Source organism: Hyla sarda, chromosome 1 (genome assembly GCF_029499605.1).
Source record: "Hyla sarda isolate aHylSar1 chromosome 1, aHylSar1.hap1, whole genome shotgun sequence".
NCBI classification, from domain to species: domain Eukaryota; kingdom Metazoa; phylum Chordata; class Amphibia; order Anura; family Hylidae; genus Hyla; species Hyla sarda.
The window spans coordinates 8,799,028-8,871,116 of NC_079189.1; the positions used below are offsets into that span (position 1 = coordinate 8,799,028).

At 43.4% G+C, this 72,089-nt stretch overlaps 1 protein-coding gene across 1 annotated transcript; it reads left to right on the plus strand.

Moving 5' to 3' along the window:
* Nucleotides 1-6,748: 6,748 nt before the first annotated feature.
* Nucleotides 6,749-29,986, plus strand: LOC130298909 (tachylectin-2-like). Its single transcript, XM_056551380.1, has 4 exons — nt 6,749-6,780; nt 21,449-22,292; nt 25,513-25,693; nt 29,750-29,986. Exons 1-4 carry the CDS (start codon nt 6,768-6,770, stop codon nt 29,951-29,953), a joined length of 1,242 nt encoding a protein of 413 aa, XP_056407355.1. The 5' UTR covers nt 6,749-6,767; the 3' UTR covers nt 29,954-29,986.
* Nucleotides 29,987-72,089: the final 42,103 nt, after the last annotated feature.

Consider the following 72,089-nt stretch of genomic DNA (forward strand, 5'->3'; position numbering starts at 1 on the left):
TTCTCCGGTCCTCTACTGTCTTCTCCGGTCCTCTGCTTTCTTCCGCAAGGCCTTACTGGGCCTGCGTAGCGACGTCATTATGCAGCTGCGTACGCCATTCCTATTGGATGACGTGCCCAGCGCTGGACCCGGAGGGCACCCCGGAGCATCGTGGGGAACATTAAGCACCACACGGGGAACATTAAGCTGCTATCCGGCTGCAGCTTAAGCATTTGGCGCTGCCGGATAGCACTTAATGCGATGGCCCTGACATAAATAAGCATCATATGTCGATGCTGACATCCACATGCGATGGCCTCTGAGAGGCCATCGTATGTCGATTTCATCATATGTCGGGGCCATCGTAGGTCGGGGGGGTCACTGTATAAACCCACCACCTCCTGCTGAATGCTGGCTACTACTTTTCTCACCAGCCCACCCTTACCTTTGCTGCTGCTGCTGCTTTCAGCCAGGCCAACACATACACAACCCATGATCCCAAAAAAAGGGATATTTAATTCAGATTTTTATTCAAAAGCTAATCCTTCTTCACTATGGGGACACCAATCCTGTTTCAATTCCCAAAAGGGGATCACTTTTGGAATGCTTGGATAAAGCCAATGGGTCGTCTTCACTCAAAGCCTGTTGGAACAGTAAAGTAAAGTATTATAGATGGCATGTGGGAAAGGAAAGGGCGTTAATGATGCACTGTGTTTGCAAGGTGTAATGGGAGCAGGAACGAATACTGCAACAGGATCAAAACGGGGAAGGGGTTATACATTGCAAATTCTTGTTCAAAAGCAGCCCTGTTTTGGCAGTGAACTATTCATAAAATTATTACTAAAGAAAGGGGGAAGGCATTGCATTTAAGGGGCAGCACTGTGTACATAGTGAGAATACTTTATGGGAGATGATAGATATAAGGGAAGCTGTCAGGGTCTGCACTAGCGGCTGGTGAAGACACTGGAGGTGGATCCTCTGTACTAGAGAGGCGATGACGCGGGCCGTACTGGGGAATCGGTTGTAAGCAGTTACTCATGTTCACCAGAGCCGGCCGCAAAGCAGGATGGACTTGCTGCTGCAGTAACTACCAGGTCGTGTTCCCCAGTAGCGACTCGAGCTCTCTGGCAGCTGAGACTGGCGCGGTACACAAGGACTAGACAGAGGCGAGGTCAGACGTAGCAGAAGGTCAGGGCAGGCAGCGAGGTTCGTAGTCAGGGGCAACAGCAGAAGGTCAAGGTACACAGGCTTGGGACACACTATAAGGCTTTCTCAGGGCACAAGGCAACAAGATCCGGCAAGGACAGGAAGGGGAAGTGGGTTTTTATAGGTTAGGGAGTGATAGGAAGTGATTGGGCCAGGCACCAATTAGTGGTGCACTGGCACTTTAAATTTAAGCAAGTCGGCGCGCGTGCGCCCTAGGGAGCGGGGCCGCGCGCGCCGGGAGGAAGCAGACGGGGGCGAGAGGTGAGTGAGACGGGGCGCGATCCGAGGGCGGACACGAGCCTTGCCCCGGATCGCGTCCCCTCCGGGGACCAGAGAGCAGCGCTCGCGGTCAGCAATGCCGACTGGAGCGCTGCAGACAGAGGCACGCCATGAGCGCTCCGGGGAGGCAGCGGGACCCGGAGCGCTCGGCGTGACAGTACCCCCCCCCCCCCCCTTGGGTCTCCCCCTCTTCTTGGAACCGAGGAATCTGTAGATGAGTTCTTTGTCTAGAATATTGTCCTCTGGCTCCCAAGACCTCTCTTCGGGGCCACAATTTTCCCAATCAACAAGATTATTTTTTTTTTTTATCTCTGACAATCTTTGAAGCGAGAATTTCTTCAACCAAGAAGACGTCAGAGGAGCCTGAGACAGGAGCAGGAACGGTGACCTTGGGGGAAAAGCGGTTTAGAATGAGAGGCTTGAGAAGGGAAACATGAAAGGAGTTAGGAATATGAAGAGAAGGAGGAAGATGGAGCTTGTAAGAGACAGGGTTGATTTAACTTTTGACCCTAAATGGCCCGAGGTAACGTGGACCCAGCTTGTAGCTAGGGACACGGAACCGAATATATTTGGCAGAGAGCCACACTTTGTCACCAGGGGCAAAGACAGGAGGAATTCTTCTCTTCTTGTACGCATGTTTCTTCATACGAGAAGAGGCCAGCGAGAGCGACTTTTGAGTCTCCTTCCAAATAGAGGAAAAATCCCGGGTCAAATCATCTACGGCAGGGACTCCAGATGAAGTGGGGATGGGGAGGGGGGGAAGCGGCTGACGGCCGTACACCACAAAGAATGGAGACTTGGCGGATGACTCAGAGTCTTTGAAATTGTACGAGAATTCTGCCCAGGGTAACAGGTCAACCCAATCAACTTGGCGTGAGGAGACAAAATGTCGCAGGTAGTCACCAAGGATTTGGTTTACTCTCTCCACTTGTCCATTAGATTGCAGGTGGTAGGCGGAGGAAAAATTCAATTTAATCTTTAATTGGGTGCAGAGTGCTCTCCAGAATTTCGAGATGAATTGAACGCCTCTATCGGAGACGATATGCGTAGGCAGTCCGTGGAAACTAAAAATGTGCAAAAAAAAAAAATGCTTTGCCAATTGTGGTGCAGAAGGGAGGCCAGAGAGTGGAACGAAATGGGCCATTTTGGAGAATCGATCAACGACCACCCAAATGACAGTGTTGCCATGGGATACAGGAAGGTCAGTGACGAAGTCCATCGCTATGTGTGACCGGGGCTGTTCGGGTACTGGCAGAGGAAGAAGAAGACCCGCGGGCCTCTGGCGCGGAGTTTTATCACGTGTGCAGACAGTACAGGAGCGTATGAAGTCCGTTACATCTTTTTCAAGGGAAGGCCACCAATAGTGTCTGGCAATCAACTGAGTGGATTTCTTGATTCCAGCATGACCCGCCAAGTGGGAGGAGTGACCCCATTTGAGAGTCCGGAGGCGAAGACGTGGGGGGACAAAGGTTTTTCCTGGAGGAACTGGTGCCAGAGAAGCCGGAGCAGCAGAGATCAGACACTCAGGGGGAATGATGTGTTCGGGAGAGGTTTCTGCCTCCGTGGCATCAGTGGAACGAGATAGGGCATCCGCCCTGACATTCTTGTCTGCAGGACGAAAATGTATCTGGAAATTGAAGCGGGCGAAGAACAATGACCACCTGGCCTGGCGAGGATTTAAGCGCTGAGCGGACTGAAGGTATGACGGATTTTTGTGGTCAGTGTAGATCGGGTGATCGGTGATCGGGTGGAGAGACCCTTCCAGGAGATGCCTCCACTCCTCGGGTGCCATTTTAATGGCCAACAATTCTCGGTCACCAATAGCGTAATTTTTTTCCGGAGGAGAAAATGTTTTAGAGAAAAAAACGCGAGTGACGTTTTTTCCTTTAGCATTTTTCTGAAGAAGAACCGCCCCGGCTCCTACTGAAGAGGCATCCACCTCAAGGAAGAATGGCTTCAGAGGATCAGGCCTAGTCAAGACTGGTGCGGAGGCGAAGGCGGCCTTAAGGCGAGTAAAAGCTTCTTCCGCTTGGGGAGGCCAGGATCTCGGGTTCGCATCTTTCTTGGTCAGAGCCACAATGGGAGCCACGATAGTGGAGAAGTGGGGGATAAACTGACGGTAGTAATTAGCGAATCCGAGGAAGCGCTGGATAGAGCGAAGTCCAGAGGGGCGTGGCCAATCCAACACTGCGGAGAGCTTATCGGGGTCCATTTGAAGACCCTGTCCTGAGACCAGATATCCTAGGAAAGGAAGACAGGTACGTTCAAAGAGGCATTTTTCAATTTTGGCGTAGAGATGGTTAACACGCAGGCGCTGTTGCACTTGGCGAACATGGAGGCGGTGTTCCTCTAGGTTGGAGGAGAAGATTAGAATGTCATCGAGATAGACCACCACGCAAGTATAGAACAAGTCCCGGAAGATCTCATTGACAAAGTCTTGGAAGACTGCAGGGGCGTTGCAAAGACCGAATGGCATGACCAGGTATTCGAAGTGACCATCTCTAGTGTTAAAAGCAGTTTTCCACTCATCTCCTTCACAAATTCTGATGAGATTGTACGCGCCCCTGAGGTCAAGCTTAGTAAAAATCTTTGCTCCGCGCAAAGAGTTCCGAGATGAGTGGCAGAGGGTAGCGGTTCTTTATAGTGATCTTATTGAGGCCTCGGTAGTATATACAAGGGCGTAGAGACCCATCCTTCTTGGCAACAAAGAAGAATCCTGCTCCAGCAGGAGAAGAACACTTCTTGATGAAACCTTTTTTGAGATTCTCCTGAATATACTCCGTCATGGCCTCAGTTTCCGGAGCGGAGAGAGGGTAAATCTTGCCACGGGGCGGCGTGGTCCCAGGGAGCAAGTCAATAGGGCAGTCGTAGGGCCTATGTGGTGGTAAGACCTCTGCCTGTTTTTTGCAAAAGACATCAGAAAAGTCTTGATAGGCCTTTGAAAGGCCGAGCAAAGGAGAAGCAATAAAGACTTGACTGGTGGGTAGCAACTTAAGGCAGCGTGTGTGGCAGGAAGAGCCCCAGGATTTTATGTCCCCCGTGGTCCAGTCGAGGGTAGGAGAATGCCGCTGGAGCTAGGGTAAGCCAAGAAGGATGTCAGAGGTGCAGTTAGACAGGACAAAGAACTCAATCATTTCTTGATGGAGAACCCCCACGGTCATGCATACTGGGGCCGTGCGGTAACGCACGGTAGAATTCAGTTGTTCTCCGTTAGCTGAGGAAATGAAGAAGGGCTTGACTAGACGGATAACAGGAATGTTAAACCGGTTGATGAAGGAGGCTTTAATGAAGTTTCCTGCTGAACCGGAGTCCAAGAATGCCTCCGCAGAGAAGGAGGCTTTATCAGCTGGAGAAATCTGCACTGGAATAGTCAAGCGTGGAGAGGAAGAATTTACACCCAGTGAAGCCTCTCCCACGTTCACTAGGTGTGAGTGTTTCCCTGACACTGAGGACGAAGAGGACAATCCTTTAGGAAATGTTCAGAGCTCGCACAGTATAGGCATAAGTTCTCGTTCCTCTGGCGAGTCCTCACTTGTTGGGTCAGGCGAGACCGGTCCACTTGCATGGCCTCCTCAGCGGGAGGCACAGTAACAGACTGCAAAGGATGTAACAGACTGGTGCGAACGAGATCTTTCTCCTGGCGGAGCTCCTGACGTCTCTCAATGTAGCGCATATCAAGGCCTTCCCAGAAAGTAAACTGACGAGGAACGCCACCTTAGACCGTTCTGTGGGGAATTGGTCCGACAACATCTCTAAGTGCAGGGAGCATTGGGGCAGGAATCCCCGGCATTTTTTACAGTCCCCGTCAAACTTATCTGGGAGAGACAGGCGGATTCTAGCAGAAGATGCAGCACCTTGGAGAGGAGGAGATGCTGGAGCTGGCGGTTGAGGCTGTGGAGGCAGAAGCTGTTGAATCATGGCGGTCAACTGCGACAGCTGTTGTCCTTGTTGAGTAATCTGCTGGGACTTCTGGGCAACCACGGAGGTGAGATCAGCGAGGCTTGGCAGCGGTACCTCATGGGGATCCATGGCCGGATCTATTGTCAGGGTCCGGACTAGCGGCTGGTGAAGACACTGGAGGTGGATCCTCTGTACCAGAGAGGCGATGACGCGGGCCGTACTGGGCAATCGGTTCTAAGCAGTTACTGGTGTTCACCAGAGCCCGCCGCAAAGCAGGATGGACTTGCTGTGGCAGTAACTACCAGGTCGTGTTCCCCAGTAGCGACTCAACCTCTCTGGCAGCTGAGACTGGCGCGGTACACAAGGACTAGACAGAGGCGAGGTCAGACGTAGCAGAAGGTCAGGGCAGGCAGCGAGGTTCGTAGTCAGGGGCAACAGCAGAAGGTCAAGGTACACAGGCTTGGGACACACTATAACGCTTTCTCAGGGCACAAGGCAACAAGATCCGGCAAGGAGGGGAAGGGGAAGTGGGTTTTTATAGGTTAGGGAGTGATAGGAAGTGATTGGGCCAGGCACCATTTAGTGGTGCACTGGCACTTCAAATTTAAGCAAGTCGGCGCGCGCGCGCCCTAGGGAGCGGGGCTGCACGCGCCGGGAGGAAGCAGACGGGGGCGAGAGGTGAGTGAGATGGGGCGCGATCCGAGGGCGGACACGAGCCGTGCCCCGGATCGCATCCCCTCCGGGGACCAGAGGGCAGCGTTCGCGGTCAGCAATGCCGACTGGAGCGCTGCAGCCAGAGGAACGCCGTGAGCACTCCGGGGAGGCAGCGGGACCCGGAGCGCTCGGCGTGACAGAAGCCTTGACTTACCTTTTAGAAACAGTGTAGCTCACTGTTAGGAGGTATAACTTTTAGTATTATAAGAAATTGTGGCATAACTGTTGAATGTAAAAGAACACTAATTCAACTGACCATCCATGTGCAAGTGCCCCTATCCTACATTACAAAAGTCCTTCACCTTTCTTTCTACTCACCTATGGAAATGAATGACAGGCATCTCTTTGTGTGAAAAGCAAATATTTTTCAGAGAAGTTGTCAGTACCATGGATAATAATGATAACCCAATGACATGCACAAATATTCTGAAATGATGTATACAAAGTATGATCTGGAGAAGACTAATTTAAATACTGAGAACAGGCGTGAGAAAGTAAACCTGAACATATCAGGACAAACACAGATGAGGACACATGATGGAGGAGGAGGTAACAGAGACAGTGATAATGATCGATGAAGATTCCCATGATGTCCATAACTGGAACATATAAGAGTCCAGAGCAGAATCCTCCTCAGTGACCTGCAATCCTCTCACAAAGTGCAGCCAGATCCACTGTAAGATCCAACCATGGCAGATACAAGTAAGTGATCTCCACCGACCTCACAGATCCCTCTTCCTCCATTTCCATAGTTTTCCATACCTCTTTTTATCTTCATCACCCCCTATTTTATTTTCTGCACCTCCTCCTATCTTTGCCTTCTTTATTTTTTTTTATTTTTTTTTATCCCAATCATCTTTCTCTTCACATAATTACTTACTTCTCCTTTTGTTTTCTTTCCAAAAATTATTAAAAATTTTTTTATTTCCTGGATTAGAAAAACAAACCTGATTTCCTCCAAAAACAGAACCACACCTGTTCTCAGATTGTGTATGCTATTGCAGTTTAGTTCCATTGACGTAAATGGAGCCAATTTGTACTGTAATACCATACACAACCTAAGTACAGGTACGGTTCTCTTGTTGGCAGAAATGATTTCTCTTTTTCTATTCCTGGATAACCCCATTATTATGTTCCTTCTTCTTTAATAACACTATTTTTCTTTTATGCTTATCTCTATACAGTATATATTTTTTCTTCTTGCCTTTCTTGTCACTATGTCTCTTTAACCCTTTATTTTCAGCATCTTGCTCATCTTCTTTGTTATAGTTGTTGCTATTGAAGACTGTTTTGAGTATATAAGTGGCTTATCAAGGGTCAGAATATATTTGGGTTCTTTCCTGGGATAATCAAGAGGCTTAGGGAATGTAAGGCATCCTTGGGGAATTGCAAGTAATATGTCTCCATAAATATATGGCTCCAATTTTATCAATCTTTGAAGGGGACTTCTTGCTTGCAGGGGATTGGAGAGGGAAGTCGCACTTTTTTCAGGTGTGTGTGTATGTGTGTGTGTGTGTGTGTGGGGGGGGGGGGGCTGACGAAGGGAGTCCTGATATTATTACTGTGTGAGGGAGGGGGCTGGAGAGGGGATTCCTGCTGTGTGGGGGGATTGTTGAGGTTAGTAGTTTTGCTTTTTTTTGTAAGGTCTGGAGAGGGGAGTTCTGCTATGTGGGAGGGCTAAGGGGGGAGTCTTACTGGGTGGAGGGGGCTAGAGAGGGGAGTCCTGCTAAGTGGAGGAGGCTGGAGAGGGGAGTCCTGCTAGGTGGAGGGTGGTGCTGGAGAGGGGAGTCCTGCTAATTGGAGAGGGCTGGAGAGGGGAATCCTGCTAGGCGGAAGAGACTGGAGAAGAGGAGTCCTACTATTTAAGGAAGGGAGGAGGTGGAGGGGAGTCTTGCTATGTGTGGAGGGGGAAGGGGGCTGGAGGAAGGAGTCCTGCTGTTATTACTGGGTGAGGGAGGGGCTGGAAAGAGGACTTGGGATCCTGCTATGTAGGTAGATCGATGGGGGAATTCCTGCTTTGTGGAGGGGAAGGGGGGCTGAAGAGGGATGTTGAAATTTCCTTTACTGTGTGAGGAACATGGCTAGAGATGGGAGTGTGTGTGGGAGGAGGGCTGTAGCAGAGAATCCTGCTATGCTAAGGGTTTGAGAGGGGGGTCCTGCTCTGTGGGAGGATTAAAGGGGGAAGACCTGCTATGTGGGGTGGGGGCTGAAAAGGTGAGTACTGCTATGTGGGGGGGGGCACTGGAGAGGGGAATCCTGCTGTTAGGGGCATAGCTATAGAGGTTGCAAAGGTAGCAGTCGCACCGGGGCCCTGGTGCCTAAAGGGACACCAAAGCACATCTGCCCCATAAGAGACCAGTATCATAATTGGCATATAGGGCCCTGTAGCAGATGGTCCCAGAAGCTAGAAAATCTATGCCTCTGCCTGCTTTTATTACTTTGCAAGGAAAGGGGCTAGAGAGGGGAGTCCTGCTGTGAGGGTGCCTATATAGAGATTTCCTGCTTTTTGGGGGTCTGGAGAAAAGATTCTGCTATTTAAGGGGGTGGGTGGAGGGAGGAGTCCTGCTGTTATTATTGAGTGAGGGAATGGGCTGGAGAGTGAATTCCTGCTATGTTGGGGGTTTGTGGGGGAAGTCTTGCTTTATGGGGGGGGGGGGGGCTGGAGAGAAAAGGGCTGCCATGTGGGGGTGGGAGGGAGCCCTGCTGTCATTAATGTGTATGGGATGAGGATTAAAGGGAGGTCCAGCCTTGCGGGGGGGGGGACGGGACTGGAGCAAGGAGTTCGGAGGTCAAATCCTGCTACAGGGGGGGGGGAGGGGGGTTGCACTGGAGAGATGAGTCCTTCTCTGTAGGGGGATTAAGGGTAGGGGGGTCTGGAGAGGATAGTCTTGACATGTAGGTGGGGTTTAAGAGGGGAGTCCTGCTGTATTATTATGTGAGGGAGGGGGTCGAAAGAGGAGTCTTGCTATGTGGGGGCCAGAGAGGGGAGTCCTGCTTTAATTACTTTGTAAGGGAGGGGGCTGGAGAGGGAAGCCCTGCTATGTGCGGGCCGTGAAAGCGATATCCTACTATGTGGGGGGGGGGGGGGGTTACTCCTGCTATGTGGGTAGATTGGTGTGGGAAGTCATGCTATGGGGGGGCTGGAGAAGGGAAGTCCTACTTTTATTACTATGTGAGGTAGAGGGCTGGAGAGGGGTGTGCTGCTATGTGTGTGTGTGTGTGGGGGGGGGGGTCTGTAGAGGGGAATCATGATATGTTGGGGTCTGAAGTGGGGCGTCCTGCTATGTGGGAGGGCTGGAAGTAAGAGTTCTGCTGTGTTTACTATGTGAGGAAGGCGGCTAGAGAAAGGAGTCCTGTTGTTATAACTGTGTGGGGAAGTGGGCTGGAGAGGGGGTGCTTGTATGTTGGGGTCTGGAGAGGGGGAGTCTTGCTATGTAAGGGGAACTTGAGTGGGGAATTCTGCTATTATAACTGTGTGAGGTAGGGGCTAGAGAGGGGAGTCCTGCTACATGGAGGGAATGAAGGGGGAAGTCCTGTTATGTGGAGGGGCATGCGAGGGGAGACCTGCTATTATTACTGTGGGAGGCAGGGGGCTGTAGGGGGAGGTCCTGCTATTTAAGGGGTTGGTGCAGAAGGGGAGACTCATTTTGTTACTGATTACTGATTGAGGCAGGGGAGTCCTGCTATTTAAGGGGGGCAGGAGGGTGAGAGTTTTGCTATATGGAGGTGGCATGAGAGCTGTTTTGACTTCTATGTGAGGTAGAGGAGACTACTATGTATAAATTATTCAGGTGTATAGGGTCTGAATTTATTTAGGTGCCTGGGTGTAAATTAAGCGATCTGGGGAATTAATTTACAGTATTTATGGTCTTGGACCTCAACTTATTTAAGAAACTAGGATATGAATGTAAGGGCCTCAGATTTATTTAGGAGTCTGGTGTGTTAATTTAAGTGTTTGCATTTTTTCAGGGGTCTGAAGTCTTAATTTATATAGTGGTCTGAAGTATTTAGGGGTCTGGAGCATTCATTTTTATTTTAGGGTTTGTGGTATAAATGTATTTAGGGGTTTAAGGTATAAATTTATTTAATGGTCTGCATTGATTTAGGGGTTTGGGGCATAAATGTATTTAAGGATCTGATGTATGAATTTATTTCAGGTTCTGGGGTATGAATTTATTGAGGGTTTGGGGTCTGAATTTATGTAGTAGTCTGAGATATAAATTTAAGTGTCTGACTTTATTCAGGGGTCTAGGGGACTTATTCAGTGGGTTGGAGGTTTACTTTATTTAGTAGTGTGAAGTATGAGGTTATTTTGGTGTTTGCAGTGTGATTTTATTTAGGAGTCCAGGTTAGGACTTTATTTAGAGGTACAAGGTCTGAACTTATTCAGGAGTCTGATTTATTAGTGTTACTATAGAGGGTGATGATGGTTTAGAAGCAGCAATTTCTGCAATTGTCAGGAGAAGTCATCATGGTGGTCTAGGCTGGATGGAAAGAAAATGGGAAAGACTCTAATCAGAGTAGAATTCAACAAAAAAGCCCAAGGCAAGGATCACTAAAATCACTAAAAACCCCATTTAACCCCTTAGGGACTCAGCCCATTTTCACCTTAAAGGGGTACTCCGCCCCAGACATCTTATTCCTTATCCAAAGGATAGGGCATAAGATGTTTGATCACGAGGTTCACGCCGCTGGGAACCCCAGCGATCTCCCTACTGCATCCGGCATTCGTTTAGAGCATCGGGTGCAGTGCCGGAGGCTTGTGACGTCACGGCCACTCCCCGATCGTGACATAAATGCAAGTCTATGGGAGGGGGCGTCGCAGCCATCACGCCCCCTTCCATAGACTTGCATTGAGGGGCATTGCCATGATGTCACGATGTCACGAGCCTCCACCCCGCATCGCCAGTCATCTGGCACGGCCAGTCATTGGCCACAGCCGAGATCACGGTGATCCCGCTGCTTTGGATAGGGGATAAGGTGTCTAGGGGCGGAGTACCCTTTAAAGGGGTACTCCGGCGCTAAGACATCTTATTCCCTATCCAAAGGATAGGGGATAAGATGCCTGATCACGGGTGTCCCGCCGCTGGGGACCCCCGTGATCTCGCACGCAGCACCCCATTTATAATCAGTCCCCGGAGCATGTTCGCTCCGGGTCTGATTACCAGCGACCACGGGGCTGGTGGCGTGTGACGTCATGCCTCCGCCCCCGTTTGACGTCACGCTCCGTCCCTCAATGCAAGCCTATGGGAGGGAGCGTGACATCACACAGGGCGGAGCCTTAACGTCACAACGCTCCGGTCCGTGATCGACAGTAATCAGACCAGGAGCGAACACGCTCCTGGGACTGATTATAAACGGGGTGCGGCGTGCAAGATCACGGGGGTCCCCAGCAGCGGGACCCCCGCGATCAGGCATCTTATCCCCTATCCTTTGGATAGGGGATAAGATGTCTAAGCACCGGAGTACCCCTTTAAGGACTCAGCCCTTTTTTGCAATTCTGAGCACTGTCACTTTGTGCATTAATAACTCTGGGATGCTTTTACCTTTCATTCTGATTCCGAGATTGTTTTTTCGTGACATATTCTACTTTAACATGGTTGGTGGTAAAATTTTGTGGTAACTTGCATCCTTTCTTGGTGAAAAATCCCCAAATTTGATGAAAAATTAGAAAATTTCGCATTTTTCTAACTTTCAAGCTCTCTGCTTGTAAGGAAAATGGATATTCCAAATAAAAAAAAATTTTGATTCACATATACAATATGTCTACTTTATGTTTGCATCATAAAATTGACATGTTTTTACTTTTGGAAGACACCAGAGGGCTTCAAAGTTCAGCAGCAATTTTCCAATTTTTCACAAAATTTTCAAACTCATTATTTTTCAGGGACCAGTTCAGGTTTGAAGTGGATTTGAAGGGTCTTCATATTAGAAATATCCCACAAATGTCCCCATTATAAAAACTAACCTAAAGTATTTATAATGACATTCAGTCAGCATTTTAACCCTTTAGGTGTTTCACAGGAATAGCAGCAAAGTGAGGGAGAAAATTCACCATCTTCATTTTTTTTACACTCGCATGTTCAAAAATTTTTGAATTTTTACAAGGGGTAAAAGGAGAAAATGTATACTTATATTTGTAGCCCAATTTGTCTCGAGTAAGCACATACCTCATATGTCTATGTAAATTGTTCGGCGGGCGCAGTAGAGGGCTCAGAAGGGAAGGAGCAACAAGGGGATTTTGGAGAGTACGTTTTTCTGAAATGGTTTTTGGGGGGCATGCTGCCTTTAGGAAGCCCCTATGGTGCCAGAACAGCAAAAAAAGCACATGCCATACCATTTTGGAAACTAGACCCCTTGAGGAACATAACAAGGAATTAAGTGAGCCTTAATACCCCACAGGTGTTTCACGACTTTTGCATATGTAAAAAAAAGATTATTTTTTTTCACTAAAATGTGTGTTTCCCCCCAAATTTCACATTTTTGCAAGGGTTAATAGCAGAAAAGACCCCCCCAAAATGTGTAACCCCATCTCTTCTGAGTATGGAAATACCCCATGTGTGGACGTCAAGTGCTCTGCTGGGCATTTGACAGATCTTTGGAACAGTGGGCTGTGCAAATGAAAAATAACATTTTTCATTTTCACGGACCACTGTTCCAAAAATCTGTCAGACACCTGTGGGGCGTAAATGCTCACTGTACCCCTTATTACATTACATGAGGGGTGTAGTTTCCAAAATGGGATCACATGTGGGTATTTATTTTTTTGCGTTTATGTCAGAACTGCTGTAAAATCAGCCACCCCTGTGCAAATCACCAATTTAGGCCTCAAATGTACATAGTGCGCTCTCACTCCTGAGCCTTGTTGTGCGCCCGCAGAGCATTTTACGCCCACATATGGGGTATTTCTGTACTCAGGAGAAATTGCGTTACAAATTTTGGGGGTCTTTTTTTCCTTTAACCTCTTGTGAAAATAAAAAGTAAAGGGCAACACCAGCATGTTAGTGTAAATTTTTTTAATTTTTTTTACACTAACAAGCTGGTGTAGCCCCAACTTTTCCTTTTCATAAGGGGTAAAAGGAGAAAAAGCCCCCCAAAATTTGTAGTGCAATTTCTCCCGAGTACGGAGATACCCCATATGTAGCCCTGAACTGTTTCCTTGAAATACGACAGGGCTCCTAAGTGAAAGAGCTCCATGCGCATTTGAGGACTAAATTAGGGATCGCATAAGGGTGGACATAGGGGTATTCTACGCCAGTGATTCCCAAACAGGGTGCCTCCAGCTGTTGCTAAATTCCCAGCATGCCTGGACACTCAGTGGCTGTCCGGAAATGCTGGGAGTTGTTGTTTTGCAACAGCTGGAGGCTCAGTTTTGGTAACACTGCCATACAATACGGTTTTAATTTTTATTGGGGGGGGGGGGGGGGACAGTGTAAGGGGGTGTATATGTTGTGTTTTACTCTTTATTATGTGTTAGTTTAGTGTTTTTAGGGTACATTCGCACTGACGTGTTACGGTGAGTTTCCCTCTAGGAGTTTGAGCTGTGGCGAAAAATTTTCCGCAGCCCAAACTTGAAGCAGGAAACTTACTGTAAGCCTGCCTGTGTGAATGTACCCTGTACGTTCACATGGGGGGGCAAACCTCCAGCTGTTTCAAAGCTACAACTCCCAGCATGTACTGACATACCATGCATGCTGGGAGTTGTACTTTTGCAACAGCTGGAGGCACACTGGTTGGAAAACCTTCAGTTAGGTTCGGTTACCTAACTCAGTATTTTCCAATCAGTCTGCCTCCAGCTCTTGCAAAACTACAACTCCCTGCATGTACTGATCACCGAAGGGCATGCTGGGAGATGTAGTTATGCAACATCTGGAGGGCTACAGTTTTAGAGAACACTGCAAAGTTATCTCCAAACTGTGGCCCTCCAGATGCTGCAAAACTACAAATCCCAGCATGCCCAGACAGCAAAAAGCTGTGTGGGCATGCTAGGAGTTGTAGTTTTGCTAGATCCGGAGGGATTACAGTTTAGAGACCACTGTAAAGTGGTTTCAAACTGTACCCTCCAGATGTTGCTAGGCAACTCACCGCCAATCTCCGCCGCCCGCTGCCTCCGGATGATAAGTGGATCTTCGTCGCCGGTCCCCTTCGTTTCCTCGTTCTACCCCGCCTATTGTGGGTGGGCAGGATGGGGAAAACGAAAGTTAACCCCCCCCCAGCCTCCGATCTGCTACTGATCGTCGCTTCTGGCAACCAACAGCAGGGATAGGAGGGGCGGCATCCCTGCCACCTCACTCCTATACCTTCAGGGGGATTGTAGGTGTCTTAGACAACCGCGATCCCCCTTATATTCCAGGTCACTGGGTTACCATAGACCCGTAATGACCCGGAATCACGCAAATCGCAAGTGTGAATTCACTTGCGATTTGCCCCGATCCCCGACATGGGGGGGGGGGGGGGGGGTCTTATGACATTTGATTTCACGAATGCACGAATGATTTCAACAGGCATCCTGGTCCAATCCCCGCGCGGGGGGGGGGGGGGGGGGGGGGGGGCTAGAATTCTCTATGACGTACGCGTACATCATGGGTCCTTAAGTACCAGGGTGTCATGACGTACGCGTACGTCAGGGGTCCTTAAGGGGTTAAACAGGGCTCACATTTCAAAAAACTAAACACAGAGAGAATACTGAATATTCAAAACAAACTAGCTATTCTCCTTACTTAAAGTAAGATTACCTATGGCACTGGAAGAGCCGACGAAATTTCGTATCTTACAGCTCAGTTACACCAACTAGGCTCCTCTAAATTTGATCTTAACCTACGGAAGCTTAAACTATCTCAATATTGGCGATGGGATAGACCAGGGGCTTATCTTGCTAAGCAATTAAATAATCAACATCTAAAATCAAGAATCACACATATGTACAATTCTTCTAGGGAAAGAGGTATAGAGGTATAGCAAATGTATTTGCTGAATATTATGAGGCATTGTACAACCTAAAAGAAAACCGTGCTACCCCTCAACCTGATTCCCTTTCAATTTCATCTTTCTTAGAGAAAGTAGGCCTCCCGCAACCAGACCCGTCCCAATTGGACAAACTGGCGGCTCCCATTGCAGAATCTGAGGTATTGAAGGCAATTCGATCCTTAAAAATGCAGAAGTCCCGAGGTCCTGATGGCCTTTCAAATGACTATTATAAGCTACATGGCCCACAGCTAGTCCCCTACCTAACCAGAATGTATAACGAGGCGATAATATCTGCATCTTTTCCCTCTGAACTACTCAAGCCCAGATTGTCACAATCCCTAAGGCAGGGAAATCCATGGATGAGGCAAGCAACTTTAGGCCAATTGCCTTACTGAACACAGATCTAAAACTTTATGCATCCATTTTAGCTACTAGGCTAAATGATATCCTTCCCTCATAGCAAAGGATCAGGTAGGCTTTGTAAAAGGCAGACAAACGTTAGATGGTACTCGTAGATTTATGGACATTATATCAATATTAGAATGGCGGCAAATGCCTTCTCTGCTCCTAGCCTTAGACGCAGAGAAGGCATTTGACCGCGTTCATTGGGGCTATATAGAGTAGGTGCTTCTTAAGTTTGGCCTTGCAGGCCCAATTCTAGTAGCAGTTAAAGCTTTATATAGTGCACCATCAGCAAAGGCATACCTCTGGGATATTATCAAAAAATTTTTTAATTTCTAACGGAACTAGGCAGGGGTGCCCCTCTTCTCCACCAATTTTTACTTTGGTTATGGAACCTCTTGCCCAAATGATTAGATCTTTGAAACTGATTAAAGGGGTCCAGGTTGGCTATAAAGAGTATAAAATAGGTCTTTTGCAGATGATGTTATTTTGTCGATCAAATCCCCTGAACAATCTCTGAGAGGAATAATGAACATACTTCAAGAATTTAGTTGAGTCAGCTACTATAAAATGAATGTGGGGAAATCTTTAGTATAAGGTCTACTCATCTCATCAGAAACCAAGGCCAAACTACAAAAAGAATACCCTTTTAAATGGACAGATGGACAAATGCCCTATCTAGGGATGACTTTAACTGCCCCTCTATCTAACATGGTGACCTGCAATTATATAGTGAAATAGAATAGATGAGATGACGCTCACGATCTTGCAGCAATGTGTAGAATTTATTGCAGTCAGGTCAGGTTACAGGTTGGCCGACGGGACGGTTTCTCGCTATCAAACAGCTCTTTCTCAAGACCAATGACTTCCGTTACAATCCCCACCCTTAAATACTTCTTTTTCATATTAACCCTTTAGTGAAAAACATAATCTTTAAAAACATTTACAATTTGTCTTTAATGAGGATATTATACCAGCACTATTATTGCCATGTCAAATATCAGGGAAGACAATTCAATATTGTAGAAGTGTTTCTTTTGGCTGAATATTTCTTCTTTTTTATTATCTTATGTTTTTATATTGAGGGAAAGACACTAAGGTCTTTCCTCTCATTCAGACCAAGCGGTCCCAGTTCTTCCATTTTCAGTATTATTTCTGTTTCTTTTTGTAGCAATTTTCTATTTCTGTCTCCCCCGGTTGCTAATGGTTTTTATCACTGCTAAGCCTAAAAAATTGAGTTCCTTTGTGTCATTATTATGGACAGTTTGCATATGTTCTATATCTCGTGGACAGCCTATTCCTGTGGTAAGTGACCTTATGAGTTCCCTTATGCGTGTAAATAGAGGCAGAATTGTCTTCCCGATATAATAGTAACCGCACTTACACAGCAATGCATGTACCACGAACCGTATTCTACACGTAATAAAATCTTTTATACATGCAATATGTGAAACTAATCTAATGTTTTTTACATTAAGCATATGTGTACAAAAATTGCAATGTCCACATTTGTGGTTGCCTTCAGGTAATTGAGATTGTATCCAATCTTCTTGTTTTTTTTGTATGTAACCTGTTTTTGACCAGTATATCCCTCAAATGTTTACTTCTTTTAAAGGATATCAATGGTTTCTTAATATTGATCTTACTCAGTACTTCATCCTGTTGGATTAGGTGCCAGTTATTGTAAATTGCCGATTTTATAATACTCTCCATGGGGCTATACTCAAAGGAAAAAGCGAAGGTTTTTTCTTTTTGTGTATTATATCGTTGTTCAGATTGGTGTTTTTTTTTTTATTTTTTTTTTTTGCATCAGTAATGGTTCTAACCCTATCTAGGAATTCGTTTATAATATTGAGCGGGTACCCCTTTTCTCTTAACTGTACTGTTAATTCACTGGCTTGCTTTTCAAAACTTTCTACCGTTGAATTTAAAGGTTTTAGACGAATGAACTGTCCATAAGGAAGTGATTTCTTAACATGGAGGGGATGAAAACTTTCAGATCTCAATAGGGAATTTGTAGCTGTTGATTTTCTGTGCCCTTCAATCAGTAGGTCCCCTTCTTGGATTTTCAGCTTCACATCTAAAAATAAAGTAAAGTAAAGGACATGTTCACATGATTGGAATTTTTATATGCAACAAACTGTTGGAACTGTAGTTCAGTACCGGACCACACTATCAGAATATCGTCCACACATCTTAAAAAAAGAGCTAGATACTGGACGAAGGGATTCTTTTCAGCAAAAAATTTAATCATCTACCAGTACCCCCAAAAAAATATTGGCAAAAGTTGGGGCGACCGGTGTCCCCATCGCCGTGCCATCTGACTGTATATACCAGTCGTTATTAAATTGAAAGGTATTATGGCTGAGTACCAAAGTTAGCATGTCACAAATATAATCTGCTAATTTACTGGTGTAATTTGGTAAGGTGTCCAGAAGTCGACGGACAGCCTGCACACCCGCATCCTGTGGGATGCCGGTGTACAGACTCTCAACATCGGCGCTGGCTAGAAAAAAATGTGGTTGCCACCCAAAATCTTGTAGTATTTGTAAAAGATGTGATGTGTCATGTAAATACGAGGGGATTGTTTTTAATAATGGTCTCAAGATGTAATCCAAATATTGTGTGAGGGGTTCCATCAATGAACCCCTGCCCGCCACTATAGGGCGTCCTGTCGGGGTTTGTAAATTTTTATGTATTTTGGGAATCCAGTACCAGTATAGTTTGTGTGGAGATGTAATGAATAATTTCTCAGCAAATTTGGTAGAAAAAATCCCTTCCTCCACTCCACGTCTCAAAAATAAATGGACCAAGTTCTGATAGTGTGGTGTCGGGTCCTTAGATATTTTATTATACGTTTTGTTGTCCCCCAACTGTTTATTCGCTTCCTCCAAATAATATGCTTTTGATAACAGGATGCTATTCCCTCCCTTGTCCGCAGGACGAACAATAATATTGCTCTGTGAGGACAGCCATTTCAAAGCTTTTTCCTCTCCTTTTGTGAGATTTGATTTAGCCTTTGGGTAAATTAGTGCTTTAACATCTCTTTGCACTCTCTCCACGAATTGCTGAATGTTTGAACCTGCAGGCAAGGGAGGGTTAAAACTAGATGGTACACCCCCTCTAATACGATTGTACATTTTCCTCATATTGTTCATCGTAATCTGGGTAATCCAGAAGTAATCTTAAATTCTCCCTATCAATAGCGTCGAACGAAGGGTTAACGCAGAAACCCAAGGGTCCCAGTTCAACCGCTCGTTCCCTGCTATACTGTTCTACTACATTATGTGAACTACTGTTGCAGGTGAAATAGCGATGCAGATTGATTTCACGCACAGATCTATGCAGATCAATTACAAATTGGCCATAATCAAAATCCGATTTTAAACAAAAATTCAGACCCTTGCTCAAAATAGTAATACAATCCTGTGACAGGGATAAATCAGATAAATTAACAATATTATTTGTGGTTGTAAACTGAGTAGCAGGTTCACCTACCTCCTCCAGGTGACCTGCTTCCTCTTTATGCCACCTCGGTTTCTGTGCATATTTGCCCTAAAGGGGGTTTCTTGTTATCCCGTTCAGCCACAAGACTGGAGGGACCTGCTGTAGACGCCGTGTTCACGTTGGTACTGGAATCAGAACCCGAGTCAGTAGTCCAATATTCCTGATTCTTTGGGTTTTGTCTACGTCTTCTCAATCTTCGTTGTTGTTTTTGCTGGTTCCAGTCAAAAATGTGTTTAGAATCATAATCCTGTTTATCTCTCAAAAACTTGTTCTTCTTTCTTTCCTTAATTTCAAGCTGGATCGGTATTAATTTATTTTCCAATTTCTGTTCAAACGCGGTCATCTGATCTTGCGTGTATCTGGTGTTTAATTCATCCTGATGAAGCTGATTCCATTCAGCTGTGAATAGCGGGTCCTCTTGGAACTGGATAACTTCTTTGAAGACCCGTAAACCTCTTGGTACACGTTCACACTGTGAATATGACTGTAGCGAGTTGACTGTCCAAAATTACTTTATTTCTTTTTCTGCCAAGGCTGTGATCTTAAATTCCAGTGATTTGGCACTAAGGACTTGCAACTCATCTTTTAAGTTGCACTGTGCAATGTATGTGCTACAAAATACATTACAGTACATACAAAATATTTTATTACGTGTAGAACATGGTTCGTGGTATATGCATTGCTGTGTTATAGAACATTTGCAAACTGTCCATAATAGTGACACAAAGGAACTAAATTTTTTAGGCTTAGCAGTGATAAAACCATTAGCAACCGGGGGAGACAGAAATAGAAAATTGCTACAAAAAGAACCAGAAATAATACTAAAAATGGAAGAACTAGGACCGCTTGGTCTGAATGAGAGTAAAGACCTTAGTGTCTTTCCCTCAATATAAAAACATAAGATAATAAAAAAGAAGAAATATTCCGACAAAAGAAAAACACTTCTACAATATTGAATTGTCTTCCCTGATATTTGACATGGCAATAATAGTGCTGGTATAATATCCTCACTAAAGACAAATTGTAAATGTTTTTAAAGATTATGTTTTTCACTAAAGGGTTAATATGAAAAATAAGTATTTAAGGGTGGGGATTGTAACGGAAGTCATTGGTCTTGAGAAAGAGCTGTTTGATAGCGAGAAACCGGCCCGTCGGCCAACCTGTAACCTGACCTGACTGCAATAAATTCTACACATTGCTGGAAGATCGTGAGTGCCATCTCATCTATTCTATTTCACTATATATTAGACTTTCTTGAATAAGATTGAGCACCACGAGTGACAGCGGATCTGGGCGTGAGTCCACGACTGCATGGGACATATGCTTTTCCACTCAGTAGAGCAGTGCCGACTTACCTTTCAACCGTGACCTGTAATTAGGATACACTGACTGCCTCTCTTAAACGGGACGAGGGAAAATATATTAACCTGCCTATCTCTTGGCTTGGCAGAATATTTGTGATAAAGATGGTACTCCTCCCTAAAATCCTATACTTTTTCCAGAACCTACCTATCCAACTGCCACACTCTAGAATTTATAACTTACAAAATCTGCTCTCACATTATATCTAGAAAGGAAAAAAAGCTAGAGTATCTTTTAAACTTCTGTGTCTACCAGTAGAGAGAGGAGGCTTGGGACTCCCCGACTTGTTAAATTACTACCAGGCCACATGGATAGATGATAACTCAAAGCAGTGGGTGGACATTGAGATGGATGAAAACTCTGTAGTTTCATTTAAGAACATACTCTGGAGTTGCCGCCTTTCAACTTCATACAGTAAGTGTCCACTTCCTACACTTAAAGCAGCAATGCAAGTCTGGTAATTTCCAAAAATATCACAATCATTACTACCATTATCTATAAGAGATTTACCCTTTGAAGCTCTACAGGAACAAATTCTGGACTTAAGCTTCTTGGGGTGGCAAGACAGGGGTATTCTCAAACTTTCACATATTTCAGATTCCTCAGGTCTGTTACCTTTCACCACTATATATAGACGCACGAGAGAGGTGGGGGCGGCACTACTAACTCCAACACGGGGTTAACATGGGGTTATAGATCCTATGAAGGCACAGGTGTAATGCTTTGGTATAGTCCACTAATAGCGATACTCAATCCAAAGAAATAGCGACAGCAAATAATCTCATACAGGAAGAAATAGATGGCACTTTGCAACGTGGATGAAGTAACGAATTTAATTCACTTACGTGAGACAGGATAACGACATCGGTGTAAAGGGAGGGAGCTGACAAATTGGAACAACGTCCATTTTGCGGCTGCCTGCAGACAGCCAAGAAACGTTGTTCCAATTTGTCTGCTCCCTCCCCTTACACCAATGTCGTTGTCCTGTCTCACGTAATTGAATAAAATTTGCTACTTCACTCACGTTGCGAAGTGCCATCTATCTCTTCCTGTATGGGAGTATATACAATATATTATCAGCTTTATTCTGTACTTACTTAGTAATCTTATTTGACTTCTCATTTGGTTCTAGACACACTCCTTCTGACAGTGACTGAGGATTTTTCTGTCCAAATGGGCATACCACCTCTACATCGTCTAGATCGTTATAAGGAGAGAGCGTCCATTTTGGGAAAAGTTAACAACATCAGCCATCTAGCTTGTAGTCCAGATGGGGAACTCTTCTGTATCCGTCAGGGGGACCTATACAGAGGTCCAATGCCTTCCAAGAAAGATGTTGATTGGTTCACATTGGCTCAAAGAGTTGGAAGAATTGACTGGGATAGAGCTAGACGTATTTTATTCCACCCCGATGGAGAGTTTTATGTGGTCACCAATAATGGAGAAATGTATAAAGGTCCTGCGCCAGATAATGAGCATTTACCATGGTTCTATGCTGTGGCAAAACGAATAGGAGATAAGTATTGGAATGAGTATAATATCTTGTTCTTTGATCTAGAAGGATTATTATATGGTGTGCACACAGACAAATTTTACAATGGTGCACCACCTACAGAGGAAAATGCTTCATGGATCCGCACCTGTATTGGAGGAAGAGACTGGGAAAGGCTCACTTACTTTATGGGCTATACTCTTGATAAAAAGCTGTGGAGTGTAGATAAATATAACGGAAACGTCTACAGAGGAGACACACCGACACCACAACAACTACACTATTTAATTAATGCTGATTACTTAGGATGGAGTTTCAACCAATACAGATTTTTGGCTTTTACAAAAGACAAAACAATTAAGAATATTATCAGCTTTGAATTCCTGACTGACCAGGGAGACAAAACATCTGAAACCCCTGAAGTATTGGAGGAGAAGATCTACGACAACAGAAAAAGCACTTCTATTCTTAGACACAGCTTCAAGTAAGTACTCTACAATAAAATGGTGTTACTCTTAGAAGCTGCTGTGGTGTCCCGGTACTGAACATGGTCCTGTACCTTGTGTCGTTAGTTCCCATTCCTCCATGCTGTGGGATAACCCCTAGTCACCTCCTTAACCCCTTAAGGACCCGGGCTTTTTCCGTTTTTTCATTTTCAATTTTTCCTCCTTAACTTTAAAAAATCATAACTCTTAAAAATTTTCACCTAAAATTATATATAATGGCTTAATTTTTGCGTCACTAATTCTACTTTGTAATGACATTAGTCATTTTACCCAAAAATCTACGGTGAAACGGGAAAAAAAATCAATGTGCGACAAAATTGATGAAAAAACACTATTTTGTAAGTTTTGGGGGCTTCTATTTTTACGCAGTACATTTTTTGTCAAAAATGATACCTTATATTTATTCTGTACGTCCATATGGTTAAAATGATACCCTACTTGTATAGGTTTGATTTTGTATCACTTCCGAAAAAAATCATGAATACATGCAGGAAAATTTATACGTTTAAAATGGTCATCTTTTGACCCCTATAACTTTTTTATTTTTCTGTGTTCAGGGCGCTTTGAGGACTCATTTATTGCGCCGTCATCTGAAGTTTTTAGCGGTACCATTTTTGATCTGATCAGACTTTTTGATCACTTTTTATTCACCTTTTTGTGGTATAAAAAGTGATCAAAAATGCGCTATTTTGGACTTTGGAATTTTTTTGCGCGTACGCCATTGAATGAGCGGTTTAAAAAGCGGTATATTTTTATAAATCAGACATTTCCGCACGCGGCGATACCACATATGTTTATTTTTATTATTATTTACATAATGTTTTTTTTATTTTTGGAAATGACGGGTGATTCAAACTTTTATTAGGGGAAGGGATAATTGAAAGGGTTAATGATTTTTTTACACTTTTCTTATGCAACATTATAGCTCCCATAAGGGGCTATAACATTGCATTTACTGATCTTTTACACTGATTGATCCATCTCCATAGGAATGGATCAATCAGTGTTTTCGGCGATTGAATGCTCAAGCCTGGATCTCAGGCTTGAAGCATTCATTCGGCGATCGGACAGCACAGGAGAAGGTAAGAAGACCTCCTCCTGTGCTACAGCTGTTCGGGATGCCGCGATTATACCGCGGTGATCCCGAACAGCTCCCTGAGCTAGCCGGGCACTTTTACTTTCGTTTTTAGCCGCGCGGCTCAGCTTTGAGCGTGCGGCTAAAGGGTTAATAGCGCGCGGCACCGCGATCAGTGCCGCGTGCTATTAGAGGCGGGTCCCGGCTTCACTATGATGCCAGGCCCGCCGCGATATGATGCGGGGTCACCGTGTGACCCCGCGTTATATCGCAGGACCGGGACTCATGACGTATGCATACGTCATGGGTCCTTAAGAGGTTAAAGTCTAATTTAATGTATACATTTTGTATATTATATAATATAATAGTTACTTCCAGGACCTTAGGTCATGTGACCTTTAGTAAATATGTTATGCTAAGGTTAGAGACCTGCAAGTCACGTGATTAGGTCATATGATGTACCACAATCCTTTGTGTTAAGGACTGACAGGTTTGGGGAACCAATAAGCTTGAAGCCTGCCCCTTGACATATAAGGGTGCTGTATCCAATCATCGCTCTCTTTACCTCGGGATATGACAGTGAGTGGAGCTCTGTGCAAATCTACAAGACAAATTAGGCCTGAAGCCTACAATTCAGCATCTTGCTAACCGTGAGTCTACTCAATCCTAATTCCGTTAATCCTACGTGACTACTGAACCTAAACCAAACCCCTAAATTCAGTGGAACAGCGTAAAGCAAAGCCTTCAAGCTTATCCCCTACAAGGTCCCAACCAAACCTGTGAGGAGCCTAAATCCCAGCCCTCTGTATAGACTGTTTGCTGATTTCAACCTGCATAAAATCTGCAGTAAAGTTATTTCAAGTTTACTACAAATCTGGTTGTGGACAATCCTTTATTCCTCCCTATCGTTCCTGGGACGGGTGGCGGTAGGATATATATATATATATATATATATATATATATGAAGAGGAGCCCGCACCCTGGTGTCACAACAGTTAAGGGTTAATGCTACACCCTATTCACCCTGCACCCCCAAGCTTACCACACTGCTACTTGCGGTGGGTACTGGAAACCTTTTGAGCCATGGCTGGGACTAAAAAACAGCCCTGGCTCACAAACCACTCAGCCCACAAAAAACATCCCCTTCCCCATATTTTAGTCCAATAGAGGCATTGTCAGTAACTTACATCTCCTTGCTTGCACGGTGGTATTGGCTTCTTTTATGGGATAGTTGCTTGGTTACTGTGACATTCAGCCTTGATGATAACGGGGTTGGTCGGCATATCAGGGAGAGTAGGTTGGGTTCATGTTAGGGCTGCCCTGTCCCCCCTTCAGAAGCGCACGCTGTGCAAAATTACCGGTGATTGCCTCTGGCACCCATGCATCTCTGCAGTCCCGGTCCACCGGCGTTTCTGCATAGGAGCTTTGATTCGTGTACCCTGCGGTGAGTGCGGATGTTTCTATTTTTCCTTTTTACTGCATATTTATCAAGTCTGTTCTTTGCCTTACATCCTAGACCAACATCATAGACTCAGCATTGGATGGTCTGTATTTGCTGCGCTGCTATTCCGTTTCTGATAAGAATTAAAGGGATACTCCACTCCCCAGCGTCCGGAACATTGAGTTCCGAACGCTGGGTGCGGACTTCCGTGTTCACACCCACCCCCTCGGGATTTCACACCCTGCCCCATCAATGAGAGTCTATGGGAAGGGGCCACGACGGCCTTCAGGCCCCCTCCCATAGACTTGCATTGAGGGGGCGGGATGTGAAATCACAAGGGGAGCGGGTGTTAACACAGAAGCCCACACCCAGCGTTCAGAACTCAATGTTCCAGATGCTGGGGAGAAAAGTAACCCTTTAACCCCCAATAGCCATTGACTAGTTGTGCCGTCTCTGCCTCTGTCCACACTTATAGATATTGTATTGTAACCATTACAAAAGGCCAAAACTGAGAGCTCCTTTAGTGAGCCACGGAATTGGAGACCACTGATCTATGACAACTAGAATGTTTCAAGGATCGTGACCAGGAATGAATGTGGACGCCATAAATTATTTTACCAGTAGTATAGTGTGACATCTGCCACCCCCATTCAGACCTTACAACGCTGACTTTGTCTTTCAGAATTAGCAAAACTTTAAAGGAGTCCAGCAGTTTTACCCATGAACATGGATTTACATTTGAAGCCGGAGTTGAGACGACTTTTAAGAGTGGAATTCCACGTATTGCTGAAGCAGGTGTGACTGTAAAAATGAACATGAGCACCACCCATAACTGGAACTTCACAAAGACCAATGAGACTGAGGTAAGTCATCAAGGCTATACTATCAAAATATATAGGGGAAGATATGCACAAGAGCCTTTGGGTAATATATATTATGGGATTAACATGAACTTATATGTTATCTTATTTTTGAAGTAAAACATCGAAAGGGTCCGCAGATAAAGACCATATGGCCCATCTAGTCTTCCTAATATTCTGAATACTATGAATAGTCCCGGGCCCTATCTTAGATGAAGGATAGCCTTATGCCTAGTCCTATCTTCTATGAAGGATAGCCTTATGCCTACCCCATGCATGCTTTAACCCCTTAAGGACCTGGGGGTTTTCCGTTTTTGCATTTTCGTTTTTTCCTCCTTACCTTTCAAAAATCATAACTTTCAATTTTGCACCTAAACCTCCATATGATGGCTTATTTTTTGCGCCACCAATTCTTCTTTGTGATGACGTCAGTCATTTTATCCAAAAATCTACGGTGAAACGGAAAAAGAAAATCATTGTGAGACAAAATTGAAAAAAACCAAACGCCATTTTGTAACTTTTGGGGGCTTCCGTTTCTACACAGTATATTTTTCAGTAAAAATGACACCTTCTCTTTTTTCTGTAGGTCCATACGATTAAAATTATCCCCTACTTATATAGGTTTGATTTTGTCGTACTTCTGGAAAAAATCATAACTACAGGAAAATTTATATGTTTAAAATTGTCATCTTCTGACCCTGATAACTTTTTAAATTTTTCTGCATATGGGGCGATATGAGGGCTCATTTTTTGCGCCGTGATCTGAATTTTTTTTTGCTTTGATAGGACTTATTGATTGCTTTTTATTCATTTTTTTCATGATATAAAAAGTGACCAAAAATACACTATTTTGGACTTTTTTTTTTTTGCACGTACGCCATTGACCGTGCGGTTTAATTAACGATATATTTTTATAATTCGGACATTTCCACATGTGGCGATACCACATATGTTTATTTTTATTTCCACCAGTTTTTTTTTTATGGGAAAAGGGGGGTGATTCAAACTTTTATTAGGGAAGGGGTTAAATGATCTTTATTCACTTTTTTTTCACTTTTTTTGCAATGTTATAAGTCCCATAGGGGCCATAATATTGCACACACTGATCTTTTACATTGATCAGTGCTTTCTCATAGGAAACCATTGATCAATGATTCCGCATCCTGCTGTGTCACAGCTGTTCGGGATGCCGCGATTTTGCCCCCTGAGCTAACCGGCAATGATTTACTTTCCCTTTAGACGCAGAATTCAAGGGTTAATAGCGCGTTGCCGCACACTATTAGCCACGGGTCCCGGCCGTTGTTAGAGTTTAAATCAACTGATGCCAGAAAGTTAAACAGATTTGTAAATTACTTCTATAAAAAAAAATCGCGCCCGGTTTTCCCCTCCCCCAGCTGGATCCGGCAACCGTAGGCTGAAAATGAGGTGTGAATGCAGCCTAACTTAGGGACGGGTGCTGAACTCCTTTTACATTAATGAGCTGACCGGAATCAAACGGTGACTCTGGTCGGCTCATTTCGGCCCCGTATCCGGTTTTGTGACCAGACCTAAAACCGAAGTATACTACTCTACGGTCGGCTCATTAAAGTAAATGGAGTTCAGCGCCGGTCCGTCTGGGGTACGAGAGGGCCCAGTTTTCTCCTCCCCCAGCAAGATCTGGCAACCGTAGGCTGAAAACAAGGTGTGAATGCGGCCTTAGTGTGATTTTCGTGCCATTTTTTAGAAAGTTTTGTGCCAAATATGTGTGGCTTAAAAATCACACTACATTTCCTAAGGAGTTTACAGCAAAAAAGCTAAAGTTTTGCAAAAGTGGACGTAGTATGGGGTATAGTCAGGATCACAGGACATTTTCATAGACTCATAAAATTCTGGCGCAAAGTTTATACTATATTCATAATGGTGTGAAAACGGGAAAAAAAATTAGATTTTTTTAATTGATAGCTTTTTAATGTTGTAAAATTGATATTGCAAAATACTACTAAAATTATTTTCAAACTATGAATACCGTATTTATCGGGGTATACCACGCACCGGCCTATAACACGCACCCTCATTTTACCACGGATATTTGGGTAAAAAAAGTTTTTTACCCAAATATCCATGAAAAAATGAGGGTGCGTGTGTGCGCGTGTATACCCCGATATACCCCCAGGAAAGGCAGGGGGAGAGAGGCCGTCGCTGCCCGCTTCTCTCCCCCTGCCTTTCCTGGGGTCTAGAGCGCCGCTGTCGGCCCTTCTCACCCCCTGGTTATCGGCTCCGCTGCCCGTTCTGTCCCCCTGACTATCGGTGCCGGCGCCGATAGCCAGGGGGAGAGAAGCGGCGCCGACAGCCAGGGGGAGAGAAGGGGCAGCGGCACCCATTGCCGGCGCCGCTGCCCCGTTGCCTCCCCCCATCCCCGGTGGCATAATTACCTGAGTCCGGTCCGCGCTGCTCCAGGCCTCCGTCGTGCGTCCCCAGCGTCGTTGCTATGCACGGCGCGGCGCTCTGACGTCATGCGCCGCGCCGTTCAGCGCATAGCAATGACGCCGGGGACGCACGACGGAGGCCTGGAGCAGCGGAGCAGCGCGGACCGGACTCAGGTAATTATGCCACCGGGGATGGGGGGAGGCAACGGGGCAGTGGCGCCGGCAATGGGTGCCGCTGCCCCTTCTCTCCCCCTGGCTGTCGGCGCCGCTTCTCTCCCCCTGGCTTACCAGGGGGTGAAAAGGGCCGACAGCAGCGCTCTAGACCCCAGGAAAGGCAGGGGGAGAGAAGCGGGCAGCGACGGCCTCTCTCCCCCTGCCTTTCCTGGGGGTGTATCGGCGTATAACACGCACACAGACTTTAGGCTAAAAATTTTATCCTAAAAAGTGCGTGTTATACGCCGATAAATACAGTAATTATTTGTATATGAGGTTAAAACCTACCATCTTGTGCCTTACCTTCAACAGGAGGCATGTTATGCTTTGCGGCTCTGCGGTACTGTCCTGCCTGCGGTTTTGCCACCTTTTTCTTAATCTTTTTATTTTATTTTTTTACAATAAATTACCATGCATGATGTCTACAAAGACTTACAAAAATACTAGATACAGGAAAGTTCTGACTTTTGTTCTTTCGACTGATATAACACATGGTCACTAAAGCTTTTGGGGGGCATTTATCATTGTAGTGTAAGTGAAGCATTTTTCTACACCTTTTTTTGTGTGCTGGTAATGTGTAGGAGCACCAAATCTATTAATTGGTCGCAGAGCATTTCATAAATTTTGTGCAGGTCACATTTTCTGAAATTTCTCTCTTCCATACACCAAAAAGCTAAGCTTAGTCTGGGCTGGCGTAGTTTTAGAGACTTTTCAGTGGCTTTGCGCCTTTTTTTGTGCCTTTTCACAAAATGGAGCAGTTCATAAAACCCTTCCATATCATGTGTATTGCCAAAATCAGTGGATTGTAACTCAAAATCTGCAGAAATGTGTAAACCAAATGGCGCAAAAAGGTGCAATTAAAGGGGTACTCCGGTGGAAAACTTTTTTTTTTTAAATGAACTGATGCCAGAAAGTTAAATAGATTTGTAAATTACTTCTATTAAAAATCTTTACCCTTCCAGTACTATTTAGCAGCTGTATGCTACAGAGGAAATTCTTTTATTTTTGAATTTCTTTTTTGTCTTGTCCACAGGGCTCTCTGCTGACACCTGATGCCCGCATCAGGAACTGTCCAGAGAAGCATAGGTTTGCTATGGGGATTTTCTCCTGCTCTGGACAGTTCCTGATACGGCCATCAGGTGTCAGCAGAGAGCACTGTGGACAAGACAAAAAAGAAATTCAAAAATCAAAGAATTTCCTCTGTAGCATACAGCTGCTAAAAAGTACTGGAAGGGTAAATATTTTTTTTTTTTTTATAGAAGTCATTTACAAATCTGTTTAACTTTCTGGCATCAGTTCATTAAAAAAAAAAAAAAAAAATTCCACCGGAGTACCCCTTTAAACCCTGCTTGCACCTTTTTTGCGCCTTTTCTAGACACAAAAAATAGTTTAAAGACAATGATAAATGTCGGCCTATGTCTTCTTCCTTTGTCTTCCACAGTCCAACTTCGAATCGAGCACAGATGTAGAACTGGAGCCCGGTAAAGCCATTCGGATGGTGGCCTCAGTGTTAAAAGCTCAAATAACCGTCCCTTACAAGGCCAAGGCCCGGACCATGTTTGGCGCTGAGGTTGAAGTTATGGGAAAGTGGTTTGGGGTCTCACATTACAACCTCATGGTTAAACAGGAGGATTTCACCAAATAGATGATCACATGTCCAAGGATTTTCCATTTCCAAATCATAATGATTCATTGAGAAAAATAAATGATAAATAATGATCCCAATAATTATTCTTTATGCAGAAATTCATAGAAAAATACACTGCTCAAAAACTGCTCAAAAAAATAAAGGGAACACTTGAACAACACAATGTAACTCCAAGTCAATGACACTTCTGTGAAATCCCACTGTCCACTCAGGAAGCAAAACTGATTGACAATCAATTTCACATGCTGTTGTGCAAATGGAACAGACAACAGGTGGAAATTATAGGCAATTAGCAAGACACCCCCAATAAAGGAGTGGTTCTGCAGGTGGTGACCACAGACCACTTCTCAGTTCCTATTCTTCCTTACTGATTTTTGGGGTTTTGGTCACTTTTGAATGCTGGCGTTGCTTTCACTCTAGTGGTAGGTGGTAGCATGAGATGGATTCTACAACCCACACAAGTGGCTCAGGTAGTGCAGCTCATCCAGGATGGCACATCAATGCGAGCTGTGGCAAGAAGGTTTGCTGTGTCTGTCAGCGTGGTTTCCAGAGATGGAGGTGCTACCAGGAGACAGGCCAGTACATCAGGAGACGTGAAGGAGGCTGTAGGAGGGGAATAACCCAGCAGCAGGACCGCTACCTCCACCGTTGTGCAAGGAGGAGCAGGAGGAGCACTGGCAGAGCCCTGCAAAATGACCTCCAGCAGGCCACAAATGTGCATGTGTCCACTCAAACGGTCAGAAACAGACTCCATGAGGGTGGTATGAGGGCCCGACATCCACAGGTGGGGGTTGTGCTTACAGCCCAACACTGTGCAGGATGTTTGGCATTTGTCAGAGAACACAAAGATTGGCAAATTCGTCACTGGCGCCCTGTGCTCTTCACAGATGAAAGCAGGTTCACACGGAGCACATGTGAGAGACATGACAGTGTCTGGAGACGCCGTGGAGAACGTTCTGCTGCCTGCAACATCCTCCCGCATGACCGGTTTGGCAGTGGGTCAGTAATGGTGTGGGGTGGCATTTCTTTGGGGGGCCGCACACCCCTCCATGTGCTTGCCAGAGGTAGCCTGGCTGTCATTAGGTACCGAGATGAGATCCTCAGACCCCTTGTGAGACCATATGCTGGTGCAATTGGCCCTGGGTTCCTCCTGATGCAAGACAAGCTAGACCTCATGTGGCTGGAGTGTGTCAGCACTTCCTGCAAGAGGAAAGCACTGATGCTATGGACTGGCCCGCCCGTTCCCCAGACCTGAATCCGATTGGGCACATCTGGGACATCATGTCTAGCTCCATCCACCACAGACTGTCCAGGAGTTGGGCGGATGCTTTAGTCCAGGTCTGGGAGGACATCCCTCAGGAGACCATCCGCCACCTCATCAGGAGCATGCCCAGGCATTGTAGGGAGGTCATACGGGCACGTGGAGGCCACACACACTACTGAGCCTCATTGTGACTTGTTTTAAGGACATTTCATAAAGTTGGATCAGCCTGTTGTGTGGTTTTCCACTTGGATTTTGAGTGTGACTCCTCCATGGGTTGATAAATTTGATTTCCTTTGATAATTTTTGTGTGATTTTGTTGTCAGAACATTCAACTATGTAAAGACTTATACGATTAGTTCATTCATTCAGATCTAGGATGTGTTATCTTAGTGTTCCCTTTATTTTTTGGAGCAGTGCATATTAAATGGTATTATTGATCCGCATTATTAATCACTAGCAAATCCATAAAAGTCGGCTTCTACCGTGGAGGGAAATAGAGAACTCCACAGGCTTAAACTAGATATATGAATAGAGTGTTCAGGAGTACCGGAGACAAATATAGGGGCCTGTTCACACTGTGCTGTTGTTTCTATGATATAATAATAGCTGAACAATTGTAATAGTCCAGTGGAAATGCACAAGACTAAGGGCACCGGAAGCTCCTGACATCATAGCCCCACCCCCTCATGATTTCACACCCCGCCCCCTCAATGCAAGTCTATGGGAGGGGGGGGGGGGACGTGACATCATGAGGAGCGGGGCCATGAAGTCACAAGCTCCCGGCGCCAGCTCCAGCGTTCGGAACAGTTTGTTCCAAACGCAGAGCAGCAGAGTACCCCTTTAAAGATGAAAAATAACCTAGGATATGCATAGAAAGCCAAATATCCCATAGAATCAGGACCAGTTGATGAAATATATGGGTGAAATGTGAAGATCTCACAAGACATCTGTGAAGTCCACAATGAAATTATAAATCTTCTCTTCTGACCTCATTCATGTATCTCCCCAGATAATATTCCTGCCAAGAACAGCTAAGAATCCGCTACTGCTTCTTCTAATAACTTTACAATAAACTTTAGATTTAATCACTTATTGTGTCCTTGTGTTATTTGTGATAATGTGTGATGATTATTAAACAGAACGGTTTAGCCCAGTTACCTTATAACTCTGGGGTTCTAGATGAGAATAGATCTAGGCTCCTGGTTCTGTGGGTCCAAAAAGTCATCTCATTATCATAAGAGAGCGAGTCAGCAGAGTCATCTCATTATCGTTAGAGGGCAGGGTCAGCAGAGTCATCTCATTATCATTAGAGGGAGGGGTCAGCAGAGTCATCTCATTATCATTAGAGGAAGGGGTCAGCAGAGTCATCTCATTATCTATAGAGGGTGGGGTCAGCAGAGACATGTCATTATAATTAGAGGGAGGGGTCAGCAGAGTCATCTCATTATCGTTAGAGGGTGGGGTCAGCAGAGACATGTCATTATCATTAGAGGGAGGGGTAAGCAGAGTCATCTCATTATCATTAGAGGGAGGGGTCAGCAGTCATCTAATTATCATAAGAGAGTGAGTCAGCAGAGTCATCTCATTAACGTTAGAGGGCAGGGTCAGCAGAGTCATGTCATTATCATTAGAGGGTGGGGTCAGTAGAGTCATCTCATTATTGTTAGATGGCAGGGTCAGCAGAGTCATCTCATTGTCATTAGAGGGAGGGGTCAGCAGAGTCATCTCATTATCATTAGAGGGAGGGGCCAGCAGAGTCACCTGATTATCTAAAGAGGGCGAGTCAGCAGAGTCATCTCATTATTACAGATGAGCGAACTTTTGAAAAATTCAATTCGGCTGATAAGCCGAATTTTTCGTAAAAATTCGGTTCAATCCGATTTTTTTTGCGGTGGATCTATATTAAAAATGGCTAATTCTGACCTACAGAGAACCTCAATAGGGGTGTAGAACACTTTGCTGTTTTCTAAAACGCATATGGAGTGTGCTGGGGTAGTGAAATAATACTGTTATTCAGTATGACATGCAGATTACAGGCATTGCTTTTAGAATCACTGCTGCAGAGCGGCACAATGACAGAGCCTGGAGGTGGCATCAGTGTGAGGAGACCATATAGTGGCTGAATAACACAGCCTGGAGGTGTTGGCAGCATAAGGACACCATATAGTGGCTGAATGACACAGCATGGAGGTGTTGGCAGCATGAGGAGACCATATAGGGGCTGAATGACACAGCATGGAGGTGTTGGTAGCAGGAGGAGACCATATAGTGTCTGAATGACAGCGTGGAGGTGTTGGCAGCATGAGTAGACCATATAGTGGCTGAATGACACAGCGTGGAGGTGTTGGCAGCAGGAGGAGACCATATAATGGCTGAATGACACAGCTTGGAGTTGGCAGCATGACGAGACCATGTAGTGGCTGAATGACACAGCTTGGATGAGGCTGAAGCATGAGGACACCATATAGTGACTGAATGACACAGCCTGGAGTTGGCAGCAGCATGAGGAGGTGTTGGCAGCATGAGGAGACCATATAGTGGCTGAATGGCACAGCGTGGAGGTGTTGGCAGCATGAAGAGACCATATAGTGGCTGAATAGCACAGCGTGGAGGTGTTGGCAGCATGAGGACACCATATAGTGGCTGAATGACACCGCATGGAGGTGTTGGCAGCATGAGGAGACCATATAGTGGCTGAATGACACAGCTTGGAGGTGTTGGCCGCATGAGGAGACCATATAGTGGCTGAATGACACAGCGAGGAGGTGTTAGCAGCATGAGGAGACCATATAGTGGCTGAATGACGCAGCTTGGAGGTGTTGGCAGCATGAGGAGACCATATAGTGGCTGAATGACACAGCTTGGAGGTGTTGGCAAATTGAGGAGACCATATAGTGGCTGAATGGCACAGCGTGGAGGTGTTGGCAGCATGAGGACACCATATAGTGGCTGAATGACACAGCGTGGAGGTGTTGGTAGCATGAGCCCGGAGTTGCCAGCAGCATGAGTAGGCACTAGGCCTTCACAATTCCAAAGATTAAAAGATGAATTTAGAAATTTAAACCGAAGATTTTGGATAGCGGGTGCTACCTTCCATGACAAAATTTTATACCCAGGCACAGCAGCGGCATCAGTAAACCATATATTGCCTGAATGACATAGCCTGGAGTTGGCTGATGCATGAGTGCACACCAGGGCTTCACAATTCCCAAGAAAAAACACAAGAATTTTTTAAAATGTAAAATTAAGATTTTGGATAGCGGGTGCTACCTATGATGAAATTTGAATTCCCAGACCCAGGGCCAGCAGCGGCATCAGTAAACCATATATTGCCTGAATGACACAGGCTGAATTTGGCTGAAGCATGAGGAGACCCCAGTGCTTCACAAAAATTGTCAGAATACCACCTGACATTCAAAGTAATAAAATGATACATACGTTCTCTGAAGAAAGGCTAAAATAAGAGAAAACGGGGGGGGGGGGGGGGGGGGAGACAGGCAGAGGCGCCTAGTGTGATACCGTAGGGAAAAGAGGGCCAGGAGAACAAACAAGGCGTATATGGGCCTGCAGAGCCTGTAGGTAATGGGTGCTAACCTGAGGCGAGTGGAATACTCGCATGTAAACCCACAGCGGGGTTAGAGACTGGAGACAGCTGCTTGGCCCAGGGTACCGGAGAGGCGTAGCTCGTCCCGGAGGAAGACGTGTGCAGGAGGTAGCGAAAAAAAACCTTTGGAGGAAGGCGCTGCTGAGGTCCAGTGGAGAGGAAGTCCAGAATGTAGGTGGAAACGATCAAGCAGGAGAGGGGAGTGTTGAACCACGCTAGATCAATTTATTAGGCAAAATGAAGTACAAAACAGGATAACGCGTTTCGGGGGACAGCGCCCCCTTCTTCAGATCAGTGCTAACACATGGTCATACAAACAGAGTATAAATGCATGTGAAAAAGGTGCCAATTCTTAAGGGGGAGGAGCCACTGGGATGTTCAGAGTTGGTGCAGGCAAACATAGTAGTAATAAACATAATATACAAATGTACAAAGCAAAGGTGTGCTGGTGTAGGATGGAGGTGACTGTGTGCTGCTGGAGTGAAAACGACACGTATTGTGGCAAGTAGACGCACTTCGCTGTCCGCTTAGAGTATCTGGAGAGGGGAGCGGAAGTGTGGGTATCTATGGACACGTCACTAGGGGAGTAGTGCATGCGTCACGTGGTGGGGGCGCATCGTCAGGGCGACGAATTCTATGGGGAGAAGCGCACAGCTGAGCGCTCCTAAGGCGATGCGTACTATGGGGAGGAGCGCACTGCTGGGTACTGTTCAAGTCGCATGAGAGGCTCGTTTCCAGGGAGACGCGTCCCATGTGAGAGTGAGCGCTGCTGACAGCGAGCAAAAAATGTGATGGTGCGGTTAACATAATGAGCGGCGCTCTATATGAGTGGATTGCGCTGTCAGCTGTGAAGGGACGGAAGGAGTCCCGTATGTACAGTCTACCTCAGGAACTGGTCACAGCAGGAAAAATTTACAGCTTTAAAACAGGATTAGATACATTCCTGGAACAGAATAACATTAATGCTTATTAAGAAATATAAAATCCCATCCCTTCCCCAATATCGCGCCACACCCCTACCCCTTAATTCCCTGGTTGAACTTGATGGACATATGTCTTTTTTCGACCGTACTAACTATGAATCAGATAATTGACAGTATGACTATGTAGTGCCACAAACTGTGGACAAACAGTGTGAAGAATGTAATAAACAATAGGAGAAAGAGGGGACGAGAAGGAAAGATGGTAAAGGGGAAAGGCTGTACAGATAGAGGTGATATGGGACAATAGGCAAAAGGGAGTGGGAAATGAACTCCCAAGGAAAGGGGAGTGGGAAAGGATGAATGCGAGTGGGAGAGTGGTGTGAACTTCCCACTGGGTGGTGGGGAGTGTGAATGGGCATACAGCTCATGCACATGTGTATAAGAGGAGGGAAATGTATTATGTTAACCGCACCATCACATTCCCTGCTCACTGTCAGCAGCGCTCCCTCTCACACGGGACGCGTCTCCCTGGAAACGAGCCACGTCTCCCTGGCAACGAGCCTCTCTTACCACTTGCGCATTACCCAGCAGCCTCCCCATAGTACGCATCGCCTTAGGAGCGCTCAGCTGTGCGCTCCTCCCCATAATACGCGTCGCCCTGACGACGCGCCCCCACCACGTGTCAATTAGTGCGGACTGTAGGTGGGAAAATCAGTTACTCGGCGGTGTGGCAGTTTTTCATCAAGCATCCGGAGCAGGTTCACGTAGCCACATGCAAGATATGTCGGCAGAAGGTGAAGGGTGGCCAGGGTCCTAATGTCGGCACCACGGCCCTGTGCAACACATGCTTCGCCACCATAAAGCGGCCTGGGAGAATCGTGGCCCCGATAGAGTGGTCCAGCCTGCTGCATCACCCAGTGGCCATCCGCTCCCTTCTTCATCCAGCCAAGGCTCCACCACCTCAGTCGAAGGGAGCTGTGTCAAACCCTCCTTCTGTCACTCCAGATGCTCCTGCTTCTCCCGCTTATAGTCAGCCATTCCACCAACAATCCATCGGCGAAGCCATGTCCAAGAGACAACAGTATGTGCCCAATCATCCAACGGCGCAGAAGTTGAATGTGCTCCTGTCCAAGTTGCTGGTGTTGCAGTCCCTCCCTTTTCAAGTGGTGGACTCTGCACCTTTCAGAGAATTGATGGCTTGTGCCTAGCCGAGGTGGAGGGTCCCAAGCCGTCATTTCTTTGCGAATAAGGCAGTACCTGCCCTGCATACGTTTGTACAAGAGAAGGTTGGCCATTCCTTGAGCCTGTCAGTGTTTTCAAAAGTGCATGGCAGCGCCGATGTGGGGAGCTGTAACTACGGGCAGGGACAATATTTGTCTTTTACGGCCCACTGGGTAAATGTGGTTCCTGTAGAGCCACAACAGCAACTTGGACAGGTCACACCTCTACCTCCTCCACGCTCTCGCTCCCAGGCAGTTGGTCCTCTGTGCGACTCCGCATCCTCATCCTCCACTGTGTCCTCGGCCTCCACTGTATGTACAAATCTCGGTGGCCCTTCATCGTACCATGTGTGTAGGGCACGGCGGTGTCAAGCTCTTCTTCACATGGTTTGCCTTGGTGAACGGAGTCACACAGCGGTGGAACTGCTAAAATTCATTCGTCAAGAAATCCGAGTATGGCTTGCTCCACGAAATCTGGAAATGGGAACCATGGTGACCGACAACGGGAAGAACATTGTGTCCGCTCTGCGACAAGGAAGTGTGAAACATGCACCCTGCATGGCATACTTGTTGAATCTGGTTGTCAAGCACTTCCTGAAGTCTTCACCCCATTTGCAAAACATCCTGACAATGGCAAGGAAACTGTGCAAGCACTTCAGCCACTCGTACACCACAAAGCACACCCTCCTTGAGCTGCAGCGTCAGAACGGTATCCCACAACATAGTCTTATTTTTGACGTTGCCACACGTTATAATTCCACTCTCCATATGTTAGACAGACTATACGAACAAAGAAAAGCCATCACCGATTTCTTTATGATCCAAGCAGATAGGAGTACTCACCTGTGTAACTTCAATGTGAACCAGTGGCAGCTCATACGTGACACCTGCCATTTGCTGAGGCCCATTGAGGAAGCCACATTATTTGTAAGTCACCTGGATGAACAACATAATTCCACTCCTACATTTCCTACAACAAATGATTGAAACCATGGCTGGTCACTGCAATGGAGACGTTGCACCTACATCTCAAGGCTACATGAGCCCTGTGGGGGCTAAACTGCAGGAGGAGGAAGAGGGGCAGAGTGGAGCACAGTTTAGGTTGGATGAGATGGCCGGTGCTTCTAGTCATCGGAAAGGAGAGGAGGAGCAGGAGCAGCCAGAGGAGCTAGAGGGTTATGAGGAATGCGAGACAGAGGACCCAGACACACCGTGGCAATATGCAGTTGAGATGGAGGCAGGTATTCCCTCCGAGTCACTAGCGCAAATGGCACAATGTATGCTCAGTTGCTTGCGAAGTGACCACCGAATTGTCAAAATTCGTCAGCGGGATGACTTCTTGCTCTCCACCTTATTGGACCCTCGCTACCGTCCCAGAATGGGGACCTTTTTTACACCCACTGAGAGGGAGGACAAACTGACCTACTACGTAGTCAGTTGGCTGGTGCCTATCGGCGACATGGTCCATCCACTCGCAGGTCTGACTCGGGGGGCCCTCTGCGCTCACCTTCCACTGCCATGGCTGCTGGGGAGGGGAGGGGTGGCAGGAGCAGTACCAGCTCCATCAGCAGCAGCCTGAGTCTACAGTCACTGATGAGTAGCTTTCTTCACCCGCATAGTGAAGCAACTCATCCGCAGCAGGTAGACATGGAGCAGGACCTGAACCAGTAGGTGGTGGCATACCTTGACATGGCCATGCCAACAAACATTGAAGATCCGCTGGACTTCTGGGCAGCCAAACTTGATTTATGGCCGCAACTAGCAGAGTTTGCCCTGGAAAAGCTGTCCTGCCCAGCCAGTATTGTGCCATCAGAGCGGGTGTTTAGTGTGGCCGGGGCCATGGTCACCCCAAGGCGAACTTGTCTGTCCACGAAAAATTGTGGAGAGACTGACCTTTGTGAAGATGAATCAGAGATGGATCAGCCAGGATTTCCAGCCACCAATGCCAGATGCCTCAGAGTAGATTGACCATGTTGCTACACCAACACTTCACAATTATGGTTATGAAAACCTCTTGGGTTATCAATTAGGGTTATGAAACCCTCTTCGGTACTGCAAATGCCTGCTCCTGACTCATCCTCTGTCTTTCAGGAACTACTTGCCTCACTGATGCTTCGGGCCTTGGGCCTTTAATTTTTGGATGCTTAGCAGTAGCTAAATACATGCTTAATGCAAATTTCAACATTGATCTTGCAATGTAAAGGGGTTGTGAAACCCTCGGGTGTACTGCTGATGCCTGAGCCTGTGTCTTCAGGAATTATTTGTCTTACTGATGCTTCTGGCCTTGGGCCTCATATTTTTGTATGGTAGCACTACCTAACATGCATCTTCAATAGAGATTTCAAAGTTTACCTTTTAATTTTAGGGGTTGTGAACCCCTCTTGTATACTCATGCTGCTTCCTGCTCCACTCTGTCAGCCCGTTGGTCCTGTGACAGTGTGCGACTCCGCCTCCACATCCTCCACTGCGTCCTAAGCCTCCACTGCCCAGACAAGTCTCAGTGGCCCTTCAGCATACCATGTGTTCAGGGCACGGCGGTGTCACGCTGTTCTTCACATGGTTTGCCTTGGCGAAAAGTCTTGGAAACAATGGCCAGTCAGGGCAATGGAGATATTGCTCCTACATCTCACGGCCACACGAGCCCTGTGGGGGGTGGTGGATTTGGTCCTTTGTACCCACATGCTGGGGTCCGGGACACTCAAACCTTGATTTCAATTTCAAATAAAAAAATCTGACATTTCAATGGTCTCCTCATGCATCAGCCAACTCCAGGCTGTGTCATTCAGGCAAAATATGGTTTACTGATGCCGCTGCTGGGCCTGGGTCTGGGAATTAAAAGTTTATCATAGGTAGCACCCGCTATCCAAAATCTTCTTCAAAAATTGTTTATTTTTTGGGGAATTGTGAAGCCCTGGTGTGTACTCATGCATCAGCCAACTCAAGGCTTTGTCATTCAGGCAATATATGGCTTATTGATGCCGCTGTTGGGCCTGGGTCTGGGAAATTCAAATTTTATCATAGGTAGCACCCACTATCCAAAATCTTCTTTAAAAATTTCACAAATTGTTGTGTTTTTTGGGGGGATTGTAAAGCCCTGGTGTGTACTCATGCATCAGCCAAACCCAGCCTGTGTCATTCAGGCAATATATGGTTTACTGATGCTGCTGCTGGGCCTGGGTCTAGGAAATTCTAATTTTTATCATAGGTAGCACCCGCTATCCAAAATCTTCTTCAAAAATTTCAAAAATTGTTGTATTTTTTTGGGGGGGGATTTTGAAGACCTGGTGTGTACTCATGCATCAGCCAACCCCAGGCTGTGTCATTCAAGTAATATATGGTTTACTGATGCCGCTGCTGGGCCTGGGTCTGGGAATTTCAAATTTCATCATAGGTAACACCCGCTATCCAAAATCTTCAGTTTAAATTTCTAAATTCATCTTTTAATTTTAGGGATTGTGAAGGCCTAGAGCCTACTCATGCTGCCAACATCTCCACGCTGTGCCATTCAGCCACTATATTATTTCCTCATGCTGCCAACACCTCCACGCTGCGCCATTCAGCCACTATATGGTGTCCTCATGCTGCCAACACCTCCACGCTGTGCCATTCAGCCACTATATGGTCTCCTCAAGCTGCCAACACCTCCACACTGTGTCATTCAGCCACTATATGGTGTTCTCATGCTTCAGCTTCATTCAAGCTGTGTCATTCAGCCACTATATGGTCTCCTCATGCTGCCAACACCTCCAAGCTGTGCCATTCAGCCACTAAATGGTCTCCTCTTGCTGCCAACACCTCCAGGCTGTGTCATTCAGCCACTATATGGTCTCCTCACCCTGATGCCACCTCCAGGCTCTGTCATTGTGCCGCTCTGCAGCAGTGATTCTAAAAGCGATGCCGGTAATCTGCATGTTATTCTGAATAACAGTATTATTTAACTACCCCAGCACACTCCATATGCGTTTTAGAACACAGCAAAGTGTTCTATACCCCTATAGAGGCTGTAGGTAGGCTAGAAATAGCATTTTTTTAATATAGATTTGCCGCAAAAAAATTCGGATCGAAACAAACTTTTTTGGAATATTCGGCGAATCGGCCAAATCGAATTTTTGAAATGTTCGCTCATCTCTACTCAGGAGTTCATAGTCTATAAGGAATAAGAGGACATACAAGAAATGGAGGAGTAAGTGCCCTGACCATAGAAGCTTACACTCTATATCAGATACAATATATTATCAAGACGCACGAGAGAGGTGGGGGTCGGCACTACTAACTCCAACACGGGGTTATAGATCCTACAAAGGCACAGGTGTAATGCTTCGGTATAGTCCACTAATAGCGGTGCTCAATTCAAAGAAATAGCGATAGTAAATAATCCCATACAGAAAGAAATCGATGGCACTTCGCAACGTGGATGAAGTAGTGAATTTTATTCACTTACGTGAGACAGGACCAGAGCAGAAGATGACCGATAACCCTGATCAGTGCTATGTAAAAAAAAAAAAAAAAAAGTCCAAAATAGCTGCTTTTTTATAACATTTTATTCCAAATAAAATTAATAAAAAATGGATTCAAAGTTTTATATAAGCATATATGGTATCAATAAAATCACAGTTCACGGCGCAAAAAATTAGCTCTCATACTGCCGCTTATATGGAAAAATGAAAAAGTTATAGGTCTTCAAAATAGGGGGATTTTAAACATACTAATTTGGTTGAAAAGTTTGCGATTTTTTTAAGCGCAACAGTAATAGAAAAGTATCTAGCCATCGGTATCATTTTAATCGTATTGACCCAAAGAATAAAGAATACATGTCATTTTTACTGTGAATTGTACGGCGTGAAAACGAAACCTTCCAAAATTAGCAAAATTGCGGCTTTCTTTTTAATTTCCCCACACAAATAGTATTTTTTTTGGTTGCGCCATACATTTTATGGTAAGGTGAGTCATGGCATTACAACGGACAACTGGTCGCGCAAAAAACAAGCCCTCATACTAATCTGTGGATGAAAATATAAAAGAGTTATGATTTTTTGAAGGCGAGGAGGAAAAAATGAAAACATAAAAATAAAATTGTCTGCGTCCTTAAGGCCCAAATGGGCTGAGTCTTTAAGGGGTTAAAGGGGTACTCTGCTGTAAAACATATTTTTTAAATCAACTGATGCCAGAAAGTTTTACAGATTTGTAAATTACTTTTATTAAAAAATCTTAATCCTTCCAGTACTATCAGCTGCAGTATACTGCAGAGGAAGTTCTTTTCTTTTTGAATTTTCTTTCTGTCTGACCACAGTGCTCTCTGCTGACACCTCTGTACATATCAGGAACTGTCCAGAGCAGGATAGGTTTGCTATGGGGATTTGCTCCGGACAGTTCCTGAAATGGACAGAGGTGTCAACAGAGCACTGTGGTCAGACAGAAAGGAAATTCAAAAAGAAAAGAACTTCCTGTGTAGTATGCAACAGCTGATGAGTACTGGAACATTTAAGATTTTTTTTTATAGAAGTGATTTACAAATTTGTTTAACTTTCTGGTACCAATTGATTTAACAAAATATGTTTTCCAACAGAGTACCCCTTTAACTCCTTGACTGTATTTGCAGCTACCACTTCTCCAGGAAGGCTATTCCATGCAGCCATTGTAAAACAATACTTCCTGTCCTTTCTTTCTGTTGGCGCTCTACACTATATCAGATTCACTCATCTCTACTTCTCACCTTACCTCCTTCTACTTTCTGATTAATGGCAACTAAACTCACTTAAAGGGGTACTCCACTGCCCTTCTTACGGAGCTCCGCTCCCCAGCGTCCGGAAATGTATTGTTCCGTATGCTGTGTGCAGGCTTCCGTGTTCAGGGCCGCCCCTCGTGATGTCAAGCCCACCCCCTCGTGATGTCACGCCCGCCCCCTCAACAAAAGTCTATGGGAAGGGGGCGCGACGGCCATCACGCCCCCTTCCCATAGAGTTTCGTTGAGGGGTCACGAGGGGCGGCCCTGAACACGGAAGCCCGCACACAGCGTTTGAAACAATAAACTTCCGGACGCTGGGGAGTGGAGCTCCGTAAGCAGGGCAGCGGAGTACCCCTTTAACCACATCATAGTCACAGCTTATTTACACCCTCTTAGCGCAGGAATTATTTGTTGGAGCTTTATTATATACTTATACTCCCTTCATGCAAGGAAGGAGGCAGGTTGTGGGTGTCCCTGCAAGGGATGAAACCCAAAATCTGACATATTCTCAAAGACAAGTTTCGCAGATGTGCTGTAATAACATTTCATTTTCCAATATACAAGGTATACATGGATAATTTGAAAGAAGAGATCGCAGACGGCACTCACGGAAACAGCAAGAAGTTTTATTCGGGATCGCTGGTCCACGCAACAAGAACAACAGGTAAGTCTTACCTGTCGTTCTTGTTGCGTGGACCAGCGATCCCGAATAAAACTTCTTGCTGTTTCCGTGAGTGCCGTCTGCGATCTCTTCTTTCAAGTTTTCTATGCTTATGCTTACGGCTGACTGAGCACCGGATTTGTGGCATTTGGATCTGAAGGTGCAGTGATCCAGTATACTCCGGCAGAATCGTGAGTGCGGCAGTGCCGACATTTCTCCTTCTCCATGTGTTCGATAAATGGATAATATCAGTTATACAGTTTTTTTGGTGCACAGGACAACGCGTTTCCAAACTTTTTGTATAGATCAGCATTGGGTACACAATGGGACCGCTCATAGGTACCTTTATCGGATAACAGTGCATGACAAGCACAGTGTTTATTTTAGCTACTGGGCAACAACGAATCTTAGCAATCATGATCTGATGTCCCACTGTTATCTGGGCAGGGAGAACACACAGCAGCATCTTACACCTGCTCTCTAACACATCCACTAGCCCAGGAGAAGTCACATTGAAACATATGGGGCTACAGGGTGATGAGCAGGGCCGGGAAGTACTATACAAAAATCTGGTCACTCTGCTCTACTGAATGATAACTATCAATATTTCAGAAAGCAATTCTGCTCTATAAAATTAAAGGGTTTGTCAAGCAAAAGAAATAACATATGTATTGTGTCAAAAAGTAAGCAACTAATATAAAGTTATCAGCCTTAGTGCAGAGATCTTTCATACCAGCTGATGCTGTCTTCGTCACATCACAGGCTCTGAATGCAGAGGTCCCATCCTTCCTTCCACCCAGGGCCGGACTGGCCTATCAGGATACCGGGAAAATTCCCGGTAGGCCGACCGCCCAGTGGGCCGGCATGGGCCTGGCCCTTGTGCGGCCACCCGGTGGATGCTCACTCACACAAGGTGCTGACAGGACCTTGTGTGAAGCGGCCACCAAGCAGAGCTCAGTGGTGTACCAAGGGAGGGGGGGGGGATTTGGAGGGGGCGGCCCACCCCGGGTGCCACTCACAAGGGGGGTGCCATGACGGAGTACCCCCCTCCGCCCCCATCCACTGCTGGTGCGGTGCGCATTTGCTCCCGGCACAGGAGGAGCAGTGGCGTAGTGGCTGGGGTGCGGACAGCACCGGGTGACACCATGCTGCTCAGCTTAGCGCTCCCCCCGGTCTTCAGCTGGGGTGACACCATGCCACTTAGCAACCCCCCCCGGTCTTCTGCTGCACCCAGCTGCGTCCGCGCTACCAGTGATGTAGTGAACTGGGTGCCCCCCAGTCTTCAGCTGTGCTCACTCCCGTCCGTTAGCACCCCATTACCTCTGCGGCACCGCCGACTCCCCGTTTGCAGCTGCGCCAGTTGCCGGCCCAGGTCCGGTGAAGGACATCATGCACGTGACGTCCCTCCTCAGACCCGCACAGGAGAACGTCAGTGACATCACTCATCAGGGCGCCATCTGAGAGAAGAAGCGTTGCCAGTTAAGTGTGTGTGTGTGTCTGTACGTCTGTGTGTGTGTCTGTGTCTATGTGTTGTGTGTGTGTCTGTGTCTCTGTGTGTGTCTATGTGTTGTGTGTGTGTATGTGCATCTGTGTGTGTGTCTATGTCTATGTGTGTCTATGTGTATGTGTGTGTCTGTGTCTATGTGTGTGTCTTTGTCTGTGATTGTCTTTGTCTATGTGTGTGTCTTTGTCTATTTGTGTGTGTCTGTGTGTAAGTGTGTGTCTGTGTCTATGTATATGTGTGTGTCTGTCTGTGTGTGTGTCTGGGGCGAGACTATGCTTCCCAATGTGGGGAATGTATGTTACCTTATGTGGAAAACTATGCTACCTAATGTGGGGAAACTGTTACCTAATGTGGGGAAACTGCTACCTAATGTGGGGAAACTATGCTAACTAAAGTGGGGAAACTGCTACCTAATGTGGGGAACCTGCTACCTTATGTGGGGAACATGCTACCTAATGTGGGGAAACTATGCTAGATAATGTGGGGAAACTGCTACCTAATGTGGGGAACCTGCTACTTTAACTGTGGGGAACCTGCTACCTAATGTGGGGAACCTGCTACCTAATGTGGGGAACCTGCTACCTAATGAGGGGAAACTGCGACCTAATGTGAGGAACTGCTTCCTACCTAATGTTCTCCCCCCCCAGCGCTAGCATCCTCATCATTCACCAGCAACACCCCCCCTAGCCCAGCAGTAGCACCTCCATCAGCAGATCCTGCTGGTGGATGATGAGGGTGCTACTGCCAGGAATGATGGGGATGCTACTGCCAGGGGGGGGCAGTAGAACCCTCATCATCCACCAGCAACACTTCCCCCCAGGAGTATCACCCCCATCATCAATTAGCAACACCACCAATCCCCCCCTCCCGTGGTAATAGCATCAGCTAACACATGATGAGGGGTGCCATTGCTGTTGTGGTATTGTATTTAGAGGGTGCACTGTATGGCAAGGTTATATTTATAGGGTACAGTGTGGGGTAGTATTATATTCAGAGATCGCAGTGTATAGTAGTATTGTAATTAGAGGGTATGGTGTGTGGAACCTTTACATTCAGAGAGTGCAGTGTGTGTTGGTATTATATTCAGAATGTACAGTGTGTGGTAGTATTATATTCAGAATGTACAGTGTCTTATAGTATTATATACAGTGGGTACAGTGTGTGGTAGTATTATATTCAGAGGGTACAGTGTATGATAGTATTATATTCAGTGGGTACAGTGTGGGGTAGTATTATATTCACAATGTACGGTGTGTGAAAGTATTATATTCAGTAGGTACAGTGTGTAGTAGTATTATATTCAGAATGTACAGTGTGTGGCAGTATTATATTCAGAGGGTACAGTATGTCATAGTATTATATTCAGTGGGTACAGTGTGTGGTAGTATTATATTCAGAGGGTATGGAGTGTGACAGAATTATATTCAGTGGGTACCGTGTGTGATAGTGGTATATTCAGTGGGTAGGGTGTGTGTGACAGTATTATATTTAGAGGGTACAATATGTGGTAGTATATTCAGAATGTACAGTGTGTGGTAGTATAATATTCAGAGGGTACAGTGTGTCATAGTATTATATTCAGTGGGTACAGTGTGTGGTAGTATTATATTCAGAATGTACGGTGTGTGATAGTATTATATTCAGAGGGTACAGTGTGTCATAGTATTATTTTCAGTGGGTACAGTGTGTGGTAGTATTATATTCAGAATGTACAGTGTGTGGTAGTATTATATTCAGAATGTACAGTGTGTGGTAGTATTATATTCAGAGGGTACAGTGTGTGGTAGTATTATATTCAGAATGTACAGTGTGTGGTAGTATTATATTCAGAATGTACAGTGTGTGGTAGTATTATATTCAGAGGGTACAGTGTGTCATAGTATTATATTCAGTGGGTATGGTGTGTGGTAGTATTATATTCAGAATGTACAGTGTGTGGTAGTATTATATTCAGAATGTACAGTGTGTAGTAGTATTAAATTCAGAGGGTATAGTGTGTGGTAGTATTATATTCAGAATGTACAGTGTGTGGTAGTATTATATTCAGAATGTACAGTGTGTGGTAGTATTATATTCAGAGGGTACAGTGTGTCATAGTATTATATTCAGTGGGTACAGTGTGTGGTAGTATTATATTCAGAATGTACAGTGTGTGGTAGTATTATATTCAGAATGTACAGTGTGTGTACAGTGCAAAAAAACCAAGGACAGAGCATGTAGGACCCCTTAATAATGATAATGGGGAGGTTGTCACAGGCGATCAAGAGAAGGCGGAGCTACTGAATGGGTTCTTTAGTTCTGTATACACTATGGAAGAAGGAGCTGACATTGGCCAGGTCAGTGCTGGTAACACATCATGTAATGTACTGAACTGGCTTAATGTAGAGATGGTACAAGGTAAGTTAAGTGATATAAATGTAAGCAAATCCCCAGGACTGGATGGACTACACCCAAGAGTTCTTAGAGAGGTAAGTTCAGTAATATCTGTACCCCTGTTCATGATATTTAGAGATTCTCTGGTGTCTGGTATTGTGCCAAGGGACTGGCGCAAGGCGAATGTGGTGCCAATCTTCAAAAAGGGCTCTAGGTCTTCCCCAGGAAACTATAGACCGGTAAGTTTAACGTGCATTGTGGGTAAATTGTTTGAAGGACTTATAAGGGATTACATACAGGAATACATAGGGGATAATTGTATTATAAGTGATAGCCAGCATGGGTTTACTAAGGATAGAAGTTGTCAAACCAATCTAATTTGCTTTTATGAAGAGGTGAGTAGAAGCCTTGACAGAGGAATGGCTGTGGATATAGTGTTTCTGGATTTTGCTAAAGCATTTGATACTGTCCCTCATAGACGTCTGACAGGTAAGTTAAGGTCTTTGGGTTTGGAAATTTTAGTTTGTAACTGGATTGAACACTGGCTCATGGATCGTACCCAGAGAGTGGTGGTCAATGATTCGTACTCTGATTGGTCCCCGGTTATTAGTGGTGTACCCCAAGGTTCAGTACTGGGACCGCTGTTGTTTAATTTATTTATCAATGATATAGAGGATGGTATTAACAGCTCTATTTCTATCTTTGCAGATGACACCAAGCTTTGTAGCACAGTACAGTCTATAGAGGATGTGTATAGGTTACAAGATGACTTGGATAGACTAAGTGTCTGGGCATCCACTTGGCAAATGAGGTTCAATGTGGATAAATGTAAAGTTATGCATCTGGGTACTAATAACCTGCATGCATCGTATGTCTTAGGGGGGATTAAACTGGCAGAGTCACTGGTAGAGAAGGATCTGGGTGTACTTGTAGATCACAGACTACAGAATAGCATGCAATGTCAGGCTGCTGCTTCCAAAGCCGGCAGGATATTGTCATGTATCAAAAGAGGCATGGACTCAAGGGACAGGGACATAATACTCCCCCTTTATAAAGCATTGGTACGGCCTCACCTGGAATATGCTGTTCAGTTTTGGTCACCTGTCCATAAAAGGGACACTGCGGAGTTGGAAAGGGTGCAGAGACGCGCGACTAAACTAATATGGGGCATGGAACATCTTAGCTATGAGGAGCGATTAAAGGAGTTACAATTGTTTAGTCTTGAGAAGAGACGTTTAAGGGGGGATATGATAAACGTATATAAGTATATTAATGGCCCATACAAAAAATATGGAGAAAAACTGTTCCAGGTTAAACCCCCCCAAAGGACGAGGGGGCACTCCCTCCGTCTGGAGAAAAAAAAGTTTAGTCTCAAGGGGCGACACGCCTTCTTTACCGTGAGGACTGTGAATTTATGGAACGGTCTACCACAGGAACTGGTCACAGCAGGAACAATTAACAGCTTTAAAACAGGATTAGATACATTCCTGGAACAAAATAAGATTAATGCTTATGAAGAAATATAAAATCTCATCCCTTCCCCAATATCGCGCCACACCCCTACCCCTTAATTCCCTGGTTGAACTTGATGGACATATGTCTTTTTTCGACCGTACTAACTATGTAACTATGTAACTATGTGTGTTAGTATTATATTCAGAATGTACAGTGTGTGGTAGTATAATATTCAGTGGGTACAGTGTGTGTTAGTATTATATTCAGAATGTACAGTGTGTGGTAGTATTATATTCAGAGGGTACAGTGTGTCATAGTATTATATTCAGTGGGTACAGTGTGTGGTAGTATTATATTCAGAATGTACAGTGTGTGGTAGTATTATATTCAGAGGGTACAGTGTGTCATAGTATTATATTCAGTGGGTACAGTGTGTGGTAGTATTATATTCAGAATTTACAGTGTGTGGTAGTATATTCAAAATGTACAGTGTGTGGTAGTATTATATTCAGAGGGTACAGTGTGTGATAGTATTATATTCAGTGGATATGGTGTGTGGTAGTATTATATTCAGAATGTAAAGTTTGTGGTAGTATTATATTCAGAATGTACAGTGTGTGGTAGTATTATATTCAGAGGGTACAGTGTGTGGTAGTATTATATTCAGAATGTACCGTGTGTGGTAGTATAATATTCAGAGGGTACAGTGTGTCATAGTATTATATTCAGTGGGTACAGTGTGTGGTAGCATTATCTTCAGAATGTACGGTGTGTGGTAGTATTATATTCAGAATGTACAGTGTGTGGTAGTGTTATATTCAGAGGGTACAGTGTGTCATAGTATTATATTCAGTGGGTACAGTGTGTGGTAGTATTATATTCAGAATGTACAGTGTGTGGTAGTATTATATTCAGAATGTACAGTGTGTGGTAGTATTATATTCAGAGGGTACAGTGTGTGATAGTATTATATTCAGCGGGTATCGTGTGTGGTAGTATTATATTCAGAATGTACAGTGTGTGGTAGTATTATATTCAGAATGTATAGTGTGTGGTAGTATTATATTCAGAGGGTACAGTGTGTGGTAGTATTATATTCAGAATGTACAGTGTGTGGTAGTATTATATTCAGAATGTACAGTGTGTGTTAGTATTATATTCAGAATGTACAGTGTGTGGTAGTATAATATTCAGTGGGTACAGTGTGTGTTAGTATTATATTCAGAATGTACAGTGTGTGGTAGTATTATATTCAGAGGGTACAGTGTGTCATAGTATTATATTCAGTGGGTACAGTGTGTGGTAATATTATATTCAGAATGTACAGTGTGTGGTAGTATTATATTCAGAGGGTACAGTGTGTCATAGTATTATATTCAGTGGGTACAGTGTGTGGTAGTATTATATTCAGAATTTACAGTGTGTGGTAGTATATTCAGAATGTACAGTGTGTGGTAGTATTATATTCAGAGGGTACAGTGTGTGATAGTATTATATTCAGTGGATATGGTGTGTGGTAGTATTATATTCAGAATGTAAAGTTTGTGGTAGTATTATATTCAGAATGTACAGTGTGTGGTAGTATTATATTCAGAGGGTACAGTGTGTGGTAGTATTATATTCAGAATGTACCGTGTGTGGTAGTATAATATTCAGAGGGTACAGTGTGTCATAGTATTATATTCAGTGGGTACAGTGTGTGGTAGCATTATCTTCAGAATGTACGGTGTGTGGTAGTATTATATTCAGAATGTACAGTGTGTGGTAGTGTTATATTCAGAGGGTACAGTGTGTCATAGTATTATATTCAGTGGGTACAGTGTGTGGTAGTATTATATTCAGAATGTACAGTGTGTGGTAGTATTATATTCAGAATGTACAGTGTGTGGTAGTATTATATTCAGAGGGTACAGTGTGTGATAGTATTATATTCAGCGGGTATCGTGTGTGGTAGTATTATATTCAGAATGCACAGTGTGTGGTAGTATTATATTCAGAGGGTACAGTGTGTGGTAGTATTATATTCAGAATGTACAGTGTGTGGTAGTATTATATTCAGAATGTACAGTGTGTGGTAGTTTTATATTCAGAGGGTACAGTGTGTCATAGTATTATATTCAGTGGGTACAGTGTGTGGTAGTATTATATTCAGAATGTACAGTGTGTGGTAGTATTATATTCAGAATGTACAGTGTGTGGTAGTATAATATTCAATGGGTACAGTGTGTGTTAGTATTATATTCAGAATGTACAGTGTGTGGTAGTATTATATTCAGAGGGTACAGTGTATGATAGTATTATATTCAGTGGGTACAGTGTGGGGTAGTATTATATTCACAATGTACGGTGTGTGATAGTATTATATTCAGAGGGTACAGTGTGTGAAAGTATTATATTCAGTAGGTACAGTGTGTAGTAGTATTATATTCAGAATGTACAGTGTGTGGCAGTATTATATTCAGAGGGTACAGTATGTCATAGTATTATATTCAGTGGGTACAGTGTGTGGTAGTATTATATTCAGAGGGTATGGAGTGTGACAGAATTATATTCAGTGGGTACAGTGTGTGATAGTGGTATATTCAGTGGGTAGGGTGTGTGTGACAGTATTATATTTAGAGGGTACAATATGTGGTAGTATATTCAGAATGTACAGTGTGTGGTAGTATAATATTCAGAGGGTACAGTGTGTCATAGTATTATATTCAGTGGGTACAGTGTGTGGTAGTATTATATTCAGAATGTACAGTGAGTGGTAGTATTATATTCAGAATGTACAGTGTGTGTTAGTATTATATTCAGAGGGTACAGTGTGTGGTAGTATTATATTCAGAATGTACAGTGTGTGGTAGTATTATATTCAGAATGTACAGTGTGTGGTAGTATTATATTCAGAGGGTACAGTGTGTCATAGTATTATATTCAGTGGGTATGGTGTGTGGTAGTATTATATTCAGAATGTACAGTGTGTGGTAGTATTATATTCAGAATGTACAGTGTGTGGTAGTATTATATTCAGAGGGTATAGTGTGTCATAGTATTATATTCAGTGGGTACAGTGTGTGGTAGTATTATATTCAGAATGTACAGTGTGTGGTAGTATAATATTCAGTGGGTACAGTGTGTGTTAGTATTATATTCAGAATGTACAGTGTGTGGTAGTATTATATTCAGAGGGTAGAGTGTGTCATAGTATTATATTCAGTGGGTACAGTGTGTGTTAGTATTATATTCAGAATGTACAGAGTGTGGTAGTATTATATTCAGAGGGTACAGTGTGTCATAGTATTATATTCAGTGGGTACAGTGTGTGGTAGTATTATATTCAGAATGTACAGTGTGTGGTAGTATTATATTCAGAGGGTACAGTGTGTCATAGTATTATATTCAGTGGGTACAGTGTGTGGTAGTATTATATTCAGAATTTACAGTGTGTGGTAGTATATTCAGAATGTACAGTGTGTGGTAGTATTATATTCAGAGGGTACAGTGTGTGATAGTATTATATTCAGTGGATATGGTGTGTGGTAGTATTATATTCAGAATGTAAAGTTTGTGGTAGTATTATATTCAGAATGTACAGTGTGTGGTAGTATTATATTCAGAGGGTACAGTGTGTGGTAGTATTATATTCAGAATGTACCGTGTGTGGTAGTATAATATTCAGAGGGTACAGTGTGTCATAGTATTATATTCAGTGGGTACAGTGTGTGGTAGCATTATCTTCAGAATGTACGGTGTGTGGTAGTATTATATTCAGAATGTACAGTGTGTGGTAGTGTTATATTCAGAGGGTACAGTGTGTCATAGTATTATATTCAGTGGGTACAGTGTGTGGTAGTATTATATTCAGAATGTACAGTGTGTGGTAGTATTATATTCAGAATGTACAGTGTGTGGTAGTATTATATTCAGAGGGTACAGTGTGTGATAGTATTATATTCAGCGGGTATCGTGTGTGGTAGTATTATATTCAGAATGTACAGTGTGTGGTAGTATTATATTCAGAATGTATAGTGTGTGGTAGTATTATATTCAGAGGGTACAGTGTGTGGTAGTATTATATTCAGAATGTACAGTGTGTGGTAGTATTATATTCAGAATGTACAGTGTGTGGTAGTATTATATTCAGAGGGTACAGTGTGTGGTAGTATTATATTCAGAATGTACAGTGTGTGGTAGTATTATATTCAGAATGTACAGTGTGTGGTAGATTTATATTCAGAGGGTACAGTGTGTCATAGTATTATATTCAGTGGGTACAGTGTGTGGTAGTATTATATTCAGAATGTACAGTGTGTGGTAGTATTATATTCAGAATGTACAGTGTGTGGTAGTATAATATTCAGTGGGTACAGTGTGTGTTAGTATTATATTCAGAATGTACAGTGTGTGGTAGTATTATATTCATAATGTACAGTGTGTGGTAGTATTATATTCAGAGGGTACAGTGTATGATAGTATTATATTCAGTGGGTACAGTGTGGGGTAGTATTATATTCACAATGTACGGTGTGTGATAGTATTATATTCAGAGGGTACAGTGTGTGAAAGTATTATATTCAGTAGGTACAGTGTGTAGTAGTATTATATTCAGAATGTACAGTGTGTGGCAGTATTATATTCAGAGGGTACAGTATGTCATAGTATTATATTCAGTGGGTACAGTGTGTGGTAGTATTATATTCAGAGGGTATGGAGTGTGACAGAATTATATTCAGTGGGTACAGTGTGTGATAGTGGTATATTCAGTGGGTAGGGTGTGTGTGACAGTATTATATTTAGAGGGTACAATATGTGGTAGTATATTCAGAATGTACAGTGTGTGGTAGTATAATATTCAGAGGGTACAGTGTGTCATAGTATTATATTCAGTGGGTACAGTGTGTGGTAGTATTATATTCAGAATGTACGGTGTGTGATAGTATTATATTCAGAGGGTACAGTGTGTCATAGTATTATTTTCAGTGGGTACAGTGTGTGGTAGTATTATATTCAGAGGGTACAGTGTGTCATAGTATTATATTCAGTGGGTATGGTGTGTGGTAGTATTATATTCAGAATGTACAGTGTGTGGCAGTACTATATTCAGAATGTACAGTGTGTGGTAGTATTATATTCAGAGGGTACAGTGTGTGGTAGTATTTTATTCAGAATGTACAGTGTGTGGTAGTATTATATTCAGAATGTACAGTGTGTGGTAGTATTATATTCAGAGGGTACAGTGTGTCATAGTATTATATTCAGTGGGTACAGTGTGTGGTAGTATTATATTCAGAATGTACAGTGTGTGGTAGTATTATATTCAGAATGTACAGTGTGTGTTAGTATTATATTCAGAATGTACAGTGTGTGGTAGTATTATATTCAGAATGTACAGTGTGTGTTAGTATTATATTCAGAATGTACAGTGTGTGGTAGTATAATATTCAGTGGGTACAGTGTGTGTTAGTATTATATTCAGAATGTACAGTGTGTGGTAGTATTATATTCAGAGGGTACAGTGTGTCATAGTATTATATTCAGTGGGTACAGTGTGTGGTAGTATTATATTCAGAATGTACAGTGTGTGGTAGTATTATATTCAGAGGGTACAGTGTGTGGTAGTATTATATTAAGAATTTACAGTGTGTGGTAGTATTATATTCAGAATGTACAGTGTGTGGTAGTATTATATTCAGTGGGTACAGTGTGTGGTAGTATTATATTCAGAATTTACAGTGTGTGGTAGTATTATATTCAGAATGTACAGTGTGTGGTAGTATTATATTCAGAGGGTACAGTGTGTGATAGTATTATATTCAGTGGATATGGTGTGTGGTAGTATTATATTCAGAATGTAAAGTGTGTGGTAGTATTATATTCAGAATGTACAGTGTCTTATAGTATTATATACAGTGGGTACAGTGTGTGGTAGTATTATATTCATAATGTGCAGTGTGTGGTAGTATAATATTCAGAGGGTATAGTGTGTCATAGTATTATATTCAGAGGGTTCAGTGTCTCATTGTATTATATTCAGAGGGTACGGTGTGTGACAATATTATATTTAGAGAGTGCAGTGTGTGGTAGTATATTCATAATGTACAGTGTGTGGTAGTATTATATTCAGAGGGTACAGTGTATGATAGTATTATATTCAGTGGGTACAGTGTGGGGTAGTATTATATTCACAATGTACGGTGTGTGATAGTATTATATACAGAGGTTACAGTGTGTGAAAGTATTATATTCAGTAGGTACAGTGTGTAGTAGTATTATATTCAGAATGTACAGTGTGTGGCAGTATTATATTCAGAGGGTACAGTATGTCATAGTATTATATTCAGTGGGTACAGTGTGTGGTAGTATTATATTCAGAGGGTATGGAGTTTGACAGAATTATATTCAGTGGGTACCGTGTGTGATAGTGGTATATTCAGTGGGTAGGGTGTGTGTGACAGTATTATATTTAGAGGGTACAATATGTGGTAGTATATTCAGAATGTACAGTGTGTGGTAGTATAATATTCAGAGGGTACAGTGTGTCATAGTATTATATTCAGTGGGTACAGTGTGTGGTTGTATTATATTCAGAATGTACGGTGTGTGATAGTATTATATTCAGAGGGTACAGTGTGTGGTAGTATTATATTCAGAATGTACAGTGTGTGGTAGTATTATATTCAGAATGTACAGTGTGTGGTAGTATTATATTCAGAGGGTACAGTGTGTGGTAGTATTATATTCAGAATGTACAGTGTGTGGTAGTATTATATTCAGAATGTACAGTGTGTGGTAGTATTATATTCAGAGGGTACAGTGTGTCATAGTATTATATTCAGTGGGTATGGTGTGTGGTAGTATTATATTCAGAATGTACAGTGTGTGGTAGTATTATATTCAGAGGGTATAGTGTGTGGTAGTATTATATTCAGAATGTACAGTGTGTGGTAGTATTATATTCAGAATGTACAGTGTGTGGTAGTATTATATTCAGAGGGTACAGTGTGTCATAGTATTATATTCAGTTGGTACAGTGTGGTAGTATTATATTCAGAATGTACAGTGTGTGGTAGTATTATATTCAGAATGTACAGTGTGTGTTAGTATTATATTCAGAATGTACAGTGTGTGGTAGTATAATATTCAGTGGGTACAGTGTGTGTTAGTATTATATTCAGAATGTACAGTGTGTGGTAGTATTATATTCAGAGGGTATAGTGTGTGGTAGTATTATATTCAGAATGTACAGTGTGTGGTAGTATTATATTCAGAATGTACAGTGTGTGGTAGTATTATATTCAGAGGGTACAGTGTGTCATAGTATTATATTCAGTGGGTACAGTGTGTGGTAGTATTATATTCAGAATGTACAGTGTGTGGTAGTATTATATTCAGAATGTACAGTGTGTGTTAGTATTATATTCAGAATGTACAGTGTGTGGTAGTATAATATTCAGTGGGTACAGTGTGTGTTAGTATTATATTCAGAATGTACAGTGTGTGGTAGTATTATATTCAGAGGGTACAGTTTGTCATAGTATTATATTCAGTGGGTACAGTGTGTGGTAGTATTATATTCAGAATGTACAGTGTGTGGTAGTATTACATTCAGAGGGTACAGTGTGTCATAGTATTATATTCAGTGGGTACAGTGTGTGGTAGTATTATATTCAGAATTTACAGTGTGTGGTAGTATATTCAGAATGTACAGTGTGTGGTAGTATTATATTCAGAGGGTACAGTGTGTGATAGTATTATATTCAGTGGATATGGTGTGTGGTAGTATTATATTCAGAATGTAAAGTTTGTGGTAGTATTATATTCAGAATGTACAGTGTGTGGTAGTATTATATTCAGAGGGTACAGTGTGTGGTAGTATTATATTTAGAATGTACCGTGTGTGGTAGTATAATATTCAGAGGGTACAGTGTGTCATAGTATTATATTCAGTGGGTACAGTGTGTGGTAGCATTATCTTCAGAATGTACGGTGTGTGGTAGTATTATATTCAGAATGTACAGTGTGTGGTAGTGTTATATTCAGAGGGTACAGTGTGTCATAGTATTATATTCAGTGGGTACAGTGTGTGGTAGTATTATATTCAGAATGTACAGTGTGTGGTAGTATTATATTCAGAATGTACAGTGTGTGGTAGTATTATATTCAGAGGGTACAGTGTGTGATAGTATTATATTCAGCCGGTATCGTGTGTGGTAGTATTATATTCAGAATGTACAGTGTGTGGTAGTATTATATTCAGAATGTATAGTGTGTGGTAGTATTATATTCAGAGGGTACAGTGTGTGGTAGTATTATATTCAGAATGTACAGTGTGTGGTAGTATTATATTCAGAATGCACAGTGTGTGGTAGTATTATATTCAGAGGGTACAGTGTGTGGTAGTATTATATTCAGAATGTACAGTGTGTGGTAGTATTATATTCAGAATGTACAGTGTGTGGTAGTTTTATATTCAGAGGGTACAGTGTGTCATAGTATTATATTCAGTGGTTACAGTGTGTGGTAGTATTATATTCAGAATGTACAGTGTGTGGTAGTATTATATTCAGAATGTACAGTGTGTGGTAGTATAATATTCAGTGGGTACAGTGTGTGTTAGTATTATATTCAGAATGTACAGTGTGTGGTAGTATTATATTCATAATGTACAGTGTGTGGTAGTATTATATTCAGAGGGTACAGTGTATGATAGTATTATATTCAGTGGGTACAATGTGGGGTAGTATTATATTCACAATGTACGGTGTGTGATAGTATTATATTCAGAGGGTACAGTGTGTGAAAATATTATATTCAGTAGGTACAGTGTGTAGTAGTATTATATTCAGAATGTACAGTGTGTGGCAGTATTATATTCAGAGGGTACAGTATGTCATAGTATTATATTCAGTGGGTACAGTGTGTGGTAGTATTATATTCAGAGGGTATGGAGTGTGACAGAATTATATTCAGTGGGTACAGTGAGTGATAGGGGTATATTCAGTGGGTAGGGTGTGTGTGACAGTATTATATTTAGAGGGTACAATATGTGGTAGTATATTCAGAATGTACAGTGTGTGGTAGTATAATATTCAGAGGGTACAGTGTGTCATAGTATTATATTCAGTGGGTACAGTGTGTGGTAGTATTATATTCAGAATGTACGGTGTGTGATAGTATTATATTCAGAGGGTACAGTGTGTCATAGTATTATTTTCAGTGGGTACAGTGTGTGGTAGTATTATATTCAGAATGTACAGTGTGTGGTAGTATTATATTCAGAATGTACAGTGTGTGGTAGTATTATATTCAGAGGGTACAGTGTGTCATAGTATTATATTCAGTGGGTATGGTGTGTGGTAGTATTATATTCAGAATGTACAGTGTGTGGTAGTACTATATTCAGAATGTACAGTGTGTGGTAGTATTATATTCAGAGGGTACAGTGTGTGGTAGTATTATATTCAGAATGTACAGTGTGTGGTAGTATTATATTCAGAATGTACAGTGTGTGGTAGTATTATATTCAGAGGGTACAGTGTGTCATAGTATTATATTCAGTGGGTACAGTGTGTGGTAGTATTATATTCAGAATGTACAGTGTGTGGTAGTATTATATTCAGAATGTACAGTGTGTGTTAGTATTATATTCAGAATGTACAGTGTGTGGTAGTATTATATTCAGAATGTACAGTGTGTGTTAGTATTATATTCAGAATGTACAGTGTGTGGTAGTATAATATTCAGTGGGTACAGTGTGTGTTAGTATTATATTCAGAATGTACAGTGTGTGGTAGTATTATATTCAGAGGGTACAGTGTGTCATAGTATTATATTCAGTGGGTACAGTGTGTGGTAGTATTATATTCAGAATGTACAGTGTGTGGTAGTATTATATTCAGAGGGTACAGTGTGTCATAGTATTATATTCAGTGGGTACAGTGTGTGGTAGTATTATATTCAGAATTTACAGTGTGTGGTAGTATTATATTCAGAATGTACAGTGTGTGGTAGTATTATATTCAGAGGGTACAGTGTGTGATAGTATTATATTCAGTGGATATGGTGTGTGGTAGTATTATATTCAGAATGTAAAGTGTGTGGTAGTATTATATTAAGAATGTACAGTGTGTGGTAGTATTATATTCAGAGGGTACAGTGTGTGGTAGTATTATATTCAGAATGTACCGTGTGTGGTAGTATAATATTCAGAGGGTACAGTGTGTCATAGTATTATATTCAGTGGGTACAGTGTGTGGTAGTATTATCTTCAGAATGTACGGTGTGTGGTAGTATTATATTCAGAATGTACAGTGTGTGGTAGTATTATATTCAGAATGTACAGTGTGTGGTAGTATAATATTCAGTGGGTACAGTGTGTGTTAGTATTATATTCAGAATGTACAGTGTGTGGTAGTATTATATTCAGAGGGTACAGTGTGTCATAGTATTATATTCAGTGGGTACAGTGTGTGGTAGTATTATATTCAGAATGTACAGTGTGTGGTAGTATTATATTCAGAGGGTACAGTGTGTCATAGTATTATATTCAGTGGGTACAGTGTGTGGTAGTATTATATTCAGAATTTACAGTGTGTGGTAGTATTATATTCAGAATGTACAGTGTGTGGTAGTATTATATTCAGAGGGTACAGTGTGTGATAGTATTATATTCAGTGGATATGGTGTGTGGTAGTATTATATTCAGAATGTAAAGTGTGTGGTAGTATTATATTAAGAATGTACAGTGTGTGGTAGTATTATATTCAGAGGGTACAGTGTGTGGTAGTATTATATTCAGAATGTACCGTGTGTGGTAGTATAATATTCAGAGGGTACAGTGTGTCATAGTATTATATTCAGTGGGTACAGTGTGTGGTAGTATTATCTTCAGAATGTACGGTGTGTGGTAGTATTATATTCAGAATGTACAGTGTGTGGTAGTATTATATTCAGAGGGTACAGTGTGTCATAGTATTATATTCAGTGGGTACAGTGTGTGGTAGTATTATATTCAGAATGTACAGTGTGTGGTAGTATTATATTCAGAATGTACAGTGTGTGGTAGTATTATATTCAGAGGGTACAGTGTGTGATAGTATTATATTCAGCGGGTATCGTGTGTGGTAGTATTATATTCAGAATGTATAGTGTGTGGTAGTATTATATTCAGAATGTATAGTGTGTGGTAGTATTATATTCAGAGGGTACAGTGTGTGGTAGTATTATATTCAGAATGTACAGTGTGTGGTAGTATTATATTCAGAATGTACAGTGTGTGGTAGTATTATATTCAGAGGGTACAGTGTGTGGTAGTATTATATTCAGAATGTACAGTGTGTGGTAGTATTATATTCAGAATGTACAGTGTGTGGTAGTATTATATTCAGAATGTACAGTGTGTGGTAGTATTATATTCAGAGGGTATAGTGTGTGGTAGTATTATATTCAGAATGTACAGTGTGTGGTAGTATTATATTCAGAGGGTACAGTGTGTCATAGTATTATATTCAGTGGGTACAGTGTGTGGTAGTATTATATTCAGAATGTACAGTGTGTGGTAGTATTATATTCAGAATGTACAGTGTGTGTTAGTATTATATTCAGAATGTACAGTGTGTGGTAGTATAATATTCAGTGGGTACAGTGTGTGTTAGTATTATATTCAGAATGTTCAGTGTGTGGTAGTATTATATTCAGAGGGTACAGTGTGCCATAGTATTATATTCAGTGGGTACAGTATGTGGTAGTATTATATTCAGAATGTAGAGTGTGTGGTAGTATTATATTCAGAGGGTTCAGTGTGTCATAGTATTGTACTGATATTGTTTTTTCGTGACATATTCTACTTTATTTTGGTGGTAAATTTTCGGCGTTACTTGCATCCTTTTTTGGTGAAAAATCCCCAAATTTCATGAAAATTTTGAAAATGTAGCATTTTTCTAACTTTGAAGCTCTCTGCTTGTAAGGGAAATGGATATTCCAAATACATTTTATTTTTATTCACAAATACAATATGTCTACTTTATGTTGGCATCATATAATGGACATATTTTTACTTTTTGAAAAAATTAGAGGGCTTCAAAGTAGAGCAGCAATTTTCAAAAATGTCATGAAAATTGCAAAATCTGAAGGGACAGATGTTACAGAACTACAACTCCCAGCATGCCTGGGCAGTCTGGGCATGCTGAGAGTTGTTGGCAACATCTGGAGGGCCACCGTTTGGGCACCACTGTAACAGTAGTCTCCAGGAGGATCTTCGGTCTCCACGCCATCTTCAGGTAAGGTACCCGCTACGCCACACATCCCACAACCCACTCCCCCCCCAAAAAAAAAAAAAAAAAATTCAGTAACAGACACAACATAGATAATCTTACCTGTCGCCGGGGCCTGCCAGGGAGCCTGCGCGTGTCCTCTTCATTCAAAGCGCTCGCTCCCGCCTGTTTGATTGACCGGCGGGAGCGAGCGCCGCAGTGAATGAATTCCGACTCGTTGCCAGTCTTCAACGAGTCGAAATTCATTAGTGACGTCACTGCCCAATGCATTCGGCCACTAGGAGGGCGACCCCTAGTGGCCGAATTTAAAAGTGGTTTTAAACTGTTTTAAAATCCCTTTTTTTAATTAAAGTATATTAGAGATATGTTGTAGTACTTAAGTACTACAACATATCAATTTTTTGATTTCATGACAGTGCCCATTAAAATTTTATTTTTCTACTAGTTTGACCAATGTCATTTTTACCACACGGGCATTTCAGCATGTAGTTCACATTTTCTGTATTACATGTGAAAAAACCACGGCAAGGAATTTTTGAACCTTTTTTAAGATGATAAATGTTCTCTCCTTTAATAATATTACTACAATGGGGGCATGATAAACAGGGGTATGTACCTTTACGTTTAGTTCCTAAAAATGTCTGATCTTTTTTCTTTTTTGAAATATCACCTCGTATTATCATGTAACCTATTGTTTTTCCTCTGTAATGCATAAACATGGGGGGTTCTTTAAATAACTTTCCATATTAAGGGTCAGATTTTAATATTCCCCAATATTTATTAATAGTTTTTTTTTAATTAGGTTAATGTGTCATATGACAATATGTACTAATGTACATTACTCTTTCAATTTTTTCCTTCTGTTTTCTTTAATAGATCTCCTCTATCTAATGAGGATACTTCAATTTCTACTTTTTTAAAATAATTTTTTTATTTCTTTCATATTCCTCATCTTAATTAATTATTGTTTTAGCTCTAATATATTGACCATGCATGACGTCTACAAAGACTTACAAAAAGACTACATGCAGGCAGTGGCGTGGCCATGGCCCCCCGTAGATCAGACCATGCCCCCTTGTGCCCCCCCAATTTAATAAAAACTAAGTCAGGGGTCGGCAACCACTCATGGCACAAGGGGCTCCGGGCGGAGAGGTGCTCACTCCGCTAATGGGGATCCAGGACACTTATCCCGGATCCCAAGGTGAGCGAGTGCCGCTTTCAGCTGTGTGCACACACGCACACACAGCTAAGCCTCCTCTCAGTGTGAGCCATAGGACCTGCCGCTTCACTGAGAGGAGACCTGTGAACTCTGCCCCCAGGCAGTGCAGGCGCGGATGACGTCACTCATTGGCGCCTGCACTACACCAAAGTATAAAGTGCAGTTCAGTGGAGTTTATTCCATTCCAAACAGAGTTACAGAGCAGGCTACGATTCGTCGCTTCTAGTGCTTGGCAAAGGTGAAGACAGGTCGCTGAAACGTTGCTTGCTCTGTACCACTGTTTGGAATGGAATAAACTCCACTGACTTCTGCACTTCTGGGGAGGGCACTGGAAAAAATGCAGTAACTAAGATGTTTATCTTGCAGATGCTGCAGTGATGGGTTTTGGCTGGAAGTCGTCGTCATGGCGGTCTGAGCCAGATGGAGAACAGAAGGAAAGAGGATGACACCGACCATAAAAGATGTGAATTGTGAGTCAGTTAATGTAACTGTATGTATATTATTGCGCAACACGACTGGGGTCTGTATTATGTGGGGGATGGGGTCTATTGCAGGGATGGGATTCTGGGGGTCTGTATTATAGTGGGGTCTGATTATGGGGTCTGTTTTATGGTAAGTGGTGATGATTTAGGGGTCTGTATTATGGTAAGGTAAGGTAAATTAAACATGCTCTGCATGGTGTGTGTGTATGTATATATATATATATATATATATATATATATATATATATATATATATACACACACACACACATACACACACGTTTTTAAATTGCCCCCCCCCCACTTTTGTCACTGGCCCCCCATGTGCCCCCCCCCCCCTAAATATGAATGCTGGAGACGCCACTGCATGCAGGAAAGTTCTGACATTTGTTGTTTCAACTGATATAACACATGGTCACTAAGGTTTATGGGGGCATTTATCATTGTAGTGAAGCATTTTTTCTACATCTTTTTTGTGTGTGCTGGTAATGTGTAGGAGCACCAGATTTATCATGTATCGTATTTTTCGCCGTATAAGACGCACTTTTTCTTCCCCAAAACTGGGGGGGAAAAGTTGGTGCATCTTATACGGCGAATACCTGAGGCCGGGACCCGCGGCTAATACAGGACATCACTGATCACGGTGATGCCCTGTATTACCCCTTCAGACGCGGCGATCAAAGCTGACCGCCGCGTCTGAAGGGAAAGTGACACTAACCCGGCTGTTCAGTCGGGCTGTTCGGGACCGCCGCCGTGAAATCCCGAACAGCTTACAGGACACCGGGAGGGACCTTACCTGCCTCCTTGGTATCTGCTCCGTGCCGGGATCCCCTGCATGGCCGGCGCTCTCCTTCGATGTCATCACGTCGTCGCGCACGCCGTCCCATCATCCAATAGGAGCGGCGTGCGTAGCGAAGTGATGACGGCGATGGAGAGCGTGGATCCCGGGAAGAAGACGTCCGGAGCGTCGGGGACACCACTGGGACGCGGCGACAGCGATGGAGCGACATCCAGGACAGCGGTGGCATGCTGGGAGTTGTAGTTTTGCAACATCTGGAGGTCCGCAGGTTGAAGATCACTGTTGGGTGCAGAATCTTTTTTTTTTCGAGATTTTGCACCTTTAACCCCTTAAGGACCGGGGTTTTTTCCGTTTTTGCATTTTCGTTTTTTGCTCCTTGCCTTTAAAAAATCATAACTCTTTCAAATTTGCACCTAAAAATCCATATGATGGCTTATTTTTTGCGCCACCAATTCTACTTTGTAATGACGTCAGTCATTTTGCCCAAAAATCTACGGTGAAGCGGGAAAAAAAATCATTGTGCGACAAAATTGAAAAAAAAACGCTGTTTTGTAAATTTTGGGGGCTTCCGTTTGTACGTAGTACATTTTTCGGTAAAAATGACACCTGATATGTATTCTGTAGGTCCATACGATTAAAATGATACCCTACTTATATAGGTTTGATTTTGTCGGACTTCTGGAAAAAATCATAACTACATGCAGGAAAATTAATACGTTTAAAATTGTCATCTTCTGACCCCTATAACTTTTTTATTTTTCCGTGTATGGGGCGGTATGAGGGCTCATTTTTTGCACTTTGATCTGAAGTTTTTAACGGAACCATTTTTGCATTGATAGGACTTATTGATTTATTCATTTTTAAATGATATAAAAAGTGACCAAAAATGCACTATTTTGGACTTTGGAATTTTTTTGCGCGCACGCCATTGACCGAGAGGTTTAATCAATGATATATTTTTATAATTCGGACATTTCCGCACGCGGTGATACCATATATGTTTATTTTTATTTACACTGTGTTTTTTTTTTTATTGGAAAAGGGGGGTGATTCAAACTTTTAATAGGGGAGGAGTTAAATGATCTTTATTCACTTTTTTTTTCCACTTTTTTTTTGCAGTGTTATAGGTCCCATAGGGACCTATAACACTGCACATACTGATCTTCTATGCTGATCACTGGTTTCTCATAAGAAACCAGTGATCAACGATTCTGCCGCATGACTGCTCAGGCCTGGATCTCAGGCACTGAGCAGTCAATCGGCGATCGGACAGCGAGGAGGCAGAAAGGGGCCCTCCCGCTGTCCTGTCAGCTGTTCAGGATGCCACGATTAGCCGCGGCTATCCCGAACAGCCTGACTGAGCTAGCCGGGAACTTTCACTTTCACTTTTAGCCGCGCGGCTCAGCTCTAAAGGGTTAATAGCGCGCGGCGCCGCGAACGGCGCTGCGCGCTATTAGAGGCGGGTCCCGGCTACACTATGATGCCGGGCCCGCCGTGATATGATGCGGGGTTACTGTGTAACCCCGCGTTATATCAGAAGAGCAGGACCAAGGACGTACCGGTACGTCCTTGGTCCTTAAGGGGTTAAAATAGGGTGCGTCTTATATGCCGGTGCGTCCTATAGGGCGAAAAATACGGTAAATGTATTTATTATTATAAATTTCGTGCAGGTCACGTTTTCTGAAAATTTTACTCTTCCATACACCAAAAAGCTAAGCTCAGTCTGGGCTGGTGTAGTTTTAGAGACTTTTCAGTGGCTTTGCACCTTTTTTTGTGCCTTTTCACAAAAAGGCGCAGTTCATAAAACCCTTCCATATCATGTGTATTGCCAAAATCAGTGGATTGCAACTCAAAATCTGGAGAAATGTGTAAACCAAATGGTGCAAAAAGGTGCAATTGAAGGGGTTCTCCGGTGGAATTTTTTTTTTTTTTTAAATGAACTGATACCAGAAGATTTTACAGATTTGCAAATTACTTCTATAAAAAAATCTTTACCCTTCCAGTACTTTTCAGCAGCTGTACACTACAGAGGAAATTCTTTTCTTTTTTAATTTCTTTTTTGTCTTGTCCACAGTGCTCTCTGCTGACACCTGATGCCCGTATTAGGAACTGTCCAGAGCAGCATAGGTTTTTTTTATGGGGATTTTCTCCTGCTCTGGACAGTTCCTGATCCGGCCATAAGGTGTCAGCAGAGAGCACTGTGGACAAGATTAAAAAGAAATTAAAAAAGGAAAAGAATTTTCTCTGCAGTATACAGCTGCTAAAAAGTACTGGAAGGGTAAGATAAAAAAGAAATTAAAAAAGAAAATCATTTTCTCTGCAGTATACAGCTGCTAAAAAGTACTGGAAGGGTAAAGATTTTTTAATAGAAGTCATTTACAAATCTGTTTAACTTTCTGGCATCAGTTCATTTAAAAAAAAAAATGTTTTCCACCGGAGTACCCCTTTAACCCCTGAAGGACGCAGGATGTACTCAAACGGCCCCTTTTCCGAGTCCTTAAGGACTCAGGACGTTTGAGTACGTCCTGTCAAATCCCTGCCCCCCGCCGCTAGCTGGAGGGGAGCCGATGTCCGATGCCTGCTGAAATCGTTCAGCAGGCATCGGGGCATATCGCCCAGGGGGGTCATTATGCCCCCCCATGTCGGCGATGGCCGCAGATTGTCCAGACTGAATTGTCCAGCGATCTGCGGCAGATTCCGGGTCAATCGGGTCTCCAGTGACCCGGTGACCCGGAATTACAGGCTGTTCGGGGCCGTCTCCGACGGCCCCGTACAGTCAGAGCCTGCAGGGGTGAGGTGGCACTGGTGCCACCTCACGATCGCCCTGATTCGTCGGACGGTTTCCCGGCCGACCAATCAGGGCGCCTGCTGCGGGTGTCACTCCCGCAACCCGCTCCGCCCCTCTTCCGGAGGACGTGAGCGGGTGCGGGACGTGCACCCCGGGTGCTGGGGACCCCGATCCCCGGCCTCAATGTTGGGATCGGGGCCCCAGGAGCAGCGGCGGCGACGACGAGGGACTGATGTGATGCGGCTGGACCGTTGGAGGTGAATGACAGCCTCCTGCTGTTGCTTAGCAACAGCTCCCAGCATGCAAAAAGGGCATGCTGGGAGCTGTAGTTATGCAACAGCAGGAGGCAGACCACCACAACTCCCTTATAGTTTTGCAACAGTTGGAGGCACATTTTTTCAATGGAAAAGTGTACCTTCAGCTGTTGTGTAACTACAACTCCCAGCTTGAACAAACAGCTAAAGTGCATGCTGGGAGTTGTAGTGGTGCATCTGCTGGTTGCATAACTACAACTCCCAGCATGCCCATTGGCTGTCGGTGACTGCTGGGAGTTGTAGTTTTGCAACAGCTGAAGGCACTCTGAGTTATGTAGCAAACCAGTGTGTCTCCAGCTGTTGCATAACTACAATCCCCAGCATCCCCAGCCAAAGTAGTATGCCTCCAGCTGTTGCATAACTACAAGAACCAGCATGCCCTTCCGCTGTCCGCACATGCTGGGGGTTGTAGCTTTTGCAACAGCTGAAGGCATACTGGTTGCAAAACACTGAGTTTGTTACCAAACTCGGTGTTTCACAACCAGTGTGCCTCCAGCTGTTGCAAAACTACAACTTCCAGCATGCACTGAGTTGTAGTTTTGCAACAGCTGGATGTTTCTCTCCCCCCCCCCCCAATGTGAATGTACAGGGTACACTCACATGGGCGGAGGATTACAGTAAGTATCCGGCTGCAAGTTTGAGCTGCGGCAAATTTTCTGCCGCAGCTCAAACTGCCAGCGAGAAACTACTGTGAACATGTACATGTACACATACCCCTACACAGCCCCCCTCCCCAATAAAAATGAAAGACGTCTGGTACGCCACTGTTTCCAAAACGGAGCCTCCAGCTTTTGCAAAACAACTACTCCCAGTATTGCCAGATAGCCGTTGACTGTCCAGGCATGTTGGGAGTTTTACAACAGCTGGAGGCACCCTGTTTGGGAATCACTGGGGTAGAATACCCCTATGTCCACCCCTATGCAAGTCCCTAATTTAGGCCTCAAATGCGCATGGCGCTCTCACTTTGGAGCCCTGTCGTATTTCAAGGCAACAGTTTAGGGTCACATATGGGGTATCGCCGTACTTGGGAGAAATTGTGTTACAAATTTTGGGGGGTATTTTCTGCTTTTACCCTTTTTAAAAATGTAAAATTTTTGGGAAACCAAGCATTTTAGGTAAAAAAAAAATATTTTTTAACATATGCAAAAGTCGTGAAACACCTGTGGGGTATTAAGGTTCACTTTACCCCTTGTTACGTTCCCCAAGGGGTCTAGTTTCCAAAATGGTATGCCATGTGGGGTTTTTTGCTATCCTGGCACCATAAGGGCTTCCTAAATGCGGCATGCCCCCAGAGCAAAATTTCCTTCAAAAAAGCCAAATGTGACTCCTTCTCTTCTGAGACCTGTAGTGCGCCAACAGAGCACTATTCACCCCCATATGGGGTGTTTTCTGAATCAGGAGAAATTGGGCTTCAAATTTTGGGGGGTATTTTCTGCTATTACCCTTTTTAAAAATGTAAAACTTTTGGGAAACCAAGCATTTTAGGGATTTTTTTTTACATATGCAAAAGTCGTGAATCACCTGTGGGGTATTAAGGTTTACTTTACCCCTTGTTATGTTCCCCGAGGGGTCTAGTTTCCAAAATGGTATGCCATGTGGTTTTTTTTGCTGTTCTGGCACCATAGGGGCTTCCTAAATGTGACATGCCCCCCAAAAACCATTTGTTGCTCCTTCCCTTCTGAGCCGTCTACTGCGCCCGCTGAACAATTAACATAGACATATGAGGTATGTGCTTACTCGAGAGAAATTGGGTTTCAAATACAAGTAAAAATTTTCCCCTTTTTACCCCTTGCAAAAATTCAAAAATTGGGTCTACAAGAACATGCGAGTGAAAAACTGAAGATTGGGAATTTTCTCCTTCACTTTGCTGCTATTCCTGTGAAACACCTAAAGGGTAAATACACTTACTGAATGTCATTTTGAATACTTTGGGGGGTGCAGTTTTTATAATGGGGTCTTTTATGGGGTATTTCTAATATGAAGACCCTTCAAATCCACTTCAAACCTGAACTGGTCCCTGAAAAAAAGCGAGTTTCAAAATTTTGTGAAAAATTGGAAAATTGCTGCTGAACTTATGAAGCCCTCTGATGTCTTCCAAAAGTAAAAACTCGTCAATTTTATGATGCAAACATAAAGTAGACATATTGTATTTGTCAATAAAAATAAAAATTATTTGGAATATCCATTTTCCTTACAAGCAGAGAGCTTCAAAGTTAGAAAAATGCAAAATTTTCAAATTTTTCATAAAATTTTGGGATTTTTCACCAAGAAAGGATACAAGTTACCACAAAATTTTACCACTATATTAAAGTAGAATATGTCACGAAAAAACAATCTCGGAATCAGAATGATAACTAAAAGCATTCCAGAGTTATTAATGTTTAAAGTGACAGTGGTCAGAATTGCAAAAAATAGCTGAGTCCTTAAGGTGAAAAAGGGCTCAGTCCTTAAGGGGTTAAACCCTGCTTCGGCCTTTTTCTAAAGACAATGATAAATGTCAGCCTATGTCTTCTTCCTTTGTCTTCTACAGTCCACTTTCGAATCGAGCACAGATGTAGAACTGGAGGCCGGTAAAGCCATTCGGATGGTGGCCTCAGTGATAAAAGCTCAAATAACCGTCCCTTACAAGGCCATAGCCCAGACCATGTTTGGCGCTGAGGTTGAAGTTAATGGAAAGTGGTTTGGGGTCTCACATTACCACCTAATGGTTACCCAGGAAGATTTAAAAAATTGATGATCACATGCCCAAGGATTTTCCATTTCCAAATCATAATGATTCATTTAGAAAAATAAATGATAAATAATGATTCCAATAATTATTCTTTATGCAGAAATTCATAGAAAAATACATTAAATGGTCTTATTGATCCGCATTATTAATCACTAGCAAATCCATTAAAATCTGCTTCTACCGTGGAGGGGAATAGAGAACTCCACCGGGTTAGACTAGATATATGAATAGAGTGTTTGGGAGTACCGGAGACAAATATAGGGGCCTGATCACACTGTGCTGTTATTTCTATGAAACATTAATAACTAAACAATTGTAATAGTCCAGTGGAAATGCACAAGACTACCGACGCCGGGAGTTCGTGATGTCATAGCCCCACCCCCTCATGACATCATGCCCCGCCCCCTCAATGCAATACTATGGGAGGGGGTGTGATGCCTGTCACGCCCCCTCCCATAGACTTGCATTGAGGGGGCTGGGCTTGACGTCATGAGGTGGCAGGGCTATGGCGTCATGAGCTCCCGGCACCAGCTCCAGCGTTCGGAACTGTTTGTTCCAAGCACTAAGCAGCGTACCCCCTTTGAAGATGAAAAATAATCTAGAATTTGTATAGAAAACCAATTGTCCTACAGAATCAGGACCAGTAGATGAAATATTCGGGACCTAGAAATTGTGAAGATCTCACAAGACATCTGTGAAGTCCACAATGAAATGATAATTCTTCTCTTCCGACCTCATTCATGTATCTCCCCAGATAATATTCCTGCCAAGAACAGCTAAGAATCCGCTACTGCTTATTCTAATGACTTTACAATAAACTTTAGATTTAATCAATTATTGTGTCCTTGTGTTATATGTGATACTGGGTGATGGTTATTGGACAGAACTGGTTGGCTCCATTACCTTATACTTCTGGGTTTCTAGATGAGAATAGTTTTAGGCTTCTGGTTCTGTGGGTCCAAAAAGAGTGCAACTTTATTACCGTTAGATGGCGAGATCAGCAGAGTCATCTCATTATCATTAGAGGGCGGGGTCAGCAGAGTCATCTCATTATCATTAGAGGGCGGTGTCAGCAGAGTCATTTAATTATGACTAGAGGGAGGGGTCAGCAGAGTCATCTCATTATCATTAGAGGGAGGGGTCAGCAGAATCATCTCATTATCTATAGAGGGCGGGGTCAGCAGAGTCTTATTATCATTAGAGGGAGGGGTCAGCAGAGTCATTTCATCATCATTAGAGGGCAGGGTCAGCAGAGTCATCTCATCTTCATTAGAGGGAGGGGTCAGCAGAGTAATTTAATTATGAATAGAGGGAGGGGTCAGCAGAGTCATCTCATTATCTATAGAGGGCGGGGTCAGCAGAGTCTTATTATCATTAGAGGGAGGGGTCAGCAGAGTCATCTCATCATCATTAGAGGGAGGGGTCAGCAGAGTCATCTCATTATCATTAGAGGGCGGGGTCAGCAGAGTCATCTCCTTTTCACTAGAGGGCGGGGTCAGCAGGGTCATCTCATTTTTATTGGAGGGTGGGGTCAGCAAAAACTTGCAAAAAATTACATAATGACCTGAAGGGATCCAAATACTCCCAGCTATAGAAAAAATACCGTATTTGTACTAGAACACCATAAGTACAGTGGGGAGGTGCTTAAAACTTAAGTTTTATTAAAGTATGTAAAATACACACCAAAAGTGCTCAAATAATAATCCCAAAAATAATAATAAATTGTTAAAACTGACCGGGTTTATAGTGCTAGTTTCTGGGTTGGTTGTTGCCCCTAGCAATTAATATATGATTGTAATTGGTGACAATATCTAAGTCTAATATATCACCTATTTACAAACCAACTATATGTGATTCTCTCAATTCTAATTGCTAATATGTTGTTACCCCTAGCAACCAACAAGGGTAAAACTGGTACTGGTGACAAGACCGTATTTAGGTTTATTTAATCACCTAACAACAGACGTCCAACAATCTGATTCTCAACAGTTGACCAATAATGTCGCATTTCTAACACATTTCTACCACAGTTATGTGGCGTCCTCAGGAGAAATCGCCAAAAACTTGAGATATTGAAACTGAGCACCAATGAGACACTTAGTCTGATAATCCGGCAGGAATCGTGTTTTCCGTTTTTCCTGTAATAAAAAAACAACATGACATACCCAGTATCAGTATGCGAACCTAGTCCTGTAATGGGGATCAGTTTAATAATAGATCACAGTTTACTCACAGGTCTGTGATTACCTAAGGAAAGAAGAACATATGCACAAGGACCTGTGAGTATTCTCATATTCCAAGTACCTGCAAAGGAAAACAAATCTCTGAGTGACTCCCAACATAAGAGAAAACCTCGGCACTGCAGACACTCCTCCGGGGTAAATTAACAAGCAGCTGATTCCTCACCGGCTGACAGTCCGCAATAGAGTGGTGCAACACGGATCCAATACAACACAATAAAGACAAACTCCAAGGAGAGAAAAAAGAGACCGTGACACTCACCAAAGATGCTTGAGACGATTTTATTCACCGGGTGACACTGCAGGGAGACAACGGACAGGACAAACAGGGGTGCTTCTGGACAAGGGAACCGTTTCGTGTACTTTGATGCTTCAACTGGTCCTGACGTCAGAACGTTCACAGGTACGTATTTATAACCCCTGACCTTGGTTACCGTAGTGATCACATATACAAACTAATTAAACGTGTGAAGATTTTAAAACATACCATAGGTAGCAGAAAGGAATGAACATAACTCAAAGTAGAACGTTCAATTTTGTCTTATCATTAAAGGGGTACTCCAGTGAAAAC

Coding starts and splice junctions, on each gene's coding strand:
- LOC130298909 (XM_056551380.1), top strand. Junction 22,293..25,512: donor ATTCTTAGACACAGCTTCAA/GTAAGTACTCTA, acceptor TTTGTCTTTCAG/AATTAGCAAAACTTTAAAGG. Junction 25,694..29,749: donor CAAAGACCAATGAGACTGAG/GTAAGTCATCAA, acceptor TGTCTTCCACAG/TCCAACTTCGAATCGAGCAC.